The 72,089-nt window shown below is 46.9% G+C and overlaps 1 protein-coding gene across 2 annotated transcripts; it reads right to left on the reverse strand.

Annotated features, from left to right (window-relative positions):
* Window positions 1-23,944: 23,944 nt before the first annotated feature.
* LOC142796366 (uncharacterized) lies at window positions 23,945-34,798 on the reverse strand. Of its 2 annotated transcripts, none has more exons than XM_075886821.1 (4): window positions 34,496-34,798; window positions 29,476-29,530; window positions 27,236-27,324; window positions 23,945-24,083 (listed from the first exon to the last, which is right to left on the reverse strand). In XM_075886821.1, the coding sequence occupies exons 1-4, from the start codon at window positions 34,640-34,642 to the stop codon at window positions 23,952-23,954; spliced, it is 423 nt and encodes a 140-aa protein (XP_075742936.1). In that variant the 5' UTR covers window positions 34,643-34,798; the 3' UTR covers window positions 23,945-23,951. The 2 variants fall into 2 exon arrangements, with proteins under 2 accessions (XP_075742936.1, XP_075742937.1); XM_075886822.1 differs by having other exon boundaries at window positions 29,476-29,538; window positions 34,496-34,738.
* Between the last annotated feature and the right edge of the window lie 37,291 nt (window positions 34,799-72,089).

A 72,089-nucleotide genomic window follows, 5' to 3' on the forward strand; every position in this document is an offset into this window, starting at 1 on the left:
GTGTTCCTCGATATCGAAAAGGCGTATGATACAACATGGCGTTTCGGAATTCTAAGAGACCTGTCCCACCTTGGTGTGCACGGAAGAATGTTTCATATAATCGAAAGTTACCTGTCAAACCGGACATTCCGTGTCCGTCTAGGCAGTGTGCTCTCCCAAACATTTGTCCAGGAAACAGGCGGTGTGCTTAGTTGCACACTTTTTATCATCAAAATGAATTCCTTGCGCTTGTCCATCCCTCGCAATATGTTTTATTGCACATATGTCGACGACGTTCAGCTTGGCTTCAAGTCATGCAACTTAGCCATGTGTGAGCGGCAGGTTCAGATGGGTTTAAATAAGGTCTCCAAATGGGCAGACGAAAACGGATTTCGACTTAACCCACAAAAAAGTACGTGTGTCTTGTTCTCTCGAAAGAGAGGCATGCACTCGGAACCTGACATTCGGCTGAACGGGCAACGTCTGTCCGTCAAAGCCGAGCATAAATTTTTAGGCTTAATCTTGGACAACAAGTTGACCTTCGTACCGCATATCAAGTATTTAAAAACAAAATGTTTAAAAGCCATGAATGTTATAAAAGTGTTGTCACGTACTACGTGGGGTAGTGATAGGCAATGCCTCATGAACCTCTATAGAAGCCTTATTCGTACCCGCTTAGATTATGGGGCCGTTGTCTATCAGTCTGCCACTCAAAGTGCCTTGAAGATGCTTGACCCCGTGCACCATTTGGGCATCCGCCTTTCGACGGGTGCTTTTCGCACCAGCCCCGTAGAAAGCCTTTATGTTGAGTCGAATGAGTGGTCGCTTCATCTGCAGAGAACTTACATGTCCTTTGTTTATTTCCTTAAGGTGAAAGCAGATAAGAAGCACCCCTCATACTCCACTATTATTGATTTGTCGAGCTCCATTCTGTTTCAAAACAGGCCTTCGATGAGGCAGCCCTTCTCAGTTCGCCTGAAAAGGCTAGCTGAGGAAACTGGAGTCTCACTTGAACATAGTTTAATGGCTCCTGTAGCATATCTGTCACCGTGGCAATGGCAGACTATAGACTGTGATGTGTCCTTTCTTGAAGTTACAAAACATGCGCCTATTGCCCATATCCGAACATACTTCCTGGAACTTCAACACAAATACACACGTCCTGAGTTCTTTACAGATGCCTCCAAGTCTAACTCCTCTGTGTCCTACGCTGCTGTCGGCCCATCCTTTTCGGATGCTGGCCCTCTACATCCAGGCACAAGTATCTTCACAGCAGAAGCCTACGCGATACTTGTGGCGGCTAAACACATCAAGCAATTACAAATACAAAAAGCAGTAATTTATACAGACTCCCTCAGTGTAGTAACCGCTCTGCACACTCTTAAAAAACACAAAAACCCAGTCCTTGTCTCACTTCACTCCATTTTATGCACACTATACACACTCAAACAACATGTTGTAGTGTGCTGGGTGCCAGGGCACCGTGAGATTCAAGGCAACGTGAGGGCGGATCAGCTCGCTGCATCCGCCCACAAAAACACTGCATCTACACCCAGATCAATCCCGGCCCTCGATCTTAAGCCGTCTCTCAAACGAAACCTCAGAGTATACTGGCAGAGCAAGTGGGATACACACACACAAAACAAACTACACGTTATTAAGCCACACCTTGGTCATTGGCTGCCAGTATCGAAATCGCGTCATACAGAGGTAATACTAACGAGACTCAGGATAGGACACACATACACGACACACACACACCTTTTGTCCGGTGGCGATCCACCATTGTGTGACAGATGTGGTTAAGTATTGACTGTCCTTCACATTTTAATTGAGTGCAAACAATTGGACACTGTAAGAAAACAACACTTTCCATTACCCTACCGACAACATATACCTTTGCACCCTGCAATGTTCGTCGGTAGGGAACCACTTTTTAGTCATAAATCATTGTTAGCGTTTTTAAAAGAAATTCACAGCTTTCACATCATATACCCGGGCATCCCGTAGCATGACCTCTCCAGAGAGGTTTTTGCTGCGGTGGCTACACAAGAAAGCACATGCCTCACGGCCCTTGGACGCAAGGGTTAGAACGAGTGAGGCACTTGTGCTAATGCCATACATATCCACCATCGTCTTTTATTATCACCAACTTTTGTCATCTGTTCACACCACACACACCTTCCACGGCATGGTCATGATTTTATTATTTGTATGTTTTTACCCGCCTTACTGCGAGGAATTTTATGGCCCTTATACAGCCACTTATCACAATCATTGTCCATATTTTTAGTAAGATGAACTGGCGCTCTTTGGCCGTGAATCGGCCCTTGCGCCATAAAACATCAAACATCATCACTTTGAAAATCTTAATATACCTGTCTCCAATCTTCAACTAAGTTCCCACAAGGACACTGTGGCACCATGGGAAATGCGAGCTATCAATTGCGACTTGCCATTCCTAGAGGTAGGAAAGCATGGCCTCCCAATCGCAATCGATCAGCATTTCATGTACTTGCAGGCAAAATACAGGTGTGCTGAGTACTACACTGATTCCAAGTCCTCGGCCTTCGCATGTGCTGCATACGGCCCAGCGTACTCTGAATCTGCAATAATGAATGAACATACCAGCATATTTACTGCTGAGTGCTATGACATACTGCTAGCTGTAAGGCACATCTTAAAGAAGAAAGAACCAGCCTCCATCATATACACAGATTCCCCAGTTCAGTGACTGTGTTGTCTTCCGCAAAGACATATAAAAATCCAGTGACTAATACCCTTCTAAACTGCCTCATGTCAGTCTACAGATCCAACCTGAAAATCACGCTATGCTGGATTCCGGGACACTGCAACATAGCTGGCAATGAGGCAGCGGACCAACTTGCGAAGTCCGCTGCACTCCGCCCAACAGTAGACGTAGCCGTCATCCTATATGAGGACTTGAGGTCGCTAATCAGAAACCGAATGCGTAAGCAATGGCAAGATGAATGGAATGCAGCAATTGAAAACAAATTGCACACAGTAAAGCCAAGAATAGGTAGATATGCTCCTGAAAAACGTAACAGGCATCAAGAGGTTGCACTGTGTAGACTCAGGATTGGTCATACACATGCAACACACTCGCACCTTTTAAGCAACTCTCCTGCACCGTGTTGTGAAAAGTGTGGTGATGTGCTATCTGTCCTTCACGTTTTAATTATGTGCCCGTACCTTGAACCACAAAGACTGCATCACTTCCCAAAGCTCTACAAATGCCACATACCGCCTCACTTCTTATTCTTTCTTGGGGACGATCTCATGTTTCTCATAAAAGTAGTTTTAAAGTTCTTAGCTGATTTCGGATTCCTGTACTTAATTACATATTCTCACTAACCTCAGCCTTGTCTCAATCTTGAGAGAAACGCTGAGACTTTTTTACCAGATGTCATGCAGCACGCACTCCTTGTCCTGACAAGGACCACTGCCGCCACTGCGTGACTTTTTAAAACCCATAAGTTTAGACCATTTTAAACTGATCACACATAGTCATTACACTGAAGTTTAATCCCTATGCCCCACTCTTTTACTCTTGCCACACTGAGATTTTTTTCTATAATTGAACCAACGAAAAACCCTGTGTTTGGCGCTCTTTGGCCTGAGTTGCCCTTGCGCCACTAAAATCTACCATCATCATCATCATCTTTCAACAGGGTACCTCTGATGAACACTTTGCAGTAGCTCGCAGTGCGTGACTAAAAAAACATGACCACTTTTTCTGATCGTACTTCATTCTTCGGTGTCAACACGGACGTGCAGTACACAATGCTTTCGTGATCTGGAAAGATGTGCTTAGTCCAGTGCGGCGATGGTACCCCAAGACAGCTAAATAACGACATAGACTTGCGGTCTTCCTGCGGATTTTCTGAAGAAGAAACTTCTACATCGATGGCCAGCTGTTCGTCTTCTGGCCTCGATGTTGCAGCGTCTGGATCCGGAGTATTTACGGCGTTTGTTTGCAACACCGTCGAGTTGCCACTCGTGCACAGCCGGCGCTTCACTGGCGAAGCATGACTCTCAGACTTCCCTTTTCGAGGCGGCCTTTCTTTCACTGCTTTTTTGGTGAGATACGATGGCAAATTTGGCAAAATAGTGGAAACAGCGTCACTGCTCAACATAGGCCTCCCGCGTGGGATCCGCACTCCTTTACCGCCGATGGTGTGTACATAATCGCGAATTACGTACCGAGGCCCGAAGTGGAGTTCACAAACCGCACTTGTGTCTTCGAGTGGCTTGTCCGCACGGTGTAAATTTTTCTCCCACAGTCTTCTGAGTCTCTCATCCCTGGGGACGACGAACAGTGACGATTTTGGAGCCCCTTTCACGTGAACGTAGCCCGTCTGACATCCGGGCGCATAACAATGGTTCTGGCGACGTGGTGCCATTCCGCACTAAGTGTCGATGACCGCGAGGTGTTCACTACCAATCTACATTATTCACAACTATAAGAACTGAAAAATAGAATGTCTGCATTTCCGATGGAGGCGGAAATGTTGTAGGCCCGTGTACTCAGATTTGGGTGCACGTTAAAGAACCCCAGGTGGTCTAAATTTCCGGAGCCCTCCACTACAGCGTCTCTAATAATCATAGAGTGGTTTTGGGACGTTAAACCCCACATATCAATCAATCAATCAAATAGAACGTATTGACAAAGCACTGCTCGGCCGTAAACCTGCAGTGACGACAACACACAGCCAACACAGAAGCGGAGTGAAAAGGTGAAAACTGCCATGGATGGATGGATGGATGGATGTGGCTGTACCCTTTAGATCGGGCGGCGGCTAACTCCACCTATCCGTAATACTTAGTGAACTAACCATTACATTTATCTTTTTTTTCCTTTAAATAATGAAGTTGAGGATTCGTACTTCGCAGTGAAGGATTTAATTTTCACTCGTGCCTTGACTTTAGCCACCAATCAGATAACCTCCTTCTAGTTAAGTCTACCCGCTTAAAGTCTATTTTGCCCTCGCTGTCCCTAAATCCCAGTGCTTTGAAAAACTCTGCGCCATCATCCTGAACTATAGGGTGAAGCCCTTTACAGAACATTATCAAGTGTTCGGCAGTTTCTTCTTCCTCTCCACACGCACTGCATACTGTGTCTACCCCTTCGTATTTGGCCCGATATGTCTTGGTTCGCAGTACTCCCGTCCTGGCCTCAAACAGTAGAGAACTATTCAGGTAAAAATTGCGCTGAAATAGAAAGGACACCACAAAGAAGGAACACTTAAACAGATCGAGCGCAAGATCTGTTTAAATGAGAGACAGGCCAGCTTCCGTGCTCAGATTGAACGACTGAAGGCAGCCGCGTTCCCGCAGTCTGTGCTGGCGGCGGTGGCCGAAACCCTCCTGAAGAAGCTAAAAGGGCGATCACGGAAGCAGTGCCTGAAAGACGCGCCCAGGGGGCGTGAGAGGCCGTTAGTGGTACCCTATTTACACCGGGTGACGCACAACCTGAAGAAGGTTGCTAACCGGCACGGAGTTGACATGGTGTTTTCTGCACCTAAAAAGCTCTCGAGGTTGTGCGCGCGAATTTCGAGCGGCAATGAGCGCACTAGCCTGTGTAACAAGAAGCATGCCAACCCGGTGGTGCAATGCGATGTGGGAGTGGTATATGCGACTCCGTTTTCCTGCGGCAGATCTTACGTGGGCCAAACAGGCCGCTGCGTTAATGATCGCATACGTGAACACCAGCTGTCAATCAAAAATAGTGAAATGGGAAATTTGCCTGCTCACTGCGCAGCATGTGGATGTGAACCACTATTTCAGGAGACTAAGATACTGGGACATAGCAGAGATACGTGTGCTCGTGAGGTGTTGGAAGCTTTCTTCATCAACATGAAAGGTGATAGCTGTGTAAGTGAGGCCTCGGTATCGCTCTACGGTGCAGAAGTGTCCTTTTTGATTGATAAAGTGCGTTAAGTAGCACGTGTTGATCCTCGACGCGTCGGCGCAGCTATGTACGGGTTCCCTATTTATCGACGTTCTACAGTCAATAAAAAACAGTTGGTAGTTTGCGCTCGATCTGTTTAAGTGTTCCTTCTTTGTGGTGTCCTTTCTATTTCAGCGCAATTTTTACCTGAATAGAATGAACCAACTAGCCCCTCAAGACGTCCTGATCAGTAGAGAACTACCCCGAGTATTATCGTAGATCCTTTCCTTGGCAATTACCTGCTTAAAAGTTCGATAGATCTCTAGTGCGGACTTCTCAATCATTCCCATTCTCCACATGTAAGTCTTCGTTTCCTTCACTTTCTTCTTAACCGATAGTTCTTTTTGGTTTGGCCACCTGCTGTTTTCTAAGTATTTACCAGTCAACTTCCTGGTTCGCTTCCTCCATTTTGTATCGACATTCTTCATGTTCAAGTAGCTGAAAACCTTCCTAGCCCAACGCTCTTCCCCCAATTCTCTCAATCGCTTCTCAAATTTTATCTTGCTGCTAGCTTCCCTGCCCTCAAATGATGTCCATCCCATATCACCTTGTACTCCCTGATTTGGTGTGTTCCCGTGAGCTCCTAAAGCAAGCCTACCTATTCCACGTTGCTTAATTTCTAATCTTGCTTGAACTTCTGATCTCATGCACAAGACCGCATTGCCGAACGTCAGCCCAGGAACCATGACCCCTTTCCATATTCCTCTCACAACATCGTACCTATTCCACAGTGCCCTGTTTTTCATCACCGCTGCATTCTTGTTACCTTTAGTCGTCACGTATATTTCGTGTTCCCTTAGGTACTCGGTCCCATTGCTTATCCATACGCCCAGATATTTGTATTTATCTGTTATCTCTAGCGTGACCTCCTGTATTCTAAGCTCACTACCTTCATTATCATTAAAAATTATGACTGCTTATTTTTTCTTACTAAATCTAAAATCTAACCTATTTCCCTCATTACCGCAGATGTCCATAAATCTCTGCAAATCTTCCTTGTTGTTGGCCATTAGCACTATATCATCTGCGTACATTAATGCTGGTAGTGCCTGATCAATAAGTTTTCCTTGTTTGACTAAAGAGAGGTTGAAGCCCAGTCCACTTCCCTCTAATTTTGCCTCTAATCCTTGTAGGTACATCATGAATAATAAGGGTGACAGGGGGCACCCCTGCCTAAGCCCCCGTTTTACCTCTGCAGGCTTGGATACCTGTTTTTCCCACTTTATAACTACCTCGTTACCTTTATCGATACCCTTTAAAAGATTACTGACTACATGTTCCACCCCTAGTGTGTCCAGTATTCCCCACAATTCCTCTTGAACCACGCTATCGTACGCTCCCTTGATATCCAAAAATGCTAGCCACAGGGGCCTGTGTTCCTTTTCTGCTATTTCGATGCACTGCGTCAGTGAGAAGAGATTGTCTTCCAACCTCCTGTGTTTCCGAAACCCATCCTGCAGTTCCCCCAGCACCCCCTCATCCTCTATCCACGCCTGCAGTCTTTCCTTTATAATCTGCATCGCCAGCCTGTAGACCACTGATGTCACTGATGTCACTGATGTCACTGATGATCACAGCAATGGTAGCGCCGCCCGTGTGGCGGCGCTACCATTGCTGACGATGGTAGCGCCGCCACACGGGCACTCAAGAAAACGAAAACTCGTTGACATTTTTTGCGCCACGACAACGTTCCCTCTCCCCGTAGAGTGGGCTCACTACCCATTATTCTAGAACACTATAGTAGAGCTAGAGTGTACTAGAACTTTTGAGTGGCGCGACCGAAACGCTTTCCCCTTGCTTTCTCCATCCCCAACTTGTGGCGCAAGTAGCGGCGGCGCTGCCATCGCCCAATCTTACCACTTGGTTTACTCGGCTGGCTCGGCGGCATGGCCGGCATCTCGGTTTTAGTCGCGAAATGAAGAAGAAGTAGCGCCTAAACGATTGTTACGCGCCAGGTTGCACAACTGGATATCCGCGTGTGCAACAAAGTCGGAAGTTATCACTTTTTAAGGCCCCGAAAGACGAAGAACGACGACTTCTTTGGGAGCGGAACCTCCATCGACTTGACAAGCCGCTTGACGCCGATTGTGCTGTGTGCGAGTTACATTTCAAACCGCATTTATATGTGAGAGACTACGTACATGTTATCAATGGTGTTAAAGTCCGAATTCCTAGGGGAACGCCGACACTTCCCCTGATGCAGTCCCGACGATCTTGCCCAACCTGCCTGCATAGTTGACGCTCAAAACTCTGGCTCCACGGACCCAAACAAAGCGGCGTCATCAGTGTGTGCCGGCTGAGAATGACAACAGAAAACGGCGACGCATTAGCACTCCTGCACAGCTGCTTGTGGATACCAACGGTGCAACTTCTGGAGATGGCGACGAAGCTGACGAGGCAAGCTCAAGTCCCTCGTCTGACGCGGTTGTCACTCTCGGTGACCTTCGTGGTCTTGTCCTACCATCAAAGTCATGGGCGCTGCATGAGTTTCCTGGATTTGCTGGCGTGGACCCGAGCTAACGGGGGAGTTTTCTACTCCCTCCCACGCCTAGCCGTGCGTGGCTTTGCCGTGTCCGGGGAAAAGGGGATCCTGGGGGTTGAGCCGACGCTGGGTGATTGGACCTTTAAGGCCCCCCGGCAGAGGCAACACACCCCTTTGGCCCCGGCTTCACGTAGACGGCACCCCTGGGCTGACCCACCCAGGGGAAATCGGCAGTCGCCTTTTCCTATCTCTCTCTCCCTACATCTTCGCCTTTATCTCTCACTTTTTATCTGTCCTGTCTTCTCCTCTCTTCTGTTTACTTCCAACCTTCCTGGCGGCTAGGGTTAACCCTGTGCAAATAGCCTACCTTGGTCTAGGCGCATTGGGTTATAGTAGCGTTGTACGGCTGGCGTCTGCAGGTTTTAGCACCCGCAAACTTGTAGCGTCTCCTCGTTGGGCTCCGTGGTGGGTGGCCGCCAACGCATTTGAAGAAAATTAAACTGGCATGCATAGAGCATTTCCATTATTAAGTGATCGTACCGCCTTAAAGCGCGTACGCACCGAAGTCTCAGGATTTTTCAACCGATCAACTGAGAACTTCCCCCATTTTCATGTTATACATAGTGAGATAAGCAGCAAGCAAGCCAGAACTGTATCCCCCTTTGTAGTAGCCAGATGTCTCACAGAAACTCTAGGAGCCGGGTACAAAGTTACCAAAATGGCCAGCGGAGACCTCCTCCTTGAAGTTCGAGAAAAAGAACAGTTTGAAAAGCTACAGAATCTTTCAACTTTTGGTGACACTCCCATCACTGTAACGCCACACAGATCCATGAACACAACCCGTGGAGTAGTGTCTGATGCTGATTTGCTCGGCTTGACTGAAGACGAACTTCTGGAGGGGTGGAAGAGTCAGAATGTGACCAATGTACAAAGGATCACCATTAGAAGAGACAACAAGGTAACACTAACAAAACACCTAATACTCACGTTCGCTTCCAGTAATCTGCCAGAAAGTATTCAAACAGGGTACACTAAGACGTCGATCAGACCATACATACCTAACCCACGTCGTTGTTTCAAATGCCAGAAGTATGGCCACGGCGCACAAAGCTGTCGTGGTCACCAAACTTGTGCACAATGTGGAGTGTCAGGCCACAACTCTGACAATTGCGAAGAACCATCACACTGTGTGAACTGTGGCGGAAATCATGCCACATACTCACGGTCTTGCTCATTTTGAAAAAAAGAAAAAGAAATTATCACATTGAAAATTAAAGAAAATATCACATTCAAGGAAGCAAGACGAAGAGTGTCGCCATTTTATGGCGCTACATATGCTGATGCGGCGCGTCAGGGGGCAACGCCGCACCAGCCCTCGTCACTCCTTCGGCCAGCGCAGAGCGAGCCGACGGCTGTGGCACCTGCCCCCAAGGCGGCAGTAGTTCAGTCTACTCCGCCGCCTAGTGAATTCAGGCCGAAGACTCCAGGGTCCTCTGGTCTCAAGGCCTCCCCTCACCAGGCGAGGCCTAAAATCCGAACCACCAGCTCGCATGTGCGGGCAACCAGTGCCTCTGGGGAGGCAATGGATACAACGGTACCCTTGGTACCAAAAGAGCGGCGCTCCTCCTTGGAGCGCGTTAAGAAAAATAAGAAACCAAAAACGGGGCCGGACGACCGTCCTGCCACCTGAATTAACGAGCTCGCTCCAACACAGGATACTCTTTGTACACACAGCAGTATCTCTCTTGTTTAAATATGCAGACAGAAATATTACAGTGGAACATCCGAGGCCTTCTTCGAAACCTCGATGACTTACAAGAACTCCTCCATGAACACAATCCAAGAGTGATGTGTGTACAGGAGACACACTTAAAACGAACTAACACAAACTTTTTACGTAACTATATAATCTTCCGAAAGGATAGAGATGATGCCATGCTACCATCCGGTGGTGTAGCGGTTATAGTAAGTCAAGGTATAGCATGCACACAATTACCCCTTCAAACTTCCCTCGAGGCGGTGGCTGTCCGAGCAGTTATTCTAAACAAACTTGTCACTGTTTGCTCTTTGTACATACCTCCGCACCACCGTCTCGAAAAACTTCAATGCCAGTCTTTAATCGACGAACTACCTGAACCTTATCTGGTCCTTGGGGACCTGAACGCACATAATGGTCTGTGGGGTGACTCTCGCTGTGATGCCCGAGGTCGTCTCATTGAACAATTTCTCATTTCATCGGGTGCTTGTCTGTTGAATAGGAAAGAGGCAACATACTATAACCTTGCCAACAAAACTTACTCTTCCATAGACCTCAGTATCGCATCTCCTTCACTTGTACCATTACTTCAGTGGAAAGTCATAAATAATCCATACGGAAGTGACCATTTCCCTTTAGTTTTGAGTACACCAATAACAAATGAATGTCCTCCACATGTTCCCAAATGGCTGGTAAACAAAGCCAACTGGGAACGATTTCAAAAGCTTACTCACCTAAATCGGACTGACATATGCGGGTTAGGCATAGATGAAGCTGTGCAGTACTTCACGGCTTTTCTTACTGACGCAGCAACCAAGTGCATTCCACAAACATCTGGACTGCCCGGCAAACGACACGTTCCGTGGTGGAACACTGAGTGCCAGAATGCGCGAAAGGAACAGAACAGGGCATGGAGGTTGCTGCGGAACTCGCCGACAGCGGAAAACCTTGAGAGCTTTAGGAAAATAAAATCTCGAGGCAGGAGAACGCGTCGGCAGGCCAGAAAAGAAAGCTGGCACAAGTTTTTATCAGGGATAAATTCATATACACAAGAGGCTAAAGTCTGGAACATGGTTCGTAGGGTAGCAGGAAGACAAGTACACTCACTCCCACTCGTAAACACACAAGGTGATAGCCTGGAAGATCAAGCGAACTTCCTCGGTGCACACTACGAGCAGGTGTCTAGCTCGTCATACTACACTGAAGCTTTCCAAAGACACAAAGCAAAGATAGAAAAGCAGAAACTAGAATCCAAGTGCACAAATTACGAGGAATACAACCAACCTTTCAACTCAGCTGAGCTACAAACATCACTAAACTCTTGCAATAATTCCGCTCCAGGCTACGACCATGTCACATATGAAATGTTGAAAAACTTGCCGCTGGAAACGCGAAAACTTTACTCTCTCTATACAATGCTATCTGGCTTTCAGGTACCATCCCTGCTTCCTGGAAAGAGGCTATTGTTATCCCTATTTTGAAACAGGGCAAGGACCCTTCCTCAGTTTCAAGTTATAGGCCCTTGCACTAACCAGCTGCGTTTGTAAACTTTTTGAAAAAATGATAAACCGCCGACTTTTACATTTCCTTGAAACACACAATCTGCTCGACCAATTTCAGTGTGGGTTTCGGGAAGGTAGATCCACCACCGACCATCTGGTGCGTATCGAGGCACAGATCCGAGACGCTTTTGTCCACAAACAATACTTCCTCTCAGTGTTTCTCGATATCGAGAAGGCTTACGACACAACATGGCGTTTTGGGATATTAAGAGACTTGTCTCACCTGGGTGTGCGCGGTAGAATGCTTTCCATAATCGAGAGTTACTTGTCCAATCGGAAATTCCGCGTCCGTGTGGGCAGTACTCTCTCCCAAATATTTGTGCAAGAAACGGGAGTACCGCAAGGTGGTGTACTTAGTTGTACACTTTTTATTATAAAAATGAATTCCTTGCACCTGTCCATCCCCCGCAACATGTTCTATTCCACATATGTCGATGACGTCCAGCTTGGCTTTAAGTCATGCAACCTAGCAATGTGTGAGCGACAGGTTCAGTTAGGTTTAAACAAGGTCTCCAAATGGGCAGAGGAAAACGGATTCCGGCTGAACCCAGGAAAAAGCACGTGTGTCTTGTTCTCCCGAAAGAGAGGCATGCACTCAGAACCTGACATTGAATTGAACGGTCAACGTCTGTCTGTCAATGTGGAGCATAAATTCTTAGGATTAATCTTGGACAACAAGTTGACCTTCGTACCGCACATCAAGTATTTAAAAACAAAATGTTTAAAAGCCATGAATGTTTTAAAAGTGTTGTCACGTACTACGTGGGGTAGTGACAGGCAATGTCTCATGAATCTGTATCGAAGCCTCATACGCACCCGCTTAGATTATGGGGCCATTGTTTATCAGTCTGCAACACAAAGTGCTTTGAAGATGCTGGACCCCGTGCACCATTTGGGCATCCGCCTTTCTACGGGTGCTTTTCGCACCAGCCCCGTAGAAAGCCTTTATGTTGAGTCGAATGAGTGGTCGCTTCATCTGCAGAGAACTTACATGTCCTTTGTTTATTTCCTTAAGGTAAAAGCAGATAAGAAGCACCCCTCATACTCCACTATTATTGATTTGTCGAGCTCCATTTTGTTTCAAAACAGGCCTTCGATGAGGCAGCCCTTCTCAGTTCGCCTGAAAAGTCTAGCTGAGGAAACTGGAGTCTCACTTGAACATAGTTTAATGGCTCCTGTAGCATATCTGCCACCGTGGCAGTGGCAGACTATAGACTGTGATGTGTCCTTTCTTGAAGTTACAAAACATGCGCCTATTGCCCATATCCGAACATACTTCCTGGAACTTCAACACAAATACACACGTCCTGAGTTCTTTACAGATGCCTCCAAGTCTAACTCCTCTGTGTCCTACGCTGCTGTCGGCCCATCCTTTTCGGATGCTGGCCCTCTACATCCAGGCACAAGTATCTTCACAGCGGAAGCCTACGCGATACTTCTGGCGGCTAAACACATCAAGCAATTACAAATACAAAAAGCAGTAATTTATACAGACTCCCTCAGTGTAGTGACGGCTCTGCACACTCTTAAAAAACACAAAAACCCAGTCCTTGTCTCACTTTACTCCATTTTATGCACACTATACACACTCAAACAACATGTTGTAGTGTGCTGGGTGCCAGGGCACCGTGAGATTCAAGGCAACGTGAGGGCGGATCAGCTCGCTGCATCCGTCCACAAAAGCACTGCCCCTACACCCATATCAATCCCGGCCGTTGATCTTAAGCCGTCTCTCAAACGAAACCTCAGAGTATACTGGCAGAGCAAGTGGGATACACACACACAAAACAAACTACACGTTATTAATCCACACCTTGGTCATTGGCTGCCTGTATCGAAATCGCGTCATACACAGGTAATACTAACGAGACTCAGGATAGGACACACATACACGACACACACACACCTTTTGTCCGGTGGCGATCCACCATTGTGTAACAGATGTGGTGAAGTATTGACAGTCCTTCACATTTTAATTGAGTGCAAACAATTGGACACTGTAAGAAAAGAACACTTTCCATTACCCTACCGACAACATATACCTTTGCACCCTGCAATGTTCGTCGGTAGGGAACCGCTTTTTAGTCACAAATCATTGTTAGCGTTTTTTAAAGAAATTCATAGTTTTCACATCATATACCCGGGCATCCTGTAGCATGACCTCTCCAGAGAGGTTTTTGCTGCGGTGGCTACACAGGAAAGCACTTGCCTCACGGCCTTTGGACGCAAGGGTATGAACGAGTGAGGCACTTGTGCTAATGCCATACATATCCACCATCGTCTTATTATCACCAACTTTTGTCATCATTCACACCACACACATCTTTCACGGCATGGTCATCATTTTATTACTTGTATGTTCTTACCCGCCTTATCGCGAGGAATTTTATGGCCCTTATACAGCCGCTTATCACAATCATTGTCCATATTTTTAGTAAGATGAAGTGGCGCTCTTTGGCCATCAAATGGCCCTTGCGCCAAAAAACACCATATATCATCATCATGGATTTGCTGGCGTGTCGTACGTAGCGTGCTCACTGAATCCTAGCACTCGTGAACTTTGCATTCAACGAGCCGTATACTTCACCTGTGCAGACAATGGAATCGTGCAATGTGAAGCGTTCGTGCAAGAAAAACTAATCAGCAAGTCCAGTTTAGTAACTGTTCGAGAAGCCTCAGATGCTCTGCAGCTTGTTGCAAGCGTCCCACTCTGTTGTAGAGCAGCAGAAACTTCATTTTTGCCACCATCGGACCTTACCCACGGTCTACACGCGCAAATGAAGTCAAGATGAGAAATCTTCTACAGTGTCAAAAGCGCACAGAAGCACTTAAAATTGAGTAGGCTATAAATTGCTACAGTGGCGTAAAAAGGATGTCATTTTTCGTGCATATTTTCTTACACTCTTAATTTTTTGACGGTACGCCAAAAGAAAAACAATTTTTCATAGGAGAGGCTTGTAAGCGAGAGAACGTGCAAATAATGACGCGAAATCTCAAAATAAATCTTTGATCTTGAATTTTTTTGTATTAAACCTGTGATGGTAAATTTAGCAGCATTAGGTATCTCGGTGCATAATTCATCGATCTAAGCCAATTCATTCTTGTACTTCAGTGTCCCTTCAAACGATCTTTCGACCAGAACATCTTTTTTTTAATGCATTTTGGAAAGACAACCTTAACTCTGTCATTCTGTTTGCTTTGCTTTATGTTATCTGTTGTATCCCGGCTCTATATATTACGTTTTTTACAATTTACCTATTTGCAAATGTATTGTTTTACAAATATGTAAACCTTGCATTTTTATGTTATCAATTATGATTAACATTAGTTACGACTCTGCTTTGCAGTGTTGTTGCTTTTTTTAAGCTCTCAAAATCTTCCACTCCTATGTTTCACCTAAGACATTCTTTTGCAGTATTACGTATTTGCATTTCTGTGGGTCCTACAACAATGAATCTATTCCCATATTTTAAAACCAAAGGGATGTTTGGAAAAACTCTGCTGTTCTTCAAATATTATCAATAAAGCCTACTTTTTGTCGTGTGTGCACGCAGCCACAAGCAATGAGCATTTTATTTGAGTCCAGCTTTGGTGTTTTACGTGGAATCGACCAAGAGTTGTTCGTTTTGTGTGCACCGTATTCCTTTTTTTGGGGGGGGGGGCGGCGCTTCCGGTGGGTACCGGCCAGCTGGTTTCTCGTCTAAAATGTGTACACTTTAAAAATAAAAAAAAAAACGCGCTCGTTATATTGTACAATGTGCTATGCTGCTTCGGGCTGCAGTGCGGTCAGCAGCAACTTCAATAACAATAATGTCAAATAACCTTTATTTGCGCGGAAAAGCGGTGGTATGTGAATAAGAAAAAAAAAAGAGGGAGATCATCTTCACACTAGGCGCAACAGAGAGGTACCAACACGTACGCGGAACGCCTGCCAGCCATCCGCCCGGGAAGATTGGTCGACGCCAGCGCCACCGCATCATTCCACGCCGAAACGGCCGCTCTCAGGCAGCTGCTCGCGCCACTCAAAAGCTTCTAGTACACTCTAATAGAGCCTAGCCGCACTGTACAATTAAGGGATGTCGCCATGCTGGATTTATTGCGTGCGGATTGTCGTGGCTCGTCTCGATATGCTACGTTACCCTGCCTCCGCAGCCAGAATGCACAAACTAATTTTAGTAGAGGTCAGTGCGTGCAAACGATGGCGCAAAAATAGGTGACACAAAAAACCTGCCGTGTTCCACTTCGATTACGTAATTCTGGCTCTTGACGTCGTAAGGAAGCATAGCCTTCAATATTGGCTACCAAAATGCATCGCCTCCAAGAATCCTTACATAAAAAACAAAAGCAGAGTGAGCATGCAATTTAGGCACCTTCTATCGTCCTTCTATGGAAATTTCATTTCCCTGATTCTAGCGTTTCGCCCAAAGCGATCGGCTGTGCGAGTCATTAGTAGTGTGGGCAGGTCCCAAGACAGTTTTCCCTGACTTGTCTCGCTTGATTGATGAATTCCCTGACACTTCCCTGACTTTTCCCGGTGGCTAAAAATTCCCTGACATTTCCAGGTTTTCCCAGTTTTCCCGGTCGCCAGACACCCTGGGGTCTACGTTCAGTCAAACTCCCGAATGACGACTGATCAGGAACGAGGCGAGAAGTGCACAAAACCACAAGGCGCTAAAGACGTAACCCCGAGTTCGTACGAGTTCGCCTCCTTGGACATGTTGGCGATGTCGATGTCAATATGGCGTTGTAGGTGGCAGCCGCTGCTTTTAGCTGCTTTGATGCGAAAAGATAAAAAAAACGCAGCCTTGGAAACATGCGTTGTAAAACCGAAAACACAAAAAATACGTGACAGGGTAGCACATCTCGAAGGCCATGCTTTTCAGGCTTGCATGCCATTGTGCGCTAACACGAAGGAAGGGAATGCGAACCACATGCGAACATTGCACTTAGATCGCCGAGTCACTTCCCATTCTCATTTCAGTGCCCTCGTTAATTGGTGTTTTCGAAAACATTATATCCGCACGCTAAGACCTGTAGATCGCGCATTAAACGTACAGATGTAGCAAGTACCGCGCAACGAATCAGCTCAATGGAATAACACTCATTTTTTCCGCTGCCTGCCCAAGAAAAAAAGGTTCGGAACTTGTTAGAACACGTCCCAAAATTGATCAATATGTGCTAGAAAAAATTCACTTTTTGGGCTTCGGCGCGGCGCAGCGTTCGACATAGCGCATGTCCCGCGGTGCAGGCGTTCGATATACGCGTGCATCAGTCCCATACTTTTGCATGGGAAGCTCAAGAGAATTTCCAACTGTTCGATATAGCTAATGATTTGATATATTCGGGGTTGACTGTACACGCCATGGCGTCCTTACAACTTACGATGCATGCGCCTGCAGCGAACAAAGAGTTAAGCATGTTTTCTTAATACCCATCCAGTTCTGCTCTTCCTATGCGATAATGTGCATACCAAAAGTTGCGGGCTCTTTTACTTGGCATGCCACTAAACTGCCCATTCTTGTTTTTGGGTCTTTCACGACCCACTGCAGCCTTCCTGCTGCAGATCTGTGTTGTACCCTGTTTGGGTTTTTCATAGCCGAGCAGAGCAGTCAGTTTTGATTTGTGCCAGCACAGAATATGACATACGCACCTTTACCTAAACAATTACTACAGAAAACATGCTTTGCTTGTTCTGTCCTGAAAAAGCATGCCTACCTGCATGCTGCAAAGGCAACGCACATTCGAACACTAGATAACATACAATGCCGTATAGTGCGAAACATAAGTCGAGATTTTTTCCAAAAAGCGTCAATAAAAAGTCACCCTCGACCTATATATCGCCCTTGGCATAAACCAAGTGATCGTCTGGCAACAAGGAGTTTCACATGATTTTTGGGCATCGACATCGCCTTCCTGCGTGGCCGACACCATTTATCTTGTTCATTTAGTGTTCATAGCGAGTGTCTACAATACTCTGCAACTAGCCATGATTACGGGAACGCGGTGCCAGTTTACCGCCGCGTTTAAAAGAAAAGTTATTGAATTTGCGGAAGCGAATGGCAACATGGCGGCACAGCGGCAATTTGGAGTGTCCGAGAAAAGCGTCAGGTACTGGCGCAACCAAAAATTCAAACTGTCGGTGTGTAACGTGAGCAAGACCTCGTTTCGCGGTCACCGAGCTGTGCACCCGGAACTTGAAAACAAGGTGGCGGATTTCATCCGCGAGTACCGTGCCAGATCCCTGCCAGTGAATGCAGAGCTCATTCGAATAAAAAGCCGTCGAGCTCGCTCGTGGAGCCAGTCTGTCAAAGAAAGACTTCAAGGGATTTATTTATTGGGTCCGTCGCTTCATGCGACGCAAGGGATTTGCCCTTCGATGGCGCACGTCGATATGACAGAAGCTGCTGGAGATGTATGAGGACAAATTGATAGAGTTCCAACTCTACGTGAACAGCCTCCGGTGGCAGCATGGCTACATGCTAGGCCAGATTGGCAACGCCGACGAAACGCGGTGTGGTTCGACAGGCCGTCGTCCACGACTGTTTGTGAACGTGGGGCAAAAGAGGTGAAGCTTTTGTCGACCGGAAATGAGCATTCGCGCTTCACAGTTAAGAGTAAACCTCATAAGGGCGAAAATGCACGCGACAGCGACGAGAAATGCTATAAGCGACAAAACGGGGTGTTCGTGCGGCGTGTTCCGTGCTCGTTTTCGCGCGATCGCTCGGTTCTCTAGGTTTGGAAGCCATCGCTCATTACCCTGAAGTGCTGGGCTCAAGCAACCAATAGAAAAAAACCGGAAAAGGATATACATCAGTGAAGTACTGCCGGTTGTTTCCACGTGCTTTAAGTGTCTCCGTGGCGCAATTGGCTAGCGCGATCGGCTGTTAACCGAAAGGTAGGAGGTTCGAGCCCTCCCGGGAGTGGTGTTGCTTTTTTCCCTGCAGGGGCGCCTGCGCAAGTAGGCGTTTGGTGTGTAGCGACACCACGGACCCGAGCTAACGGGGGAGTTTCGGCTCCCTCCCACGCCTAGCCGCGCGTGGCTTTGCCATGTCCGGGGAAATGGGGATCCTGGGGGTTGAGCTGACGCTGGGTGATTGGACCTTTAAGGCCCCCCGGAAGAGGCAACACACTCCTTTGGCCCCGGGTTCACGTAGACGGCACCCCTGGGCTGACCCACCCAGGGGAAATCGGCAGTCGCCTTTTCCTATCTCTCTCTCCCTACATCTTCGTCTTTATCTCTTACTGTTTATCTCTCCTGTCTTCTACTCTCTTCCGATTACTTCCAAACTTCCTGGCGGCTAAGGTTAACCCTGTGCAAATAGCCTACCTTGGTCTAGGCGCATTGGGTTATAGTGGCGTTGTACGGCTGGCGTCTGCAGTTTTCAGCATCTGTAAACTTGTAGCCTCCCCTCGTTGGGCTCCGTGGTGGGTGGCCGCCAACGCTGCCGAACAAAAATAAGACCGGCATGCATGGAGCATTCCCTCAACTGTCTGATCGTACCGGCCTAAAGCGGGTACGCACCGACGACATAAACTTCTTCAACCAGCCAGTAGAAACTTTTCCCCACTTCCACGTCATTCACTGTGAAAAAACCGGAAAGCAAGCCAGGACCGTATCTCCTTTCGTAGTGGCCAGGTGTCTTAATGAAACTCTCGGGGCTGGATACAAAGTAACCAAAATCGCTAGTGGAGACCTTCTTCTCGAAATTCGGGACAAAGCACAATTTGTAAAGCTAGACAGCCTCTCAACGTTTGGTGACGTGCCGATCACCGTAACACCACACAGATCCATGAACATCACTCGCGGAGTAGTATCTGATGCAGACTTACTTGAACTCACCGAAACTGAACTTTTGGAAGGGTGGAAGAGCCAAAATGTCAATAATGTACAGAGAATTATCATCAGAAGAGATAATAAGGAAATACCAACGAAACACTTTATACTCAGGTTTGCATCCAGTAAACTACCAGATTCCATACAAACAGGGTACACAAAGACATCTGTCAGACCGTATATACCAAACCCTCGTCGTTGCTTCCAATGCCAGAGGTATGGCCATGGCTCTAAAACCTGTCGTGGTCGCCAGACTTGTGCACAATGTGGAGTCCTAGGCCACGTATCTGAGAACTGCAAACAACCGCCACACTGTGTAAACTGCGAAGGAAACCATGCCGCATATTCACGCTCCTGCACGTACTGGAAAAAAGAAAAAGAAATAATTGCATTGAAGGTGAAGGAGAACATTACGTTTAAGGAAGCACGGCGAAGAGTCGCTCCATTCTATGGACCTACATACGCTGATGCGGCGCGTCAGGGGGCACCGCCGCACCAGCCCTCGCCACACCTTCGGCCCGCGCATACCGAGCCGGCGGTTGTGGCACCTGCCCCCAAGGCGGCTGTAGCCCAGGCTACACCGCCTGCTCTCAAACAGAGGCCGGAGACTCCAGAGTCTTCGGGTTTCAAGGCCTCCCCTCACCAGGCGAGGCCTAAAATCCGAACTAACAGTCCGCACGTACGGGCATCCAGTGCCTCCGAGGAGACAATGGATACGTCGGCACCCTTGGTGCCGAAAGAGCGGCGTGGCTCCTTGGAGCGCGCCAAGAAAACAAAAAAGCAAATAACAGGGCCTGGTGATGGCCCTGTTAAGTGAACTCAAACTCCCCGTCTAAACAGCCACTCGCTTTTCGTACACACAGCACTATTTTACATTCACCATGAACACTCAAATTATACAATGGAACGACAGGGGCCTTCTCAGAAACCTTGACGACATCCAAGAACTCTTACACGAACACACACCAAAAGTGCTGTGTGTACAAGAAACACACCTTAATTCAAAACACACAAATTTTCTTCGCAAACACGTTATTTTTCGAAAGGACCGTGTTGATGCTATGACATCATACGGAGGTGTTGCCATCATAGTGAATCAAGGAATAGCATGCACACACTTACAACTCCAAACACCCCTTGAGGCAGTGGCTGTTCGAGCGGTTCTTTTTGATAAACTGATCACAATCTGCAGTATTTACATTCCTCCTAGCTATCAGCTACAAAAACGCAATTTACACTCTCTAATTGATGAACTTCCGGAGCCTTATGTTCTCCTAGGAGACTTTAATGCGCATAGCAGGCTATGGGGTGACTCTCGGTATGACGCGCGAGGTCGACTGATCGAACAGTTCCTTATCTCATCGAGCGCGTGTCTCCTAAATCGAAAAGAACCAACCTATTATAACCTTGCTAATAACACCTACTCCTCTATAGACCTCAGCATGGTATCCCCATCTCTTTTGCCTCTACTCCAGTGGAAAGTCGTCAGTAATCTGTACGGAAGTGACCACTTCCCCGTAGTTTTGAGCACAACGACAGTAACTGAGTGTCCACCACGTGTTCCCAAGTGGCTCATAAACAGAGCCGACTGGGAACAGTTTTATACTATCTCTTGTCTAGGTTGGAATGACATCTGTACTTTGAACATTGATGTTGCTGTGAACTACTTCACAGCGTTTTTGATTGATGCTGCAACAAAATGCATCCCACAAACAAATGGACACCCTGGAAAACGATGTGTGCCATGGTGGAACGATGAATGCCGAAACGCGCGCAAACAGCAAAACAGAGTTTGGAGGCTGCTTCGTAACTCACCGACAGCCGAAAATCTTGAAACCTTCAAGAAAATAAAGTCTCAAGGCAGGAGAACGCGTCGGCAGGCCAGAAGAGAAAGCTGGCAGAAGTTTTTATCAGGGGTTAATTCATACACACAGGAGGCTAAAGTATGGAACATGGTCAGTAGGATAGCAGGAAAACAAGTACACGCACTTCCACTCGTAAACACTCAGGGTGATACCTTGGAAGATCAGGCAAACTTCCTAGGTGCACACTTCGAACAGGTATCCAGCTCGTCCCACTATACTGACACTTTCCAAAAATACAGAACAAGAATAGAAAAGCAGAAACACAAATCCACTAGATACGAGGCATATAACCAAGCTTTCAGTCTAGCTGAGCTCCGAACATCTCTAAACTCCTGCAGTACTTCTGCCCCAGGCTCTGACCGTGTGATGTATGAAATGTTAAAAAACCTACCAAACGAAACCCGAAAAACCCTACTTTGTTTGTACAATGCTATTTGGTCTTCTGGCACTATTCCTACCACCTGGAAAGAGGCTATTGTTATTCCCATTTTGAAAGAGGGCAAGGACCCTTCTTTACTCTCGAGTTATAGGCCTATAGCACTTACAAGCTGCTTGTGCAAAGTCTTCGAAAAAAATGATAAACTGCTGACTTGTACATTTTCTTGAAACAAATAATTTGCTCGACCCATTTCAGTGCGGGTTTCGAGAAAGTAGATCCGCCACAGACCACCTTGTTCGTATCGAGGCACAGATAAGAGACGCCTTCGTCCATAACCAATATTTTCTCTCTGTGTTCCTCGATATCGAAAAGGCTTATGATACAACATGGCGTTTCGGAATTCTAAGAGACCTGTCACACCTTGGCGTGCGCGGAAGAATGTTTCATATAATCGAAAGTTACCTGTCAAACCGGACATTCCGTGTCTGTCTGGGCAGTGTGCTCTCTCAAACATTTATCCAGGAAACAGGCGTGCCACAAGGTGGTGTGCTTAGTTGCACACTTTTTATTATTAAAATGAATTCTTTGCACTTGTCCATTCCCCGCAATATGTTCTATTGTACATATGTCGACGACGCTCAGCTTGGCTTCAAGTCATGCAACTTGGCCATGTGTGAGCGGCAGGTTCAGCTGGGTTTAAATAAGGTCTCCAAATGGGCAGATGAAAACGGATTTCGACTTAACCCACAAAAAAGCACGTTTGTCTTGTTCTCTCGAAAGAGAGGCATGCACTCGGAACCTGCCCAGGCAGCACGCCACCGTTGGACCAATCTTGGACCAACATCGGCTAACATCGGCACCGACGTCGGAAGTGCAACTTCTTCCAATGTCGGGCCGACGTTCAAGCCAATGATGGGCCGACGTTTTGCCGATGTTTTAGCCAGTATGCAACCAACATTGGGCCGACGAAGGCCCATCGTATTGCCGACAAAGCTGCCAATGTTCAGCCAACATTGGGCCATATTTCAGCCAATCACATGCCATTTTTACGCCGATGTTTGCTGCACGACGAATATTGGCTACGGATGTACGACCAACATTGGACCAATCCAGGGCCACATTGCAGCCAATCAAATGTCGTTATTACACCGATGTTTCCTGCACGACGAATATTGGCTACTGATTGGCTTGCCATTATGTAACCATTATTAGTAGGAAATTTTTCTTACCGGAAGATTTAAACAATATGCCTCGATGACCCGCTCTTGTAGCTTTGCAGCCCTGTATACTTGGGGCAACAGAAAATTGAATGCTGAGAACTGAAAGCAGTTACTCGATCTATTTCATCTTTTATACCTCATTCCCTTTGCTAACACTAGAAGCATAGTTTATTTTTTTACCAATTTATCTTTTGCAATAGCGAGTGCTTTATTTGGTACTGGTATTTGGTACAGCAGATCGAAAAAAGTCGTTAGGAAGTAAATGTTGAAAGCGTATGTCCCCCACTTGCAATCCCCACATATGTTCCCCACATGGTAATCGAGAATATTCACAGTTTAGAGCATTTTTTTGTAACTAAAACATGGTGATGGTGCTTCCGAATCAGCATAAGCTAGCCGAACAGTGCACCACCGACAGTCTGCAGACTATTTATTCTTTGTTTTTTTTTATTTATTTGGTACAACAAAAAATGTATACATTGAAAAATATATATACACAACTAAAAAAGGCCCGCTCTACTGCAGGTCAGGTTGCGTTGGGGGCACAGTGACAGTGGTGCTGTCAAGGCCCTGGCTGCTGTGGCTGGGCAGGAAGCCAGCTGCCGCGAGCAGCCGATAATCTGCACTCTGAGAGTGGGGATCATCGGGCTGCTCCACAACAAATGCTTCTCTGAAGCGCCGCTTCCTGCCCCCACAGCGATCACCAGACCCTGGCAGCCCCCTCTTAATAAAGTTGAGGGCCTCCGCCTGGTCGCACCCTGCTTTTTGGCAGATGACATGTGCATACAAGAACAGAAATACCATAGTACACATGAAGCACTGCAGCACAGAGAATACACAAGGGTACACACACATAAAACAATGAACAAGTCTAACCTGTCACTAATCTACAGAGCCTCAGGTTCACAAAGGCCCTTTTTCTTTTCTGCCATGAAGGCTGTACAGCACTTGCACGTCATGTGCCAATACAGCCTTCATGGCATTCACACCAATTTCTCGGAGGCCACGTCCCCCAATCTGCAGGAGGTGCTTGCACTGTAAAAAAATGCAAGAAGCATAGATGGGGTGAACGCAACAGCACATCGAAATGTTTTCATGATAAAAATCTGCAAGAAGAGGACGCTGAAAACAACAACTTGAATTTTTGGGCATCACAACATTTCATTGTTTTTTTACGCTAACTTCAACTCACTTGACCTAAAATGGTTTCCACATCAGCCCTTTCACACTCAGTGTGAGAACCTTTCAGAGTCCTTCTCTGAATGCAGTTTCGCTGTTATGAAATCAAATACAACACTGTTATAACCCTTAATAAATATTGATTCTAGCTATGAAATAGTATAATTACTTTGTACAGTGCTCAAATTCCAATACACGTTTCTTCGAGGTTACAATGTCTTTGCCTGAATGTTGACCAGGAGTAGCTTCTACAGGTGAAAAACGATAAAATATGTGGAATTCAAAAAGTAGCTTGGACATGTTTTTAATCAATGCATTGTAAGCAGAGCACAACAAGATAAATGAACATGATCAAGGCGTACTAAGAGGCAACCTTAGAGCGACCAAATCTTGGTCATAGATGAAACTGATAGAATAAAGGTCGCACTAGATGGTCGCACCATTTGCTGTTTATATTTTTCTCTGATAGCCAACAAAGAGGCATGTCGCTATAGAAATCTCATCACAATAAACAAAGGTGCATTTTTCTTCACACTGCGAAATTGGGTGCATGTTAGATTTTTAAAAAAGTAAGAAATCGGCTAACACAAGGCAGGGTGAACTGTAGCTCAAAGTAGAGAGAGCCGCAGCGGACACGAAATAGGGTGCTAAATGAACAAAATTACTAAATGTCTGTTTTAAGCAGGCTATTGCTAGTCACTGCCCATCAAACACACGATGCCGCCTACATCGTCTGCTAGCTTAGGACAGTTCACTCGGACTTCACCGACTATAGTAAATACAGTCGAATTTCATTAATTCCAACACACTTAATTCGAACTGACGCTGTGGTCCTATCAAAGCTATACCGCGCTCCGAAAATGCTCTCAGCACCCCGCCCAATCCTGCGGTGGCACTTCAGACACCTCATCGCTGTGCTTGAAGAAGAAAATGAAGAAAAGGAAAGAAAAGACTGCGGTGGAATGTTTGCCAAATGCCAATCTGCGACATTCCTGTGCCCCGCTTCGGCTTTTTCCGTCCCTGCCACGTAGAGATCCTTCTCTTCTTAACACTGCGCATGAAGAGAAAGAGGGGAAAAAAAGCTGTCGCAGAGAGTTGGCTCTCTCATGCCGATCTGCAACGCGCCGGTGTCACGCTTCCCTGTTTTTCGTTCCTGCTATGCAGACTCTCTTCTCCTTTCAACACCGCGCATGAAGAGAGAAAAAAAAAGCTGCCGCGGAGTGTTTCTCTCTCGAATGCCGATCTGCTTTTCTCCAGGTGGAGACGCTCCTCCATTCTCATCATGTGCTGGCCACGCTCCGGCTGCAGCGCAGATGGTAACAGTGGAAACACAGTTGTCTTCGAAGAGTGTCAGCACTGGACATTGCCTCGCGCAACTTCTTTTGCCAGGAGAATACTGAAGCCGAAGTACAAATGCTTTGCAAACTGCACGCAAAACTTGTTGACTCGTTGCAAGGCCAACGTGTACAGACATGTATTGACTACTTTAATTAATGACGGATGTCCTGTAATTTGTGAATAAAACTTCTCCATGCACATGCATCACTGCATGGTGAGCCCTCCGCTCGTTTACCGTATTTACTCTATTCTACCGCGCCCTCGATTGTAACGCGCACCCGTTTTCCACAAAAAAAAAACAAGACATCGGTTGCAACGCGCACCCTTTTTTCTCGTTGGCCCGCTTGATCACACCACTCGCGAAAACGACTCTTTTTGAGAGCGTCTTCCGTTTAAATATGAAGTACGGGGGAAGCTTATGCCTATCTGACGTGCAACAGAGCATTGCTGTCACTCTAGTTTTACCGTGGCCCGATGTCAGTACACAAACTTGCTTCGCCCCCTTCTCCTAGACGGTTGTGGTGCCAGGCATGTCGAAGTAAAGAGGCTTGTGATCGGCATTCCCGATTTGCCCAAGCAGGTAGCCGTTGTTGTGCCGCAAGTTTAGGAGGAACCTCTGAAGACTCTGAAGCTTTTCTTCGTGCTCCTCCGGCAACTTCCAGCGTATGCCCGTTCGCCTTCGGAGGGAAAAGCCTTTTCTCTTCATAAACTTCGTTAGCCAGCACCTGCTCGCTTTAAAATGACTCTGCATTAGCCCTTTTTCTAAGGCTAACTGCATAGCCTGCACTTGGAGCAGTTCTGTCGTCACGGGCCGCTGTGCCGCTCACTGCTTAATCACATACTCGCCGAGCAGCTCTTCAATTTGTGGAAACCGACCCTGCTGTGGTCCACTGAAGCCTTTGCGTGAATCTTTGCTGTCGACAATATTCTGCTTTTGTTTCCGCCAGTCCCGCATGCACGTTTCGGGAACTCCGAATGACCGCGATGCGGCCCGATTTCTGTCCGTTCCGGCACACGCGACGACTTTTCTTTTAGAAGCAGCATTGTGGTGCACTGGTCGAGTTTTTGGAGTCGGCCCTACCATGCCGTCGATGCTAATGTACTACAAGATGACGAACTCCTCAGCACACGTATGAAGTGCCGCGCATGGGAAACACATAGGCAGAAATGACCGACGCGCCATGCCGACGCACGTAGGGGGCGGCCATATTGTAAGTGACGATGGCAATAGAATGACCATATTCATTTTTTTTTCGTACTCGATTCTAACGCACATGCGATTTATGAACTCTCTTAACCGGAAAAAAAGGTGCGTGTTAGATTCAAGTAATTACGGTAACTTTCATTATTTTGAACTTCTTTTAATTTGAACAAATTTTCTGGCCTCTTTGAGTACGAATTATTCATATTCGACTGTAGTACAGTGGCTCATGAGATAACCTGACTAGTTTGTTTCCCCAAACACAGTATCTTAAAGCAGTACTAAATTTCTGCATGTTACATAGGCATATTAAAAATCAAGAAATATACACCAAAGCCGCAGCCACAGCTTTACTCTGCACAGCTGCCTCTGCTGCTTCCACTTCTCCAATTGTACCAGCAGGCAGCCGGGGAAGGTCAGAGGGGCGCTGTGCTGGCTGGGCGTGCTGAGGCACGGACAAGAGCCGTACCTTGTGCTTCAGCTGTTGCACCTCCTGCAGAACCTGTCTTTGTTGCTGCCGGATGCCAAGTTGGATCCACAGGATCCGTAGCAATAGAGCTGAAACATACAAGAGTACATACCATATTTACTCGCACAATTTGCATCCTCACATAATTTGCTCACCAGTATAATTAGCCAGCCTGCTTTACTACAAGAAACTTTTTGCTCGCATACTTTGCCCTCCCCAACCAGCCCGAGCCACCTTGCCAGCACACACACAGACACATTTGACTTCATGATGCTCTGGTAAGGCACATCTCTTGTCGAGCAGGCGAGTGCAGTCTTACACAAAATGGGCTGAGTGCAAGGTCCCTTCTTCCATGAACTTTTATGCTTTCCCTAGAATATCGAACTTGAAAACTGAAACCTGTTTATGTGTAGTCCGAAATGCCTAAAGGTTTGCCTCCTATCTTCCCACCTCTTCCACGGCAAGAATGTATTCCCGAGACTCAGCACAGATGTTGAACGCGTGCAAGGACCTGTCACATCAACTAGATGAGGCAGGTTTTCGCACTCATTTTTTTTTTCGGTTTCGCCATCTGGCCATTGCGTTTTTACCGTTCCTTGTGATAGGCTACAATAATTATATATGAGGCAGATTTCTGTTATAAAGCTTACCGAAGAAAACTGAAACCGTGCTACCGCTAAGCACATCAGCGTGGAGTTCTTCGACATGCAATATTCAGAATGGGAGCCAGCAGAAGAGTGCGTTGAATAAGACTTAGCATAGAAGCTTGGGTGTGTTGTTTAGATATCGGAGGGAACACAACGCAATAGAAGACTGGGACAAGGAATGGACACACACACACATGAAGGGCGACACACACAGCACTGTGTTGGCATCGCGCTTCCTTGTTTGCATCTTACTTTACGTTGGGTTCCCGACAATTATTGGAGAGTACTTATGTTCTCTGGTATAACCCTGTCGTGGGAACTGGTTTTTGTGAGCACTGTTCGGAAGAACTTCAAGAAAATGGGGGCATTTGAACAGGCTTAGCAAACAAATGACAATCCGCTTTGAGACAGCTGTGACAGCGCCTGCAACATATATTCCCAGTTGAGCTTTTAGGCCAGCGATTTCTACTAGCTTCGCACATGACCGGATTGACAAAAAAAGTACACATAATACGCGAGTATATACCGCATTTGACTCTGTAGCTTTGATGAACCAGGCAGATACACAAATTTATCCAAAACTCCATTGATTCTGTTGCAAAATTATTCAACAAACAAATTGCGATGTTATCCATGTTACTATACGATTGTGGCACTTTACCATTGCAGCTTTCCAGGAGGCACACATAGTGCCGCGTTAGTTCACCACTCGCAGTTAATTGTATGCAGTAGGTTGCTCACAGCAACTGACTGCATGCAATGGTGAACATCTTGCATGCTTGCACCGCTGTTTCAGCATGCTGGCTGCTTCCCATACGGCTATCAATTGATGTTCACAAAATTGGGAAGATGAAGAAAGACTACACAGTGCCCTCTGGCCACCCTATACTCCAAACCTCCAGCCAACAAACAAACAAAAGAAACAGAAGTATGCAAATGAATATTATTCCTAATGCAGCTGGAATGGAGTGTAGTTTTCACCAATTCTGTGTGTTAAGTCAATATGGAGTGAGTTAACTCCATAAAGTAGCTTTTCTCATAACAGTGTTCACTCTATTGTAACACAAGGAGTGACTTCATAGCATCTAGAAGGAAAAACAGAATCTTCAGTATTTGATAGAAATGTGAGGCTCTACCTTAAAACAACAATAATCTGGAAAAAGAACTCATTACATTCGAAAAAAAAAAGGTAGCACAGTTGATCCCCTTTACAAGAGACACTGATGTAACAGACAAACGGGGATAAGAGGCACCAGTGTGCAGGCTGACATTTGGCCCATCATGCATCAGGCACTCCGTAGATGCACCTGTGCAGCCGGGAGCCCTGCAGTCAAGCATGCTGAGCAAGACTGTTGACCACTGTACAATGACACATTGCCACAAAATTTCAAAACTTCATTTCACAGACTTCTGCAAAAGCTTCTTACACTCTTGCATAATTTTTGCACAAGCTTCTCTCATTCTTGCGTGATTTTCGTCAGAACATATAAGTGTTGGAAATTGTGTGTCCCCAAAAACTTGCACAATACAAATAGCATACATTAAAGTCTATCACTTAATACGTGCATAGTGTAACAATGAAAGGAAACTCACGCATGGTTTGCTCCGAGCCTTCCCCGTGCGGTGCCTCCTTGAGCCTTGGAGAGCACTGTACAGCTAGAGCAAAGTAGCATCAATCCAGTGTTAATGGCAGGTTAACAAGACAACAAAACTAACCCCCATATTCATAAACGCTCCCCGACTCGACTTTCACCCTTCACTTGACAGAGTTGAGCACTGTGCCGCTGCTCGTTTGAAAGCGACGCTGCGCTACTCGAGAATCACAGCAGATTATTGCTGACATGCAGCAATTTTCTCTGCTTAGAGACGGCGCTCCCATCAGCCATCTCAAGTGAAGGTGAAGCGTTGAGTGGAGGGACGTTCTAGAATACGGGGGTAAGATTGTTTGCAAGAACACTACAATAGACACACTTAATTTTTACACTTCATCTATATTCTACAGCTACACACATTCTGCATCCTTATAATGCAACATATACATACAGGTTTATAAAGTAAACACTGCAGGCTGCTCAAATAACACCTACACAAAAAAATTACCCAAAAGTGGCCATGCGCAAAGTACTTTTATTTGAAACTCACAAAACTTTTGCGGTGATGGAGAATAAATAAGACAGGTTACGCTTGGAGGCACATGAGACCTTCGCAGCTTTCATAAAGTACAAAAAACAATATGGTATGTGTGTGTGTATGTACGCATGAAGCTTCAGCCTTTACATACGGTTTCTTGAAAGAATCAACTATGAATTTTATGGCACCTATGTCCTTCAGCGCAATTGAAAGCCTGCTGATCAGTGTGTGCAATTGTGGAATAGTTACATGGAAAAGGGCGTGAAACACCTAAAATGAAATTTTTCTAGATAGGAAATATGCAGCTGTGTATACACAACACATGCTGCAAACAGTGGGAGGTGACCACAAGAGTGATTTGAGTGTAAGCGGCAGTATTCTGCATTCATGCACCACGCCATTTTCAACTGTTGCCCAAAAGCAGCACCACTTCAGCGTGCTACTTTTTTTTTACATCATAAACAGCACGGAATACAGCGAGGATGAAAACAACATATGCAATTAAATTTTGAGCACTATTTATGGTGCGCATGATTGATTGATTGATATGTGGGGTTTAACGTCCCAAAACCACTATATGATTATGATAGACGCCGTAGTGGAGGGCTCCGGAAATTTAGACCACCTGGGGTTCTTTAACGTGCACCTAAATCTGAGCACACGGGCCTACGACATTCCCGCCTCCATCGGAAATGCAGCCGGGATTCGAACTCGCGCCCTGCGGGTCAGCAGCCGAGTACCTTAGCCACTAGACTACCGCGGCGGAGATGGTGCGCATGAAAAAAAAAAGGCCTTTGTACAACGACGAATTCATAATTTGCCTTCACGGAACTTCTGTTAGGCTGCACCACATACAGATTTTTTGTGGCTTTCAAAAGAGATTTGAAAAAAAAAATAATAACCGTGTTTACTCTCGTCATGAGCACACTCACTAAGTCACCCTCATTTCAGTCGCCAAAATTTTGAATTTTTTTTTCTTCCACATATTAAACACACACCTTACGTTCATCCGCTGAAGTCCCACGGGCTCCCCCCCCCCCCCCCCCTTGCCGCCTTCGCTTGCTGCCACGTGCCATTTCATTTTTGTTTCTATTTGTTCACGGAACGTCCCCTGTCTTTTTTAATGATCTCTTGTAACATATGTGGCATTATCTTGTTCCCGAGGTGCCACAGGTGCTTTGCTATGTAGATGCACCATTAAACTAGTATTTTTGATCAACTGTGCATTTTTGATGTTTACCTTGCAAGTACGTAAAACTGGCATGCTTCTTGATCTACGATACACATGTGGCTTGTCTCACTTTGAAGGAAAAGTTAGCATACAATGGTGTAAATGCTTAGAATTTGAAATATTGAGGCAGCAGCACACCGGAGATGATCATATGGTAAAGAAACAAGTGCTGCCTTATTACTGGCAAGTTTTCACTTATATGTACAAATAAAATTTGCGAGCTAAAAAAAGTACAAAAGCACAGCGAGGCTATGATGTGGTTCAACCTGTGGATTCGCTTCATTTATCACCCCATATGATGAAGCTTCCTTTGGTAAAACTGCTCAGATAAGAAAAAAAGTTCGCTGTCCAATACAGCAACTATACAAAGTGTGCACGTGCATCTCGCAGCACCTTTTCGTCACTTCCGAAATGCGCCACCAACATGCCCTGGCACCAACCGAATCTATCGCCTACAACTGCCATGTTGTCTCCTCGTGCTTGCACCCGTTTAGTTTTGCCTCACGATGCAAGTTTGAGAAATTATGAGCTGCTAGTGAGGCAAGTTGATTTAGTAGTCCACGCAGAGGGAGCAGAGCTTAGGGTGTTTCTTCGCTGAAAGTTATAACCTGAAATTGAGAACGCACATTCCGATTTTCCTAAAAGTACTAGCGTATTTGGCTGGTGCAGATTAACAAAAGCTACTTGAAGAAACTTTGCAATATTTGCATCTTCAGGTGCAACTTCATTACGGGTAAGTGTCATAGCCAAGTATTTACCTGCAAACAGATATAGCTTACCAAGATACTGTACATACAAACTTGTCCGCAGTTAAAATCATGATGGCGAGGAAGGCGGTTAAAATCATGATGGCGATCGCGGAGATTTGGTATTGCATTGAAACAAACTATAAAGAATGGGAAACAATATTAGTTCACTTTGAAGTATAGCCGATCGGTTCAAGTTGGGCGTCAGGATTTTTTTTAATTAGTCAATTAATTCTATACACGGTCTCTATCATGTTCAGTGACTCCACTGTACATTAGCGTACAACAAAAGCAAAATACAAAGTGAAAAGTGTGTTAAAGCATACGCGAAAAATAAAGCGATGTCTGGCATTACCGCTGCACACACCACGCAAAGTCGCTATCTGCCTTGTATAATATTTTCCTCGACTATTTCCACAAATTGCAATCAAAGAGGCTCAAGCTCAACATCAGCACTGTTTAAAACACTTGGGGGGGGGGGGGCATTGCTACTTTGGTGGCGTAGGCCGTGACAATATATTCATAATATTATATCTCTTGTAAACTTGCCTAGCTCTGCACGACTAGTTTTCGATGGGAGCAGCTGCGCTTCGCACATCCACTCTTAAAATTGCGGCTCGAGAGATTTTGAGCTTTCACTTGTTTTTGGGCCAGGCAATTTGTAGTGAAAGCAAGATAATAGGCCCTCATAGGTTGTGGCGGGCAGCCGGTGTACGCCGTGGCTGGTATATGTGTCGCACATCTTGATTATCTGGTCTTTTATCGAGTGAACGAGCGAGGCCTTCCTAATCCAATGAGCTCGTTAAAGTAAGACAACAAAAAACCACAATGCTTCCACATCGTTCACAGCAACAGATGACGAGCCCCCAACAAACCGCACTGCAGCACGTGAACTGCCGTAGGTACCCAGGGAGTTACCCGGGCATGGCGGGAGAGGGCGACAACGGCAGAAGTGACATCACAAGAACACTATGTATAAAGGGGACATTGAAAGACTTTTTTCCCATTTATAAACTTCGTGCACTGTTCTGTCATTATTTATAGCTCAGAATAGTTGTATTTTGAAAAGGGCACTAATTCATAAGCCCAATGGTTCAGGGATGGGTGCATTTAGGGGGCCCATTCTACGTTTTACTTATGCCCTTCAAGAACTTTCTTACAGGGCCAAAGTCCTGTTTCAGAAAGAACACGCCAGTGCGTGGCCAGCAGTCCGTCAAGCATTAGTGCTGGTGAGATTTGGAAATGCAGCGCATGAGCATCCTCATCTGCTACTTCTCTGCTCATGCTCTCGGGGCTTACTTGCGAGGCACGGTCCTTCGCACTTTTCATTTTCACACTGTAAATCAACTGATACCAACTCTGCCTTCCATTATTTAATAAACCAATATTTCATGGTCATGAGGACGAGCTTAAAATGTTTGCTACATCAGACCTGAACAGCATTTTGAGTCATCGAAACTTGCTAGTTGCAGCGAGCATTATGCGAAAAATATGATGTGCTTTACGGTGACAACTTGCAAAACACTGCAGCAACGATTAAAATCATGCATTTTTTGTGCTCACAGGAAATCCCTGAAGCAGGAGGCACTGTGCTAGATAAATTGCGCAGCTCAAATACGGATGCGCTTTCCAATGCTGTCATGCGTACAGGCGGAGAAATGGCAGACAAAACTGGGCGCACCACGATTCTATGCGCATGCGTCCCATTCACAAGCCTCGCTGCCAGTTAGCACCACATGGCTCACTGTCCATGAGCTCGCTTGTTTCCTGTAACAGTGGACCATACGGTACACCTATTTAAAAAGGAGGATAGAATGTATATAATGCAGCATCTGATGAAGCCATGACGATGTGTTGCTGATGAAATCTGGAACTCTAGTTAGTACCCTTATTGTTAACCAGCCGACCGACCAGCAAAAAGATTTGCGACTGAAATGATGGCATCTACACCTGCCCTTAAAGGGACACTGAACAAAGTTTTGCCGCCGAGATTTTCAGCCAAAGCAAAAGATTGGGCCATGAAATTCATAGACAATAATAATTTCAAGCAGAAACTACGAAAAAATACTGAATTTAATGAGCCTTTTACAAAATGCCGCGTCTAGCTCTTAGACACGGCGTTTTCTAAAAGGTCGCGACATTTATTTTTCAAGTTTTTTTTTGTTATTCAAGACAAATCTACGGTGCATTGTTCACAGAAAACAAAATTGCCTCGGTAAGATTTCTTTGCGAGCAGCTTACTAATTTTAAGGCAGGCGCGTTGATTCGTGAACTGAAGGATGCGAGTGATCGATCTTGCCTGCTAGTGGCTAGGCGACAAAGGCTTTACCTCATGTCCTGGTGTAGCTAAGTCACGCAAATAGAGCAGAAAATGTGCATTATCATTTATTTCACCTAAATATCACACGTATGTGACTTATTGCCGGTGACAGGTGATCAGGATGAAGTCGACAAGTTGCAAATCTGAACAAGAATTCACTCGAATGAAAAACCAACCTATACTCACGTGCACGGTGAAGTCGAACACGTCGTCCGTCAATGTTGTCGTTGATGCCCGAAGGAAAAGAGAAGAGGACAAGCGACGGGGTCGTCTCTTTCTATGAAGTCGGCGGAACTGCCAGAACGGCCAACACAAAAGGCATCGGGTTGACATTCCTCCATCTGGGCATCAGTCGCTCCACCCGGGCATGCAGCTGCTACTGGTTCTACTACAATCCTCTTCCCCGTGCCTCTTCCCGACATTGCAGTGTTGCTGCCATACTCGCGAACCTTTTTAAATTAAAGCACGCAATCATGTATTATCGTGCGCCATACTAAACTTAAAAACAGTGCGCCGGTACATGAGATCACGAAGCGCGGTCCACGCCATCACAAGAACAATTAGAGAAATGAAACAAAGAAAACAAAAATGTATAAAATATTTTGTCTCAATACGATCCGCAATTCAGTTTCCTGCAGCGGCTTTTGGCTCTGTATGAACGGCCAAGCCAGCGCCAAGCCAAGCTTGCGTCCCTGATCAGCTGTTTGTTTCCATCGAGAATTCAACAGTGAACTGGCAATTTGTTTAGATGATATTGCTAAAGGGCTTGAAATTGAATATTTCTCTACGTACTACTGCTGTACTTTTCCTCTCTGTTTCCTGATCACAGTGATGAGATTGAGGAGGTTACAATTTAGAAAACAGCAAGTGCAGCTCAAGCATTGCTAGTATCGCTGTTTCGGTAATAAAATGTTACAAAGATTTTGCCCCGCGACCTGCTTGCCGTGTTCGAGCACCCAGTAGAAATTTACGGTGCCGCGTTTGAAAGAGTTGAAGAAAATTGCAATATTACGAAAGAAAGGCTCTGAAGCAACATCGCATTTTATCAGGCCTACACCTCCCACACCTAGACGATTTTATCTTGCAAAGCTGTGTATAATATTTAAAACACATTCTTTAGCCCACGATGAATTGTTCTCTCGTGTGGCTTCTCCATTTGGTACTGTAATGTTAACTTACAAAGGCAACTTTCCATATTTAGTCTCTTTAGATGTTGCAAAAGCTTGACACGTGGTGTGTATGCCATACTGGTAATTCTCCTCGTAACCTGGGTCCGCCTCTTTAAACAGCGTCGCATTTTATTGTTCGCAATTGTGTTTGTTTCATACTGTAAGCGAGCTGTGTGATTTCATCAATATTCACGAGTGTTCCCTGACTATACAAACACGTGCGTCTTATTTGGTGCGGTGCACGTTTGTATGTAGCAAAAAATGTCATTTCGTCAGCGTGTGTCTGCATACACTTGCATGCCCTGCAGTACGTGTACACAATTAATGCAGTAAGGACTGCAATGCATAGCCTTGCATGGGACATATATTCCATGCACCCTCAGAGAAATGTTGTTTGTTATGAGCCTACTGTTTATCATTACATTTTTTTTTCGTTAAAGTTTCATCTCCATATAAAGCAGCTGTATACAGGCACGAGCTTCAGCAGCTTCCTCGTTGTTCCATTTTAAATAAAAACACCAAGCCTACCCGAATCAATGATCTGTTTGCTATCATTACTGTTATGTGTTCTACGATGTACACAAGGACAGTAGTATACAAAAAATAGGGAGGGAATTGAATGCCCTGCCTGCATGGCTGCGCCGTTTCACAAGATCAGGCGCTGCACTGTGAAGCTTCCTACCGGCCTGCAGAAATTCAAGGGAGCGTACAATAGCGTGGTTCAAGAGGACTTGTGGGGATACTAGACACACTGGGTGTAAAAGATGGAGTCACTAATCGTTCAAAGGAAATCTGTAAAACTAACAAGGTAGTTAAAAAGTGGGAAAAACAGGTATCCAAGCCCACAGTGGTGAAACGTAGACTTAGGCAGGCGTGCCCACTGTCACCCTTCTTATTCATGATGTACCTAAGAGGATTAGAGGCCAAATTAGAGGCAAGGGGACTTGGCTTCAACCTCTCTTTAGTCAAACAAGGAAAACTCATTGATCAGGCACTACCAGCATTAATCTACGCAGATGATATAGTGCTAATGGCCGACAACAAGGAAGATTTGCAGAGGTTGATGGACATCTGCGGTAATGAGGGAGATAGGTTAGATTTTAGATTCAATTAGAAAAAATCAGTAGTCATGATTTTTAATGATAACAAAGGTAGTGAGCTTAGAATACAGGAAGTCACGCTAGAGATAACAGATAAATACAAATAACTGGGCGTATGGATAAGCAATGGGACTGAGTACCTGAGGGAACACGAAATATGCGTGACGACTAAAGATAACAGGAATGCAGCAGTGATGAAAAATAGGGCACTGTGGAATTACAATAGATATAATGTTGTGAGAGGAATATGGAAAGGGGTCATGGTTCCTGGGCTGACGTTCGGCAACGCGGTCTTGTGCATGAGGTCAGAAGTTCAAGCAAGATTAGAAATTAGGCAACGTGAAATATGTAGGCTTGCTTTAGGAGCTCACGGGAATACACCAAACCAGGGAGTACAAGGTGATATGGGATGGACATCATTTGATGGCAGGGAAGCTAGCAGCAAGATAAAATTTGAGAAGCGATTGAGAGAAATGGGGGAGGAGCGTTGGGCTAGGAAGGTATTCAGATACTTGTACATGAAGAATGTCAATACAAAATGGAGGAAGCGAACCAGGAAATTGACTGGTAAATACTTAGAAAACAGCAGGTGGCCAAACCAGAAAGAACTATCGGTTAAAAAGGAACTGCAGGAAACGGAGACTGACATGTGGAGAATCGGCATGATTAAGAAGTCCGCACTAGAGATCTATCGAACTTTTAAGCAGGAAATTGCCAAAGAAAGAATCTATGATAATACTCAGGGTAGTTCTCTACTGTTTGAGGCCAGGACGGGAGTATTGCGAACCAAGACATATCGGGCCAAATATGAAGAGGTAGACACAATATGCAGAGCGTGCGAAGAGAAAGAAAAAACTGCCGAACACTTGACGATGCTCTGTAAAGGGCTTCACCTTATAGTTCAAGATGATGGCGCAGAGTTTTTCAAAGCACTGGTGTTTAGGGACAGGGAGGGCAAAATAGACTTTAAGCGGGTAGACTTAACTAGAAGGAGGTTATCTGATTGGTGGCTAAAGTCAAGGCACGATTGAAAATTAAACCCTTCACTTCAAAGTACCCGTCCAACTTTACTATCTAAAGGGGAAAAAAATCTAGTGGTTAGTTCACTAAGCATTACGGCTAGGTGACGTTAGCCGCCGCCCGATCTAAAGGGTGCGGCCACATCCATCCATCTATCCAGCCAAGAATATGCTCTCTGGCTTGTTGCTCCAGGCCTAGTCAGGTAGATTTTCTGGCCTCACCGTTGAATTGTTTGCTCGGGTTGCGGCTTGCAAACATTGCGGTTTTGGGCTTCGTATCATCTTGTTCCGTCATCATGTCCTCCAAGTGGAGGACATGTCGCAGTGTGAGGAGGCAGTACGACAAGGCGCTGGAGCTATCAGTCTTACCAGGCAGGCGGTTGAGAGCGCACCGAGGCAGCTGACGCACACCAGCACTATCCGCTTCCTGTATAATACAGGCTAGGGAATTATAGAAACACAGAGCAGAAATCAACTCTTGTGCCTCTCTCATGCACTCACAAGGCGGAACCTGCTTCGAACACTGAGGACCGAGCTAAGCAACACCATGCGTGACGATAAATCCTGGTCTCCTATTGCAATAATGATTAAGGCACGCATGCAACTTAAACCATTGTCACGCAAGATGAATTCACAACACCATCGAAGTGAACCCAAGGCACGTGCTGATTATTATGTACGGTACTAGCGCTAAATTTATGCAGACGTTTAGTTGGCGCTGCTGTAGGCCTAGTTGAAGGAATGGCCACAGCTACTGCTGTGATGGAGAACGGGCTCATTAACATCTTCATGTAGATTAAAACGGCTTACCCTGAAATGGCTGGGAGTGTCACGCTATTCCTAGCAGTGGCACATGCAGTTGCATATTTAACGATTACAGAAATGGCGTACCGATTTCCAAAGCACCTATCAATACTTCCGTCAAGGCGTAGCACCAAACACTTTATCGCACATTTCGGGAAACATTCCTTTTTCTCCCAATCTGGTGGCTAGGCATGACTACGCCCAAGCATAAGCATGTTATTATGTATGTTGGAGGTATTTTCATCTGATCCCTGAAAAATTATTTCCCTAAACCCATGGAAAAAAAAGAAAATGGAATTCGCACCTGTCATCGCATTGCACCCCATCACAGGAATGGGATCAGATTGGCCTGGCGCTCAATACTCCCTTACGCTTAATCAGAGCTCGGTCTGGCACCAGCTCCAGACAAAACCATTTATAATCTCCTGTCTGGCACATCTGTTTTACTCTGCTCTCTCTCAACCAGAGTGCACCATGTACCTGTGGTTCACCCCTGGTGGATCTTTTTCACTGTTTGTGAATTGCACACAAAGCCCTTACTGGTAGATCCTATTCCCAATTCTTCACTATTCTCACGGGAGGCCACTCTTTGGGCAGCTTACATCACGACATGTGCGTGTCATGATGTCAGTGCCGTCTTTTTCAGAGTCGGCGCCGTCTTTTCTTTCTCTTTTGCTCCTTCCCTGTCCTGTGTTTCTGGTGTTGCGCTGAAAACAAGTGAAGATGTTAAAGAACACCAGATGTTCAAAATTTGCTTCTCATTAATATATCGTGGTTTTGGGAATTAAAACCCCAGATATATTGAAAGAAGATGCATGAAAAGGGAAGGATGATATTGGAAACTGGCAAAAAAGGGATGACAGACTTCTTAAGCTATGCTGCCATTGAGATTTTCAGCTGTTCACGCAATTCTCACACGTGGCTTTGATGCAGCTATGCACATATCACACAAGCATGCTCACTGTACAGTTAGTATAACTGCAACCTTCATGTACCCAGCCTTCATGTACCCTCTATGACATTTCAGAACATCTGAGTCAGTGTTAGCATCAAGTTATGTTCTTCATGCTGGGGAACCAGTGTGATGAGTTACCATTTCTACAGAATGAAGCCCTGTCTACCTGGAACAAGCTGCAAGATATATAACTAAACGGCCCTTTTCAGGACCAGTCAATCTCTGTCCGGCTTGGATGCACCAACTGATTCCCTTTATCATCAACCCTCAATAAAACTAGCAAATGTTTGTACATGTGCAAGCAGTGTCATTCAATATCTTAGGAAATGCTTGTGAAGCAATTTCAAGGAGAATCGTTTTTCTGATCTCATAGTGAGGCATTAGGAACACCTTAGTCACACCAAATGCCATTATTCAATGAGAGGAACAAGAGAAATATTTCACTGGGAACTATGAAGTAAACAAAAAAACAAATGTTTTCAGATACTGCGAGATCATTTCATAAAAAAGCTCAGAAGTTGCTATGTGTGGCCACATTTAATCTGTGCAAGCATCGTGTGGTTACAAAATTCTGTACCAAACATAGGTTCAGCTTTCTGGAATAGACAGCACTGCACAAGCTAGCTCAGTGCATGCACTTCTGTACCCTGCCAGAGAATATTTTTGCCACCAGTATGTTGTAACGTGAAGTGAAATGGTGATTGCATACTAGGGCGCGTCCTGCAGGACCCCAATAAAGTTGTTTCACTTGATCGGTTTGTGCTGTAAGCAGAACATTTCCAAGAAAAATCGTATAGTTTGGAGGAGGACTTAAGCAAGGAAAGGTGTAGATAAAACACTGGATTCACTGGCATTATCCTCACCAAGTATAACATTGTTTTCCTGGTGAAGCTTTGTGTCTGAACAGCGAGCAGGATAAGGAACAGCGACCAAAATAAAAACAGAATGACCAAAGATCTTTGCATGCTATACCGTACGTACATAAGGTGTTTCACAATATAAAGAAAATAGCGAGCCGATATGATTTTATCTTGTTATTTGCCATCCCTTGCAAGTTTTCAAAAGTGTGTGTACTAAAAAGCAACAGGAATAGCCATTATTTCACCATTCGTCACGAGAATAGGTATACTGAATGCCAATATAATGTTGTGTATGAGATACTATTGACACGTGGAAACGTAAACATAAGACAAACTGGGCAATGCCGCAATGTTTGAGCAAGACAGCATGCTTAAAATGTTAAGAATGGCTATGGTAGTCGCATGGCCATACACTGTAAAGATTGTAAGTGCAGTTCTATGTTTCATAAAACACTGTTTTTGAAAAAAGCAAGAACGAGAAATAAAAGAGAGACTGTGAAAGAATTTGCTTGTCAGGAAGGCCATGAATCAGTGCATCAGTATACCTTCACTCATTCATTCGGAGAGAGAGTATTCTTTTCTCAGTTAAGATTATATTATCATGGTCTCACATGTGTCGTTGTGCATGAGCACTGTTCTTGTACTCTGTAAAAAAGTGGGCGTAGTACCTTCAATAAAATTTAGTTGGCAGTCAACGCTCTTTCCTGTCCTTTTTGTCTCTTCCTGAACTTCTCTCACTGTTACTAGAACACAACCACGATGAACTAACTTGCCCAGATTAAGCTATTGTTGACGAAAAGTCAGAGCATGAAAATACTTCAGGGGCTCAGAACCTTCTCACTACCCGTCTAGTTACGGCCCTGGTCTATGTGTTCCGAGAGTGAAGCACTAGTGGAGCTATCTAACTACCTAACGGTGAGGAGGGTTTGTGTATACTCGAGCTTGTTTCATGACATGGTGAGAGGTGGCAGGCTGTTGAAATAATATGCTGTGTGGGAGGTCAAGATTTTGATTGAGAACGCTGAGTATGAGCCAGTGACATTAGGCGTTCAAGACTTTTTGCGATATTCACTCTAGCATAGGACCTTGGTTGGTGGTTGACGTGTGCATTTGATCACATTGTAGTCTTCCATCATAATTTTTTTGCCACTTGGCGTCGACGCTCTTGAGTTGTACCAAAGTAATTAGGAATCCAGGTACAAGTATCTTCTGTCAGTGTTTCAATGAAGAGCTGAATATGAGTAATAGCTTCCATCGATACTTCTGGCATTGGTGTATGCACATTTCTTTTGAAGTTCTCTTGTAAAAAAGCACCAAAGGTATGTTTTTGTGACTTTTTAGTGCTGGCCAGAACTGCTGGTGTGTCCGAACGGCTCTTCGATTGGTTGTGGTGTTGTCTTGTTCAGGGCCACAGAGCTTTCAGTCTTTTTTTATATTTGCCTTCACAGGAATGCTCTTTGCATGCTTCTTCAGTACTTTGTATTATTCCTAAAGCATTGACTTCCAGATTTTGATTGTGGTGCTTTAATCTAGTGTTCAACTTCACGCTAGCTTCATTTGCACGCAAAGCAAGAACTCAGGAGTATGGTAACTTTTGCTATGGGTTTTCCCTTCTTCAGTCTACTGTATTTTTGCCTGTGTTGTCTAAGCGCTGACAGCCTCGTGCGACAGCTTTTTTTTTGTGCACTTATTGTGTGCCAATGACTTATTTGCCTCCTCAGCTAAAGACTTTTTGTATTATAAGAGAAAGCTCTGTCTGTATTGCTTTTGTCATTTGCTGATGGTGTATCTTCAGTATCTTTTCTCAGTGTACACTATACTTGAATGGAAGAGCAGCATGACTACCTTCAGCTGTTAGCAGGCTTTTAGCTGCTGTAATACTGATTGATGCTCCTTTCTCGGGCGTTCTATTTTGGATGGTTGGCATGTCATTTCTTCTTTTAAACTTTAAAACTGCAGGTGCACCTTTTTCTGGTTACACCTGGTATATTTTTCCAGTGGTTATATATATATATATATATATATATATATATATATATATATATATATATATATATATATATATATATATATATATATATATATATATATATATATATATATATATATATATATATATATATATATATTGTGGTAAAGCCTTTGAACAGTGGGTCATCCTCTTCAGCGCCTTCTAGTGGGGCGCCCTTCTTCTTAAGAAGAAGAGCAGCTCGTGCAGAGAGTCGATCCCCGCATTGACTGTCGCTGTCGTGAATCATCGCTGAGTGTCCGTCAATAAACCGCTTAACAATTTGGTGGAGAGTGCTGAGAGTGCTGTGCCCTTCAAACACCTTCGGTCAGCATTCGATGCCCTTGGAGCTTCGATCCCGTACCGTGCCTCCAACCATGTACCAAGACGCCGCCCAGCAAACCCTTCCTCCTACGTCGCCGCCATGTCCCGGTGTCTCCCGCATCCGCGACCCTCCTGTCTTCACCGGCGAGGATGACACCGACGTCGAGGACTGGCTTGCCATGTACGAACGTGTGAGCGTCCCCAATCATTGGGATGAGGCAGCTAAACTAGGTAACCTGTTCTTCTACCTTGCGGGTGTGGCCGGAATGTGGTACAATAACCACGCATCTGATTTCCCAACTTGGTCCGCTTTTAAAACCGCTGTCGTCGACGTGTTCGGCCGCCCTGCTGTTCGTAAGCTGCAAGCTGAACAGCGTTTACGTGAACGAGCCCAGCAGACCGGTGAGTCCTTCACAAGTTATATCGAGGACATCCTTGACTTGTGCAAGAAAGTCGACCCGAACATGTCAGAGGCTGACAAAATCACGCATGTTCTAAAAGGCATCGCCGACGATGCCTTCACCATGCTCCTGGCAAAGAACCCCCGCACTGTGGCAGAAGTCATCATGATATGCCAAAGTTACGACGAGCTGCGGCGGCAGCGCTTGATGACCCGTCGTCCGCCACCACGTGATGCTGATCTCTCGGCCTTGTCAGCAGTTCCAGACCACGCAACCTTGCTCGCCGAAATCAAGTCGTTCGTGCGTGAGGAAGTTGCCCGCCAGGTCTCTCTACTGGCTTTTGCTTCCCCACAACAAGCTCAACAGCCATCAAGTACACTTCTACCTCCGCTCCGCCAAGCCATTCAGCAGGAAATCACCGAGGTCGTCCCTGAATACCACCAGCCACCTCCTGCATCTGTGCCACTCAGCTACGCCCAAGTTGTTGCCAGGCCGCCCCCACCGATTTCTGTCACTGTTCCGCTAAATTACACCGAAACCGTCGCGAGGCCCCAGGCCTTTGGAGAACCTGTCTCGCCTACATACGCCGGCGTCACCCACGTGCCCCGAGTGCCGCCTACCATGCACTCATATCAGCAGTCGGCTCGCCAATCGCGTTCTGCGACATGGATGCGACCAGCAAACCAATGGCGCACTGCTGATAATCGCCCCATCTGTTTTGCTTGCGGTTGCGTCGGTCATGTGGCACGATATTGCAATCGTGTGCAGCAACCGCAGGTCGCCTTCAACTTTCCCAGCCAGTCAAGACGCTCTTATGACCAACCGCCGCCTATGTCACCGTCGTCCCGCCCCGTTCCGTCTACCCGCCGTTCACCATCTCCACGACGTCGCTCACTGTCACCGATGCGGCCACGTCCACTCGAGGGCGACCAGGAAAACTAGTCGTCGCAGTCCACGAGGCAAGGGCTGCGACGCTGTCGAACTGCGGAAGCCCTCAGGAAAGCCCGTCGAACGTGATAGACGTGCTTGTGGATGGCGTTCGTGCATCTGCCCTTGTAGATACTGGAGCCGCCGTATCCGTGATGGACGAAAAACTTTGCCGATTACTGCGCGAAGTGACCACGCCGCTTTGCGGGCTCTCCCTCCGTACAGCCAGCGCCCAAAGAATTCACCCTACAGCGATGTGCACAGCCCGCCTTATGATTCAGGACGTGATGTATGCGGTCGAATTCATCATAATTTCTTCATGCTCTCACGACGTCATCCTAGGATGGGATTTTCTCTCCCGCCACGACGCCGTCATTCATTGCGCACCAGCAGAAATAGAACTCGCGCCATTCTCTTCTTTGACGCCGGCCGACAGTCCATCCGCTGCAAGCAAGTTACTCGTCAGAGACGACACTCAAGTGCCTGCAAACTCGTCCGTTGTGGTGTCGCTCTACTGCGCAAGCCTTTCTGACACCGCTGCACTCCTCTCGCCATCTCATCGTGTTTTCATAAGAAAAAGCTTGCTGGTTCCTTTCGCGACCGTCCAACTCACTCACGGCAGCACCACTATTTTTGTTGTGAACCCATCTCCGTACAGCGTTACGTTGGTGCGAGGAGAATGTCTCGGCAGCGTGGAACCCATCGAAGACGCGCAAGTTATGGATCAACCCGATGACATGCACTACCCAAGTTCCTGTACGCTTGGTGCTGTTTCGACATCTGCTTCATCATCCGATGATATATTCGGTCCCTGCATACCCGACGACCTTACGAAGGGCCAGCGTTCCCAGCTTTTGGGCCTGTTGGAAGAATTCCGCTCTTCTTTCGATGTCGCTCAACCTTCTCTCGGCCGCACATCCACCGTTACGCATCGCATCGACACAGGCGCACAGCCACCGCTGCGGCAACGTCCATATCGCGTATCTCCCACAGAACGCCGTGTAATCAACGAGCAAGTCGACGACATGCTTCGCCGCGATGTTATTCGCCCCTCTAGCAGCCCCTGGGCATCTCCTGTCGTTCTCGTCACGAAGAAGGACGGTTCTGTGCGGTTCTGTGTGGACTACCGACGCCTCAACAAGATCACTCGTAAGGACGTGTATCCACTACCGCGGGTAGATGACGCGATCGACAGCCTGCAAGGAGCAGAATTCTTTTCATCCCTCGATTTGCGCTCAGGGTACTGGCAAGTACCTATGGCTGAGGACGCTCGACCAAAGACCGCTTTTGTCACCCCCGACGGCTTGTACGAGTTTAACGTTATGCCGTTTGGGCTGTGCAATGCGCCCGCCACCTTTGAGCGCATGATGGATACAGTTCTGCGTGACCTGAAATGGCACACGTGCCTGTGCTACCTCGATGACGTCGTCGTTTTCGCTCCTGACTTCTCGACGCACCTTCAACGCCTTCGGCATGTTTTAACGCGTCTGAGAAACGCCAGTCTGCAACTGAACCTAAAGAAGTGCCAATTTGCAGCTCGGCAGCTGACAATACGCGGCTACGTCGTGTCCAAGGACGGAATTCTCCCTGATCCAACCAAATTTCGGGCCGTGACCGAGTTCCCCAAGCCGACATCCGTGAAGGAACTGCGCAGTTTCGTAGGACTGTGTTCCTACTTTCGGCGCTTCATTCGAAACTTCGCGACTATGATATCGCCGCTGACGAAGCTTCTCGGAAGTAACGGGCCTCTCCATTCGTGGTCATCACAGTGCGACGACGCTTTCAGAACACTTCGTCGTTTGTTGACGTCGCCTCCCATACTCCGCCACTACGACCCTACGGCCCCTACAGAGGTACACACGGATGCCAGTGGTGTCGGCCTCGGCGCTGTCCTTGCGCAGCGCAAACCAGGGTTCCCGGAATATGTCGTGGCGTACGCGAGCCGTACGCTTACTAAAGCCGAGACTAATTACACAGTCACCGAGAAAGAATGTTTGGCAATCGTCTGGGCCCTTGCAAAGTTCCGACCATATTTGTATGGTCGCCCATTTGATGTCGTCACCGACCACCACGCACTATGTTGGTTGTCGTCATTGAAAGATCCCTCAGGCCGTCTCGCCCGGTGGGCACTTCGCCTGCAAGACTATGACATCCGCGTGCTGTACCGCAATGGAAGGCAACATGCTGACGCCGACGCCCTGTCGCGCTCTCCCTTGCCTGACGACAATGCCAACAACTCAGTGTCTCACCTTGCCATTTCTTCGATTAGCATTCATGCTATTGCTACTGAACAGCGCAAGGATCAATGGATTGCCTCACTGATAGACTTGCTGACTGATCCATCCACTCCATCCACTCGCGCGTTGCGTCGTCAAGCCCACCATTTCGCCGTTCGCGACGACCTCCTCCATCGACGCAATTACAATGGTGACGGCCGCCAGTGGCTACTAGTCATACCTCGCAGTCTGCGCTCTGACATATGCGAATTATTTCATTCTGATCCGCCGTGTGCGCACTCCGGGGTATCGAAGACTTACCACCGCATTCGCCAACGGTACTTTTGGCGCGGCATGTACCGCTACGTGCAGAAATTCGTTCGCTCCTGCATAGAATGTCAGCGCCGCAAAACTTCAACGCACCTGTCGCCGGTAGGTCTGCAACCTCTACCTTGCCCTGCCAGGCCGTTTGGGCGCGTTGGCATCGATTTGTATGGGCCACTTCCACTAACGTCGGCTGGTAACCGCTGGGCCATTGTTGCTGTGGACCACCTCACGCGATACGCCGAAACGGCCGCTCTTCCCGCGGCTACAGCGAGCGATGTGGCTTCCTTTCTGCTCCAACGATTCATCCTGCGACACGGCCCACCCCAGGAACTGCTCAGTGACCGAGGCCGTGTCTTCCTGTCTGAAGTCGTTCAAGCCATTCTCAAAGAGTGCAACGTTGTTCACCGCAAAACTGCTGCTTACCACCCGCAGACGAATGGCCTCACAGAACGCTTCAACCGTACGCTGGGCGACATGCTCTCCAAATACGTCACCGCCGATCACACAAATTGGGATTCCATTCTACCCTTCGTCACCTACGCATATAATACCGCCCCTCAGAGCACTACTGGCTTTTCACCTTTCTTTTTATTATATGGAAGGCACCCGTCACACACCATCGACACGATACTTCCGTACAGGCCAGATCCGTCTGAGTGGGCACCTATTTCTGCTACAGCCAAGCTTGCTGAAGAATGTCGAGAGCTTGCAAAGACCTTTACTGCGCATGATCAAGAGCGGCAAAAAAGCATTCGCGCTGACGCCAGTACTACTGCACCCACATTCCTCCCTGGAGCGCTCGTCTGGCTCTCGATCCCTACTACTGCAACTGGCCTATCTTCAAAACTATTGCCTAAATACGAAGGCCCCTACCGTGTCGTCAAATGCACTTCCCCAGTCAACTACTTGATTGAACCCATCGAACAATCTTCGGACATGCGTCGTCGAGGACGCGACATTGTTAACGTGGAGCGCCTCAAGGCCTACCATGACCCGCTCATTGTAACCAGCTGTTAGGTCGCCAGGCGGCTCCCTTTTCGTACCCGGGGTAGTTGTGGTAAAGCCTTTGAACAGTGGGTCATCCTCTTCAGCGCCTTCTAGTGGGTCGCCCTTTTTCTGAAGAAGAAGAGCAGCTCGTGCAGAGAGTCGATCACCGCATTGACTGTCGCTGTCGTGAATCATCGCTGAGTGTCCGTCAATAAACCGCTTAACAATATATATATATATATATATATATATATATATATATATATATATATATATATATATATATATATATATATATATATATATATATATATATATATATATATATATATCACACACTTCGGGTGAGGCCCCGCCGATCCAACATCGACGTGCGGCAGACTCACAGTGCTTCCACTTTACGCTTCGGCCTACGACGCCTGAAAGCCCTCGAAGTGGCACATTTCGAATTTATTTGCGGGTTGGTCGACCCGTGCGGGGTTGCACGTGTGATGATGTGTGGGCCTGACCGACGCACTCATAGAGCAGACACGGAGTTTGATTACACATAAACAAGCATTTAATTAAAACAGGGGCAAAGGCAGGAGATTACAAAAATAACAAAGGAGGAAAACTGATACGCGCGATAGAAACAACAGCGATATAATAAAATGTGCTAAAAACACTACAAAAGATACAGGCTAAAGACAAATATGCGGAACAATAATAAAATAACAACAAGATGGAAATCGTAAAAGGGTTACAAGGAAATAATTACAGAATGATCATTGGTCGCGCCTTTGAATTTCTATCGTGCGACGCAGCGCACACAACTACACAGATTAAAAAAAAAAGGCTGGTAAAGAATTTAACAGTTTAAAAAAGTCACAATAAAAAGTTCCATACGGACCAGGCCAGCTCTTGGTGCACGTAGGGGAGTTGACGGGTGCCGCTGAAGGTCTCGCCGGCTTGATAGACGACGAGGGTGCCCGGAATTGCAGCAGTCTCAATACGTTGCACGGGTCACTCCATGCTCGCCGCCTACGCGAGACTCGCGACACCGACGACCGCACTTGTTGCTGGCTGTACGTCAACTGCCTTTTCCGATGCAGTCGAAACATTTTCAGAGGTGTACACGTGCTCCCGTCCCATCTGGGGGTAATTGCTTGTTTCAACCGCTGGTGACCCTTTCGGTACAGGTGCAGGGTAGACGAGCCGGCGCCACGCTGGGTAGTTAGTCGCCGGATGTCGTCCCCCAACACAAAAGCGCCCTTCCCTGGAAGATGGGGCCCGCGGATAATCCGAAAATTGGAGTCGTTTGTGACATAGCCCCCTTCTTAAGAATATTACTCCGTAATATTCAAGAAAATCACAAACGCACAATGTTCGCGAGCTTTAGTGTTCCGGTCGTCCACCAATGCGTTTTCTTTTTCGCGCACCATTTCACTGATGTGGACGACATCGCAGAGAACATCTGATACACTACACTTTCATGGTCATCATACGATGAATGTCATAACCCGCGCACCACGACACGAACATACACATGAAACACGAAAAGAAAGTCTCAAAAATACTGCACGATTCAAGGAAAAGGCACGTAGGCATTCTTTCATGCCACATATTCAAAAATACACGCTGTAAGTGGTATACAAAAGTCGCTTATTGACACGCAGCTTTCGAAAAAGATGAATGAGTAATAAATCGGCATGATCATTTGTGCACAGTTCTTGGACATGCTCCACACTAAAGCGCTTCCTTTCAAAATAATAATAGAAAGAAAAGTCTTGAATAACATAGCGTCATGTTTATCACGCATGCGTACCGTGAGACACTTCGATTGTATGACCAACCGGTCTCTTAAAATGAAGAAGCCCAACTAATAAAATAACAATATCCCTAAATTAAGGCTTCCCTAACAGAACGGGTAATAGATTGAAACAACAGAACATCGTCTACAAACCCACAGTCGACAAAAGCAAACCAAAAGATTATTTAAGCTATTAGTCCTCCCATTCATGGAATGCTCCTAAATCTAAAAACATAAATGAACATTGTTTCAAACAACAAGTCATTTGCCTTTAAGGTTACCTTTGAGTTCCTATGTACGTAACCTTTATCCGTGCTCGGGGTGGTCGCACTCTTGGGGGAGCCGTTCGAAACAACCCGGGCAGACAAAAGAGCGTATGGCCGCTACACGGACGCCTGTTTCCCGTTAGTCTGCACCCCGGAGGCATGCCTTCATCGACGCTTCGTTCTACGAAAACGGGTCTCCGAGCCACGTCGTGTCGCATGGCCGAAAGGCACTGGTTCACCATGCACCCCGCGCTTCGAGCAGGACAATGGAGCGAAGGGGGTCGGCTCTTCCGAGCTCCACGAACAAATGCCTGCCTCACCCCTCTATCTGTCGGGCGGTTTGAAGCATAGGGGCCCACTCGACTGGCGAATGCCACAAAACGCGAACGAAGCTTTCGTAGCGTTGATTGCCGTTTGGCAATTCGCGATTTTCCCGGTTGCTTTGCAGCCTTCGTTTTCCTTCTGTTTGTGCGGCGTCTTTTTCTTTTTGCACGTTGCCCAGTGCTCACTTTTGAGAAGTCCGCTTGCAACATTAGCAGAGCAGAACTTGTCTCGCTTGTCTATTCGGCTATAATGCCTCTACAGTCGGGATTTTTCGTTAACTTGTGGACACCCTGACTTGCGGGAAGCTTGACTGACGGCTGAGCAATGCAAGCGTCTTCCTCGGGGCTGCGCCGCTCGCACCTGGAAGAACTACTTGCCCCAACATTGCCCAGCTCGCAGTGTGCGTCAACACCCGACTGTGCCCCGCTCTCTGTACAGGGGTCCTCACCTACCGGGCCGGAGGTACTGCGAACTTCACATTTAGCTGCTATGGCGACGCACAAACAGGGTGGCTGTGCCAAGTTCATTACAGATGGCATTTCTGTATTAACAAGACTCTCCAGGCACAGCGCCTCGTCGCCATCACTGCGGCCTTCAGTGGCCTTTGTGGCCACAATGGGACTTTCAGCAGCTAACTCCTTAGATTCACTCGTGAACCCGATGTTCGCCTCATCAGTACTGCTATTTTGGCCGGCTCTCAGCGGTTTGGCACCTACGGGCTCTTTGCCCTTTTCGTGCCTTGCATCCCAGGTCTCAAACATGCGCCGTCTACTTTCCATTTTCTGGCGCAGTAGCTGAACATGACCCTGGTATGACTGCTTGTTCAGACCACGATCGATCGCGCTACTGGTTGTTCTAGCCGCTACGCTGAGACCTGACTGCATCGCACACAGTCCCAGGCGCTCTTTCTCCTTCTGAATTCGGAGCCGGGATTTTTCCCTTTCTTGCTCCATCTCGAATTCCGCGAGTTGTCTGAAATATGCGCGTTCCGCATCACGCTCCTCTTTACGCTTAGTGCGCTCTCTTTCCACGAAATCGTACAATTCTCTGCCCTCAAAGCCAAAACCCCTGCCCTGTTCAATCAGCTTATCAAACTCCGTGCCGTTCATTGTTAAAACAGTTGTCCACCAACAAAACAATAAAAGGACGTCTACATATCACGCTCAGAGCTACGTCAGTCTCTCAGACACCACCACGTGGTCGGCCAGTCCTGTCGCGCGGACGCCAGATAATGTCACAAACTTCGAGTGAGGCCCCGCCGATCCAACATCGACGTGCGGCAGACTCGCAGGCTTCCACTTTACGCTTCGGCCTGCGACGCCTGAAAGGCCTCGAAGTGGCACATTTCGAATTTATTTGCGGGTTGGTCGACCCGTGCGGGGTCGCACGTGTGGTGATGTGTGGGCCTGACCGACGCACTCATAGAGCAGACACGGAGTTTGATTACACATAAACAAGCATTTAATTAAAACAGGGGCAAAGGCAGGAGATTACAAAAATAACAAAGGAGGAAAACTGATACGCGCGATAGAAACAACAGCGATATAACAAAATGTGCTAAAAACACTACAAAAGATACAGGCTAAAGACAAATATGCGGAACATTAATAAAATAACAACAAGATGGAAATCGTAAAAGGGTTACAAGGAAATAATTACAGAATGATCATTGGTCGCGCCTTTGAATTTCTATCGTGCGACGCAGCGCACACAACTACACAGATTAAAAAAAAAGGCTGGTAAAGAATTTAACAGTTTAAAAAAGTCACAATAAAAAGTACCATACGGACCAGGCCAGCTCTTGGTGCACGTAGGGGAGTTGACGGGTGCCGCTGAAGGTCTCGCCGGCTTGGTAGACGACGAGGGTGCCCGGAATTGCAGCAGTCTCAATACGTTGCACGGGTCACTCCATGCTCGCCGCCTACGCGAGACTCGCGACACCGACGACCGCACTTGTTGCTGGCTGTACGTCAACTGCCTTTTCCGATGCAGTCGAAACATTTTCAGAGGCGTACACGTGCTCCCGTCCCATCTGGGGGTAATTTTGCTTGTTTCAACCGCTGGTGACCCTTTCGGTACAGGTGCAGGGTAGACGAGCCGGCGCCACGCTGGGTAGTTAGTCGCCGGATGTCGTCCCCCAACACAAAAGCGCCCTTCCTTGGAAGATGGGGCCCGCGGATAATCCGAAAATTGGAATCGTTTGTGACCATATATATATATATAAATATATATATATATATATATATATATATATATATATATATATATATATATATATATATATATATATATATATATATATATAATATATATTGCTAACTTGAGAAACAAGGCCTCTTTACGTTAGGTGCACATCAGGTGGGAAGAGTACTTCTATTACTTGCCAAGATTGTGGCACCTTATGGTGGGAATCATAATGCACTGTTGATGTGTCAAATTCACATAGCATAATTCCAAGGCACTCGATCAATATCCAAGGAAGAAAATTATGTTCTTTTGCGTGAGTTTCAGCAACTCATAGTAATTTGTATGTAAATGAATACTTCATCATTCTTGGCTGTCATGTTTTATGGAAGCACATGTGCTTCGTTAATAACAAAAAAACACGCACGCTCACGCCACTGCAGTGGCGTGAGCGTGCGTGTTTTTTTTTTGTTATTAACGATTTGCCCTATGCATTCACGTTTCTTCTTTTTTTGTGTGTCGTACTTCTCGTATCGCGCAGCCTACCGTTTTGGGCACACGTAAAAAAAGTACATAAAAAAGATGCGTTCCACGCCGAAATTCGCGTTCGCAACGAGCTGGGCACCGACAGGGTGCCCTACGACGCCCACACACTCCGCAACACCTTACCAACCGTTCGCTGCGATATTGTTGGGAATTCGTGTGGTCGTTGCATGAATATAGCGCGTGCGTGCGTGCGCACGCGCGTCTGTGTGTTAGATCACGGCAACTGCATATGTTGTATGATTCAGTCACCATAACGCAACTGACGACCCCCGCTCTTCCCACACGTCAAGCAGCAGCAAGTGCCGTTAACACGTACTGTGCTGTGAACGCAAAACAGAGTCGAATAGGTCGCGTAGATAGCTAGCCCGACACATGATACGATAAGATTTGCGTCAGATATTCGACGTCTACATGCACGCGTAAGACAGCGGTATCCGCAGCAGCTTCGTCATACGTACGAATAGCACCGCATCGGACGTCACGTCTGACATAGAAACTTGATCGGTAATTTTTTCTCACTTAAAAAGTCTACCTTGCACAACTTCAACCAACGATTATGCATTTCAACGAGCTGTGCATGGTTTAATGATTGATTGATTGATATGTGGGGTTTAACGTCCCAAAACCACCATATGATTATGAGAGACGCCGTAGTGGAGGGCTCCGGAAATTTCGACCACCTGGGGTTCTTTAACGTGCACCCAAATCTGGGCACACGGGCCTACAACATTTCCGCCTCCATCGGAAATGCAGCCGCCGCAGCCGGGATTCGAACCCGCGACCTGCGGGTCAGCAGCCGAGTACCTTAGCCACTAGACCGCCGCGGCGGGGCATGGTTTAATGACGAAAAGATAGTTCGAATATTGTGCCCGGCACATATATTACTCTCTCCCTAACTTGAAAAATCGGCGCGTGAATTGGGGCCAGAACAGCGTCAAAAAGCAGCACACGCAGAAATTGGCTCATATTCTAATATTATGACATCGTGATGTTGACTTTTCAGCTGACGCCGGCAATAACGTTCAAACGGCGGGCCAATAATGCCGGTCTTATTGGATGGCTCCGCCCATATTGGCTGCTACTTGTACAACCTGGCCCGATGTGTCCGTTCTAATAGGCCGGCACAGCCTATATGGGCGGAAAGTTCTGAAAGCTGGCCCAATATAACCAATCTAATAGACTGGCACAGCCATCATTGGCGGAATGTTGTTAATGCTGGTCCAACATAGCCGTTCTATTCGGCTGGCAGAACCAATATTGGGGGTACGTTGTCAACGCTGGTCCAACGTCGCCGTTCTATTTGGCTGGCATAGCCAATCTTGGCGGTACGTTGTGAAAACTGGGCCGTTCATGGGCCAGGCAATGCCGATCTATCCCCAATATTGGGCCAACCTTCTGTGCTGCCTGGGTGACATTCGACTGAACGGGCAACGTCTGTCCGTCAAAGCCGAGCATAAATTCTTAGGCTTAATCGTGGACAACAAGTTGACCTTCGTACCCCACATAAAGTATTTAAAAACAAAATGTTTAAAAGCCATGAATGTTATAAAAGTGTTGTCACGTACTACATGGGGTAGTGACAGGAAATGCCTCATGAACCTGTATAGAAGCCTAATTCGCACCCGCTTAGATTATGGGGCCATTGTTTATCAGTCTGCGACTCAAAGTGCTTTGAAGATGCTGGATCGCGTGCACCATTCGGGCATCCGCCTTTCTACGGGTGCTTTTCGCATCAGCCCCGTAGAAAGCCTTTACGTTGAGTCAGATGAGTGGTCGCTTCATCTGCAAAGAACCTACATGTCCTTTGTATATTTCCTTAAGGTGAAGGCAGACAAGAGGCACCCCTCATACTCTACTATTAATGACTTGTCGAGCTCCATTCTTTTCCAAAACAGGCCTTCAATGAGGCAGCCCTTCTCAGTTCGCCTGAAGGGTCTAGCTGAGGACACTGGAGTGTCACTCGAACACAGTTTAATGGCTTCTGTAGCATACTGTTATGCCAGCGAGTCCTCGTCAAACGACCGTGCCTCTGAAAAAGGCAATCTGGGTCAAGGCCAGCCCGCAGTCTGCCTGGCGCGATCACCTCGACGGCGTGAACACGCGCGGCGCTCCTCTGGCCCACGTGCAGTGAGTCAGTTGCGCACGTGACAGCGAGCCGGCGTCCTCGTGTCAGGTGGTCTGACGCATGGCGCGGCGGCCCCATTGGCGGAATCTGCCCGGACGACCAGCGGCGCTTCTGATTGGACATTTTGGTTGGACCCGGTGTAAATAAAAGAAGCCCTGCGGCGCGTCGCGATCGGCGGTCCTATGTGAGAGGCGTCCCCGTGCCGGAGTGCCGACATGTGTGGGAGTCAGCGGTCTTAGGCGAAAGACTGACCTATGTGTTAGAGAGAAGAGCTCGGCTCTTCGAGTCTCTGTCGGCCCCAGTGCCGAAATTGTAACGCCTCTGTAAATATGCTGTACATAAACCTTGTTTAACTCACCGTCGTCTCGTCCGCTCGTCTTATCAGCTCTGCGCAGAAGCAGTCGCGAGCTGATAAACATACGCTACCAAACGGCTGGTGACCTTCCCGGCGGAGTTGAAAGCAGTGGCGCCTCCGGGGCCGTGTTGGCGTCGCCGTCTTTCGCAACAGTGGTGGCTTCGGAGGGATCGGCCCGTCGTTCGCAACAGTGGAGGTCAGCGGCGGTATTTCGGAGGTGGCTTCTCAACAGTGGTGGCAGCGGTGGGATAGGCCCGTCTACTCAACAGTGGTGGCAGCGGTGGGATCGGCCGGCGTCAGCGACATCGATGCGGTGAGTGCCTGATGTTTTCCCCTCAGTTCACCAGACTACTCTAGCTCAGGTTGTAGTAGTTTAGAGAAAGGGCTGTGTGAAGCATTGAAGTGAGCTTTGATCGTTTCAAGCCAAGTTGAAGTGCTTTGAAACCAAAGTTAATGCGGAGGTGGTAAACACGGGAGGGTGAAAAATTGCTTGCGCGTCTTGCTAGTAGGCTTATAGTGGGTACGGCAAGTAGATTCTTAACAGGGGCAAACAGCAAGAGGCTAGTGTGAACGATGGAGAACCTTAAAGTGAAGGAACTCATCGAAATTTGTGAGGAACTCGGCATTACTTTGGGCCGTGCGAAACGAAAGCAAGCGATCCTTGATATCATGAAGGATGAGGGAGTGTCGGCTGAGGAAGTCGATGAGGCCTGGGTGGATATTAAAGCACGCCGTGAGGAGGCTGAAAGGCGAGAAGTAGAAGCTCGCGAACGTGAGGAGGCTGAAAGGCGAGAAGCTCGTGAAGAAGCTGAAAGGCGCGAAGCTCGCGAAGAAGCTGAAAGGCGCGAAGCTCGCGAAGAAGCTGAAAGGCGCGAAGCTCGCGAACGTGAAGAAGCTGAAAGGCGCGAAGCTCGCGAACGTGAAGAGGCTGAAAGGCGCGAACGACGCGAGGAGGCCGAGAGACAGGAGCGTCTCGAGTTGAAACGACTAGAATTGGCAATCCTACAGTGTTCGCAGGCGCCTAGCGTAGCTTCTCCGACGATTCAGGTCAGCGGTATTAGAATTCGGGATCAACTGCCACCGTTCGTAGTAGGCGAGGACATGGCGAAGTATCTCGTCAAGTTTGAACACGTCTGTGAGCGAAATGCTTTGGAGCAGTCTCTTTGGGCGCGGAACCTGCTAGCTCTTCTTCCCGGCGAAGTGTCCGACGCGATAACTTGCTTGTCGAGGGAAGCGTTTGAGAGCTATGACGAGGTTAAGGAAGTGCTCTTGAGACGTTATAAGTTGTCACCCGAGGCTTTCAGGCAAAGGTTCCGGTATGCTGAAAAGGGGAATGAGTCACACGTTGACTTCGCGTTTCGTCTTAAAGCCGATTTAATTGAATGGCTCAAGGGCGAAGGTGTTTATGATGATCGCGATAAAGTGGTGGAATGCGTTGCATTGGAGCAATTCTACCGCTGCATCGAGGATGATGTCAAACTTTGGCTGCAGGACAGACTTGGGGAAGTACGGTTAAACAAGGCAGCAGAGTTAGCTGAGGAGTATTATACTCGCCGAAAGTTGCATAGCAGGGCAGCGCGCGTTGAAAAGGATGAAAAGAAAGAGGGCTTTTCAAGGAAACCTGATCAACGGAAACCCGTTGCGGCGCACCGTAATTTCAAAAAGGACCCGTCTCTTACGAAGGACAGTGTAGGGGAAGGGCAAACAGAAGCGGAGAAATCGAGTGAGGTTTCTACCACACAGGCATTAGAACCGGAAAACAAACGGAAGCCGCTAATCTGCTACAACTGTAAAAAGGAAGGGCACATCGCGAGAAACTGTCAGGAAAAGTTTGCCTTCGCAACGATCCGAGAATCAGAAAAAAACATGCGGTTGTTGGAGCCGTATCTCCAAGAAATTAGGGTCAATGAGAAAACGTGCCGAGCACTTAGAGACTCATCGGCAACCATGGACGTTGTCCATCCTTCATTGGTGTCTCCGGATGACTTCACAGGAGAATGCGCGTGGATCAAGCAAGTCGCCGAGGAGCAGAGTGTTCGCTTACCAATCGCCACCGTTGTCATTGAAGGCCCGTTCGGTAAGCTTTGCACCGAAGCGGCTGTGTCTGCCGCGCTGAATGGTCGTTTTTCTTATCTTTTCTCCAACAACTCGGAGCAGCTTCTCAAAGAGCAGGGCAAATCGTTCTTCCCCAACTTAGCGTGCATGGCTCCCACGCGATCGCAAGCGCGAAAGCTTTCGCGGAAGCTTGACTTGGTTCCATGCGGTGAACTCTCAAGTGACCTTGTCGGCGGGTCGACGGAACCCCAGAAAGGAAATTTTCCGCATGAGTCATGTGAGCAGTCACGCGAGCGGCCCGTCGCGGGAGCGGCCGGCGCGGTATGCGCTGGGGGAGACGACGTGGCGCCATTGAGTCAGAGCGAGAGGGTTGCAACGCTCTCGCCTGTAGCGGAAAGTTGGAGCGAGCTGCCGAGAGTTGATCGAGAGACGCTCATTCGAGGGCAGAGTGAGGATCTCTCGATTGAAGCTCTAGTGGAAAGCCAAATTGAAGCGCTCGTGGAAAGCCAGAAAAACGCGGCAAAAGTGCTGTCGAAGGAGCACTACGAGAAATCGGGGAAGAAGCGCGCTTTTGAAGTTGATAATCAGGTAATGCGGCTGCAGCCACCCAAAAGGAACAAGCTCGAGGTTGATTGGGAAGGGCCCGCCAAAGTATTATCGAAGCCTTGCGATACAACTTATGAGGTGCAAGTAGGAAGGCGGCAGAACAAAATTTACAACTTGATGAAACCCAATGTTCAACATCAAGCGGTCGTAAATCTGTTGATGAATGCTTCAGAGGAAGAGGAAGCAGAAATTTTTAGTTCTAGTGAGGTAATCGAAAGGAGATCGAAAGTAATCTGGGAGCAGATAAACCTAGAGCCTAGCTTAAGTGAAGGAGGACCTGAGAAAGAGGACCTGAGAAAGATTGGTTCCGAGTTTGAAGACGTGTTTTCGGACCGCCCCGGAAACATGAGTGTGATCGAACACGATATCGAGCTAAGCGGTGAGGAGTCAATCAGTAGCAAGCCGTATCGTTGTTCCCCTGTGCAACGTCGCAAGTGTGAGCCGCTCTTGGTGCCGCATAGGTATCGTCGCCTAAAAGTGGCCGGTTACTGAGGTGGAGCATGTTGCTCCACAGCGCAACTTTGACGTTCGCTAAAGAGAAAAAAAAAGAAAGGTAAACGTTAATGCAGGTGCATTGAGCAGTGCGTTTAGTTAGTACCTTCTCAACCTTTCGGTTTCTGGCTGGCGATTCGGGGCAAAATTTTGACCTCATCACGACCTGGGCTGAGCGCTCTCGTTCAGAGTGATCTCAAGGGGCCAACTTTGTGGTATTCTAATTCGTTACGTTGTTGTACGTGGAAGAAAAAAATTGAGTTGTCATTTTAAAGGTCTTTTGTCCCACATGTGCCTCTTGATGTAGAGGGAACAAAATTCCGATAGACACGTAGATAGGTATATGTTGTACTATACTTTGTCTGGTGTTCTGTCGGGTGACCGAAGGCACTTGCGTGTGTCGTGTGTTGTCTGTTGTCGATCCGTTCTTGGCAAGTTGCAGAACCATCGACAAGTGCTGAAACCGAAGATGGTCAGAAGAGACGAGTGAAGCTGGTCAACAAGTTGTGGCGACGAGCAAGTGGAGCTGGGATCCGTCGTCAAAATGGGATGTGTTCCCGGAACAGTCTGGAGCTGTAGTCTCCCCATGGCCCTGGAGGCGAACCTGGAGGGACCTGGCGAACGAGCGCACCTGACATCCGAGCCCCGTGGAAGCAGCTCGTCTTTCCGGTGCATTGTCTGGCGGCGGGGGTGCTGTTATGCCAGCGAGTCCTCGTCAAACGACCGTGCCTCTGAAAAAGGCAATCTGGGTCAAGGCCAGCCCGCAGTCTGCCTGGCGCGATCACCTCGACGGCGTGAACACGCGCGGCGCTCCTCTGGCCCACGTGCAGTGAGTCAGTTGCGCACGTGACAGCGAGCCGGCGTCCTCGTGTCAGGTGGTCTGACGCATGGCGCGGCGGCCCCATTGGCGGAATCTGCCCGGACGACCAGCGGCGCTTCTGATTGGACATTTTGGTTGGACCCGGTGTAAATAAAAGAAGCCCTGCGGCGCGTCCCGATCGGCGGTCCTATGTGAGAGGCGTCCCCGTGCCGGAGTGCCGACATGTGTGTGAGTCAGCGGTCTTAGGCGAAAGACTGACCTATGTGTTAGAGAGAAGAGCTCGGCTCTTCGAGTCTCTGTCGGCCCCAGTGCCGAAATTGTAACGCCTCTGTAAATATGCTGTACATAAACCTTGTTTAACTCACCGTCGTCTCGTCCGCTCGTCTTATCAGCTCTGCGCAGAAGCAGTCGCGAGCTGATAAACATACGCTACCAAACGGCTGGTGACCTTCCCGGCGGAGTTGAAAGCAGTGGCGCCTCCGGGGCCGTGTTGGCGTCGCCGTCTTTCGCAACAGTGGTGGCTTCGGCGGGATCGGCCCGTCGTTCGCAACAGTGGAGGTCAGCGGCGGGATTTCGGAGGTGGCTTCTCAACAGTACCCGCCACCGTGGCAGTGGCAGACTATAGACTGCGATGTGTCTTTTCTGGAGGTTACAAAACATGCGCCCATTGCCCATATCCGTACATATTTCCTGGAACTTCAACACAAATACACACGTCCTGAGTTTTTTACAGATGCCTCTAAGTCTAACTCCTGTGTGTCCTACGCTGCTGTTGGCCCTTCCTTTTCGGATGCTGGCCCTCTACATCCAGGCACAAGTATCTTCACAGCGGAAGCTCACGCGATACTCGTGGCAGCTAAACACATAAAACAATCACAAATACAAAAAGCAGTAATTTATACAGACTCCCTCAGTGTGGTCACGGCTCTGCAAAGTCTTAAAAAACAAATAAAAACCCTGTCCTCATTTCACTTTACTCCATTTTATGCACACTCTACACACTCAACCGACATGTTGTTGTGTGCTGGGTGCCAGGGCACCGTGAGATTCAAGGCAACGTGAGGGCGGATCAGCTCGCTGCATCCGTCCATGAGAGCACTGCCATTACATCCATATCAATCCCGGCCCTTGATCTTAAGCCGTCTCTCAAACTAAACCTCAGGGACTACTGGCAGAGCAAGTGGGATACACACACACAAAACAAACTACACGTTATCAAGCCACAGCTTGGCCATTGGCCACCAGTATCAAAATCACGTCTAACAGAGGTAACACTAACAAGACTCAGGATAGGGCACACATACACGACACACACACATCTTTTATCCGGTGGTGATCCACCATTGTGTGATAAATGTGGGGAGGCTTTAACAGTTCTTCACGTTTTAATCGAATGTAAACAGTTAGACACTCTAAGAAGACAACACTTCCCATTACCCTACCGACAACATATACCTTTACACCCTGCAATGTTTGTCGGTAGGGAACCACTTTTCACCCATAAATCATTGTTAGCTTTTTTAAGAGATGTTAATTTTTACTATGTATTATACCCAGGCATTGCGTAGCGTGACCTCTCAAGAGAGGTCGCTGCTGCTGTGATTACATTTAAAAGCACTTGCCTGGCAGCCCTTGGACACAAGGGCACTGATGAGGCAAGTGTGCTAGTGCCAAATATTTTTACATGTTTTTATTATCAAAACCTTTGTCACCCTTTTTAATATGCATATCACGCCACTCTCATGTCTTTAATACTTATGTTTTTACCCACATTATCGCGAGGAATTTTAAGGCCCCTATACAGCCACGCAACATATCATTGTCCACATCTCTATACTCATTGAAATGGCGCTCTTTGGCCATCAATTGGCCCTTGCGCCATAAAACACCACACATCATCATCAAGTGCTGTGTGTACAGGAAACACACCTAAAATCCTCCAATACAAATTTTTTACGTGCTTATGTCATATACGGAAAGGACCGAGATGATGGTGTTGCGTCATCCGGTGGTGTAGCCATTATTATTAACCAATGAGTAGCGTGCACACATTTACCACTCCAGACATCCCTTGAGGCGGTGGCTGTTCGAGCGGTACTTTTAAACAAACTCGTCACCATCTGCTCTTTGTATGTAACTCCCCACCACCGTCTTGAAAGACGTGAATTTCAGTCTTTAATAGACGAACTGCCTGAACCCTATTTGCTTCTTGGGGACCTAAATGCACATAGTGGACTGTAAGGCGATTCTCGCTGTGATGCACGAGGTCGTCTCATTGAACAATTTCTCTTCTCTTACGGTGCCTGTTTGTTGAATAGGAAAGAGCCAACCTACTATAACGTTGCCAACAAAACTTACTCGTCTATAGACCTCAGCATCGTATAACCTTCACTTCTACCCCTACTGAAATGGAAAATCATAAATAATCCATATGGAATGACCATTTTCCTGTAGTGTTGACTTCACAAACAACATATGAATGTCCTCTACATGTTCCCAAATGGCTGATAAACAAAGCAGACTGGGAACAGTTCCACAACACTACACGTTTGAGTTGGACAGACATATGCAGGTTAAACATAGATGAAGCTGTGCAGTACTTCACAGCTTTTCTAACTGACGCAGCAGCCAGGTGCATACCGCAAACATCTGGAATGCCCGGCAAACAACACGTCCCATGGTGGAACACAGAGTGTCGTAACGCGCGAAAGGAACAGAACAGGGCATGGAGATTGCTTCGTAACTCACCAACAGCCGAAACTCTTGAGACCTTCAAGAAAATAAAGTCTCAAGGAAGGAGAACGCGTCGGCAGGCCAGAAGAGAAAGTTGGCACAAGTTTTTATCAGAGATAAATTCATATACACAAGAGGCCAAAGTCTGGAACATGGTTGGAAGGGTAGCAGGAAGAAAAGTACACTCACTCCCACTCGTAAACACTCAAGGTGATACCTTAGAAGATCAGGCAAACTTCCTCGGTGCACACTTTGAATAGGTATCCAGCTCGTCCCACTATACTGACACTTTCCAAAAATGCAGAACAAGAATAGAAAAACAGAAACTCGAACACAAATCCACTAGATACGAGGCATATAACCAAGCTTTCCGTCTAGCGGAGCTCCGAACATCTCTAAACTCCTGCAGTACTTCTGCCCCAGGTTCTGACCGTGTGGTGTATGAAATGTTAAAAAACCTACCAGCCAAAACACAAAAAACCTTACTTTGTTTGTACAATGCCATCTGGTTTTCTGGCACTATCCTTACCTCCTGGAAAGAGGCTATTATTATTCCCATTTTGAAAGAGGGCAAGGACCCTTCTTTAGCTTCAAGTTATAGGCCTATTGCACTTACAAGTTGCTTGTGCAAAGTATTCGAAAAAATGATAAACTGCCGACTTGTACATATTCTCGAAACAAACAATTTGCTCGACCCATTTCAGTGCTGGTTTCGAGAAAGTAGATCCACCACAGACCACCTTGTTCGTATCGAGGCACAGATCAGAGACGCCTTCGTTCATAAACAATATTTTCTCTCTGTGTTCCTCGATATCGAAAAGGCGTATGATACAACATGGCGTTTCGGAATTCTAAGAGACCTGTCCCACCTTGGTGTGCGCGGAAGAATGTTTCATATAATCGAAAGTTACCTGTCAAACCGGACATTCCGTGTCCGTCAGGGCAGTGTGCTCTCCCAAACATTTGTCTAGGAAACAGGCGTGCCACAAGGTGGTGTGCTTAGTTGCACACTTTTTCTCATCAAAATGAATTTCTTGCACTTGTCCATCCCCCGCAATATGTTCTATTGTACATATGTCGACGACGTCCAGCTTGGCTTCAAGTCATGCAACTTGGCCATGTGTGAGCGGCAGGTTCAGCTGGGTTTAAATAAGGTCTCTAAATGGGCAGATGAAAACGGATTTCGACTTAACCCACAAAAAAGCACGTGTGTCTTGTTCTCTCGAAAGAGAGGCATGCACTCGGAACCTGATATTCGACTGAACGGGCAACGTCTGTCCGTCAAAGCCGAGCATAAATTCTTAGGCTTAATCTTGGACAACAAGTTGACCTTCGTACCGCACATCAAATATTTAAAAACACAATGTTTAAAAGCCATGAATGTTATAAAAGTGTTGTCACGTACTACGTGGGGTAGTGATAGGCAATGCCTCATGAACCTCTATAGAAGCCTCATTCGCACCCGCTTAGATTATGGGGCCGTTGTCTATCAGTCTGCTACTCAAAGTGTCTTGAAGATGCTGGACCCCGTGCACCATTTGGGCATCCGCCTTTCTACGGGTGCTTTTTGCACCAGCCCCGTAGAAAGCCTTTGTGTTGAGTCAAATGAGTGGTCACTTCATCTGCAGAGAACTTACATGTCCTTTGTTTATTTCCTTAAGGTGAAAGCAGACAAGAAGCACTCCTCATTCTCTACAATTAATGATTTGTCGAGCTCAACTCTGTTTTAAAACAGGCCTTCGATGAGGCAGCCCTTCTCAGTTCGCCTGAACTGTCTAGCTGAAGAAACTGAAGTGTCACTTGAACACAGTTTAATGGCTCCTGTAGCATACCCGCCGCCGTGGCAGTGGCAGACTATAGACGGCGATGTGTCTTTCCTAGAAGTTACAAAACATGCACCTATTGCCCATATCCGAACATACTTTCTGGAACTTCAACACAAATGCACACGTCCTGAGTTCTTCACAGATGCCTCCAAGACTAACTCCTCTGTGTCCTACGCTGCTGTCGGCCCATCCTTTTCGGATGCTGGCCCTCTACATCCACGCACAAGTATCCTCACAGCGGAAGCTTACGCGATACTTGTGGCAGGTAAACACATCAAGCAATTACAAATACAAAAAGCAGTAATTTATACAGACTTTCTCAATGTGGTAACGGCTCTGCACAGTCTTAAAGAACAAAAAAACCAGTCCTTGTCTCACTTTACTCCATTTTGTGCACACTCTACACACTCAAACAACATGTTGTAGTGTGCTGGGTGCCAGGGCACCGTGAGATCCAAGGCAACTTGAGGGCGGATCAGCTCGGAGCATCCGTCCATGAGAGCACCGCCATTACATCCATATCAATCCCGGCCCTTGATCTTAAGCCGTCTCTCAAACGAAACCTCAGGGACTACTGGCAGAGCAAGTGGGATACACACACACAAAACAAACTACACGTTATCAAGCCACACCTTGGCTATTGGCCACCGGTATCAAAATCACGTCCAACAGAGGTAACACTAACAAGACTCAGGATAGGACACAATTACACGACACACACACATCTTTTGTCCGGTTTTGATCCACCATTGTGTGATAAATGTGGTGAGGCATTAACAGTTCTTCACGTTTTAATTCAATGTAAACAACTGGACACTATAAGAAAACAACACTTTCCATTACCCTACCGACAACATATGCCTTTACACCCTGCAATGTTCGTCGGTAGGGAACCGCTTTTTAGTTCTAAATCGTTGCTAGCGTTTTTAAAAGAAATTCATAGTTTTCATATCATATACCCGGGCATTCCGTAGCACGACCTCTCCTGAGAGGTTTTCGCTGCGGTGGCTATACAAGAAAGCACTTGCCTCACGGCCTTTGGACGCAAGGGTATGAACGAGTGAGGCACTTGTGCTAATGCCATACATATCCACCATCGTCTTTTATTATCACCAACTTTGTTCATCTATTCGCACCACACACACCTTTTACGGCATGGCCATGATTTTATTACTTGTATGTTTTTACCCGCCTTACCGCGAGGAATTTTATGGCCCTTATACAGCCGCTAATCACAATCATTGTCCACATCTCTTGTCTCATGAACTGGCGCTCTTTGGCCATCAAATGGCCCTTGCGCCAAAAACCACCACATATCATCATCTCTTTCGTTTACTTCCAAACTTCGTGGCGCCTGCCCCCAAGGAGGCAGTAGTTGAGTCTACTCCGCCTACTATCGAAAAGAGATTAGGGACTCCAGGGTCCTCGGGTCTCAGGGCCTCTTCTTGCCAGGCGAGGCTCAAGCTTCGAAAAACCAGCTCACATGAGCGGGCATCCAGTGCCTCCGAGGAGGCAATGGATACGGCGGCACCCCTGGTGCCAAAAGAGCGGTGCGGTTCTCTGGAGCGCGCCAAGAAAACTAAAAAGCTCATAAGAGGGCCTGATAATAGCCCTGCTACTTGAGCTCGACCTTTCAGCTTAAACAAGTCACTACCTTAACGTACACACAGCACTACTTTACTTCCAATATGGAAACACAAATTATACATTGGAACGTCAGAGGCCTGCTTAAAAACCTCGACGACGTCCAAGAGCTTTTATACAAACACTCACCTCAAGTGCTGTGTGTACAGGAAACACATCTGAAATCCTCCAAAACAAATTTTTTACGTGCTTACGTCATATATCGAAAGGACCGAGTTGATGCTGTGGCGTCATCCGGTGGCGTAGCCATTATTATTAACCAACGAGTAGCGTGTACACATTTACCACTCCAGACATCCCTTGAGGCGGTGGCTGTTCGAGCGGTACTTTTAAACAAACTCGTCACCATCGGCTCTTTGTATGTACCTTCCCACCACCGTCTTGAAAGACGTGAATTTCAGTCTTTAATAGATGAACTGCCCGAACCATATTTGCTTCTTGGGGACCTAAATGCACATAGGGGACTGTGGGGCGATTCTCGCTCTGATGCACGAGGTCGTCTCATTGAACAATTTCTCTTCTCTTCCGGTGCCTGTTTGTTGAATAGGAAAGAGCCAACATACTATAACGTTGCCAACAAAACTTACTCGTCTATCGACCTCAGCATCGTATCACCTTCACTCCTACCCCTACTCAAATGGAAAACCATAAATAATCTATATGGTAGTGACCATTTTCCTGTAGTGCTGAGTTCAGAAACAACATATGAAGGTCCTCTACACGTTCCCAAATGGCTGATAAACAAAGCAGACTGGGAACAGTTCCATAAGACTACACGTTTGAGTTCGACAGACATATGTAGGTTAAACATAGATGAAGCTGTGCAGTATTTCACAGCTTTTCTAACTGACGCAGCAGCCAGGTGCATACCGCAAACATCTGGAATGCCCGGGAAATGACACGTGCCATGGTGGAACACGGAGTGTCGTAATGCGTGAAAGGAAAAGAACAGGGCATGGAGATTGCTGCGGAACTCGCCAACAACGGAAAACCTTGAGAGCTTTAAGAAAATAAAATCTCGAGGCAGGACAACGCGTCGGCAGGTCAGAAGAGAAAGTTGGCACAAGTTTTTATCAGGAAGAAATTCGTATACACAAGAGGCCAAAGTCTGGAACATGGTTCGCAGGGTAGCAGGAAAAAAAGTACACTCAATCCCACTCGTAAACACCCAGGGTGATACCTCGGAAGATCAGGCGAACTTCCTCGGTGCACAATTTTAACGGGTATCCAGCTCGTCCCACTATACTGACACTTTTCAAAAATACAGAACAAAAATAGAAAAGCAGAAACTCGAACACAAATCCATCAGATACGAGGCATATAACCAATCTTTCAGTCTAGCGGAGCTCCGAACATCTCTAAACTCCTGCAGTACTTCTGCCCCAGGTTCTGACCGTGTGATGTATGAAATGTTAAAAAACCTACCAAAGAAACCTGAAAAACGTTACTTTGTTTGTACAATGCTATTTGGTCTTCTGGCACTATTCCTACCTCCTGGAAAGAGGCTATTGTTATTCCCATTTTGAAAGAGGGCAAGGACCCTTCTTTACCCTCGAGTTATAGGCCTAAAGCACTTACAAGCAGCTTGTGCAAAGTCTTCGAAAAAATGATAAACTGCCGACTTGTACATTTTCTTGAAACAAATAATTTGCTCGACCCATTTCAGTGCGGGTTTCGAAAAAGTAGATCCACCACAGACCACCTTGTTCGTATCGAGGCACACATCAGAGACGCCTTCGTCCATAAACAATATTTTCTCTCTGTGTTTCTCGATATCGAAAAGGCTTATGATACAACATGGCGTTTCGGAATTCTAAGAGACCTGTCCCACCTTGGTGTGCGCGGAAGAATGTTTCATATAATCGAAAGTTACCTGTCAAACCGGACATTCCGTGTCCGTCTGTGCAGTGTGCTCTCCCAAACATTTACCCAGTAAACAGGTGTGCCACAAGGTGGTGTGCTTAGTTGCACACTTTTTAATATTAAAATGAATACTTTGCACTTGTCCATTCCCCACAATATGTTCTATTGTACATATGTCGACGACGTTCAGCTTGGCTTCAAGTCATGCAACTTGGCCCTGTGTGAACGGCAGGTACAGCTGGGTTTAAATAAGGCCTCCAAATGGGCAGATGAAAAGGGATTTCGACTTAACCCACAAAAAACACGTGTGTCTTGTTCTCTCGAAAGAGAGGCATGCACACGGAACCTGACATTCGACTGAACGGGCAACGTCTGTCCGTCAAAGCCGAGCATAAATTCTTAGGCTTAATCTTGGACAACAAGTTGACCTTCGTACCCCACATAAAGTATTTAAAAACAAAATGTTTAAAAGCCTTGAATGTTATAAAAGTGTTGTCACGTACTACGTGGGGTAGTGACAGGAAATGCCTCATGAACCTGTATAGAAGCCTTATTCGCGCCCGCTTAGATTATGAAGCCATTGTTTATTAGTCTGCGACTGAAAGTGCTTTGAAGATGTTGGATACCGTGCACCATTCGGGCATCCGCCTTTCTACGGGTGCTTTTTGCACCAGCCCCGTAGAAAGCCTTTACGTTGAGTCAAATGAGTGGTCGCTTCATTTGCAAAGAACCTACATGTCCTTTGTATATTTCCTTAAGGTGAAAGCGGACAAGAGGCACCCCTCAGACTCTACTATTAATGACTTGTCGAGCTTCATTCTTTTTCAAAACAGGCCTTCAATGAGGCAGCCCTTCTCAGTTCGCCGGAAGGGTCTAGCTGAGGACACTGGAGTGTGACTCGAACACAGTTTTGATGGCTCCTGTAGCATACCCGCCACCGTGGCAGTGGCAGACTATAGATTGTGATGTGTCTTTCCTAGAAGTTACTAAACATCCGCCTATTGCCCATATTCGAACATACTCCTTGGAACTTCAACACAAATACACACGTCCTGAGTTTTTTACAGATGCCTCTAAGTCTAACTCCTCTGTGTCCTACGCTGCTGTTGGCCCTTCCTTTTCGGATGCTGGCCCTCTACATCCAGGCACAAGTATCTTCCCAGAGGAAGCTTACGCGATACTTGTGGCAGCTAAACACATCAAACAATCACAAATACAAAAAGCAGTAACTTATACAGACTCCCTCAGTGTGGTAACGGCTCTGCACAGTCTTAAAAAACAAAAAACCCTGTCCTCGTTTGACTTTACTCCACTTTATGCACACTCTACACACTCAACCAACATGTTGTAGTGTGCTGGGTGCCAGGGCACCGTGAGATTCAAGGCAACGTGAGGGCGGATCAGCTCGCTGCATCCGTCCACAAAAGCACTGCCCCTACACCCATATCAATCCCAGCTCTTGATCTTAAGCCGTCTCTCAAACGAAGCCTCAGGGTATACTGGCAGAGCAAGTGGGATACACACACACAAAACAAACTACACGTTATTAAGCCACTCCTTGGTCATTGGCTGCCCGTATCGAAATCGCGTCATACAGAGGTAATACTAACGAGACTCAGGATAGGGCACACATACACGACACACACACACCTTTGTCCGGTGGCGATCCACCATTGTGTGACAGATGTGGTGAAGCATTGACAGTCCTTCGCATTTTAATTGAGTGCAAACAATTGGACACTGTAGAAAAACAACACTTTCCATTACCCTACCGACAACATATACCTTTACACCCTGCAATCTTCGTCGGCAGGGAACCGCTTTTTAGCCACAAATCATTGTTAGCGTTTTTTAATGAAATTCATAGTTTTCATATCTTATACCCGGGCATCCCGTAGCATGACCTCTCCAGAGAGGTTTTTGCTGCGGTGGTTACACAAGAAAGCACTTGCCTCACGGCCCTTGGACGCAAGGGTATGAACGAGTGAGGCACTTGTGCTAATGCCATACATATCCACCATCGTCTTTTATTATCACCAACTTTTGTCATCTATTCACACCACACACACCTTTCACGGCATGGTCATCATTTTATTACTTGTATGTTCTTACCCGCCTTATCGCGAGGAATTTTATGGCCCTTATACAGCCGCTTGTCACAATCATTGTTCATATATTTAGTAAGATGAAATGGCGCTCTTTGGCCAACAAATGGCCCTTGCGCCAAAAAACACCATATATCATCATCATCATCACAATCTGCACTATCTACATTCCTCCTAGCTATAAGCTGCAAAAACGCGATTTACACTCTCTAATTGATGAACTTCCGGAGCTTTATGTTCTCCTAGGAGACGTTAATGCGCATAGCAGGCTATGGGGTGACTCTCGGTATGACGCGCGAGGTCGACTGATTGAACAGTTTCTTATTTCGTCGAGCGCGTGTCTTCTAAATCGAAAAGAACCAACCTATTATAACCTCGCTAATAACACCTACTCCTCCATAGACCTGAGCAAAGTATCTCCATCTCTTGTGCCTCTACGCCAGTGGAAAGTCGTCAGTAATCTGTACGGAAGTAACCACTTCCCCGTAGTTTTGAGCACAACGACAGTAACTGAGTGTCCACCACGTGTTCCCATGTGGCTCATAAACAGTGCCGACTGGGAACAGTTTTATACTATCGCTTGTCTAGGTTGGAATGACATCTGTACATTGAACATTGATGTTGCTGTGAACCACTTCACAGCGTTTTTGATTGATGCTGCAACAAAATGCATCCCACAAACAAATGGACACCCTGGAAAACGATGTGTGCCATGGTGGAACTCTGAATGCCGAAACGCGCGCAAACAGCAAAACAGAGCTTGGAGGCTGCTTCGGAACTCACCGACAGCCGAAAATCTTGAAACCTTCAAGAAAATAAAGTCTCAAGGCAGGAAAACGCGTCGGCAGGCCAGAAGAGAAAGCTGGCAGAAGTTTTTATCAGGGGTTAATTCATACACACAGGAGGCTAAAGTCTTGAACATGGTCGGTAGGATAACAGGAAAACAAGTACACACACTTCCACTCGTAAACACTCAGGGTGATACCTTGGAAGATCAGGTGAACTTCCTCGGTGCACACTTTTAACGGGCATCCAGCTCGTCCCACTATACTGACAGTTTCCAAAAATACAGAACGAGAATAGAAAAGCAGAAACTGGAACACAAATCCACTAGATACGAGGCATATAACCAAGCTTTCAGTCTAGCTGAGCTCCGAACATCTCTAAACTCCTGCAGTACTTCTGCCCCAGGTTCTGACCGTGTGATGTATGAAATGTTAAAAAACCTACCAAACGGAACCCGAAAAACCTTACTTTGTTTGTACAATGCTATTTGGATCTCTCTCTCCCTACATCTTCGTCTTTTGTTCTCACTTTACATCTTTCCTGTCTTCTCCTCACTTCATTTTACTTCCAATTTTTCCTGGCGGGAAGGGTTAACCTAGTGTAAATATCCAACCTTGGGTAGATATATTAGGTTATAGCGGCCATGTACAGCTGGCGCCTGCGCCTCCTTCGCGTCTCGCAGCGTCCCCTTGTTGGGCTCGGTGGTGGGTGGCTGGCATGGCCGCCGAATAAGCTATCAACTTTATGGGAACCCCTAGCCCTCTTACAACTAATCGCCCCTCTAAGAGGTGGCGCACCGATGCAATTTTTGAGTTTGTTTCAAACATAAAAGACAGCTTCCCCAAATACCACATAATTCACTGTGAAAGTACAGAAAAGAAAGCTAGAACTATTTCACCTTTCCTTGTGTCCAAATGTCTCATAGAAACGCTGGGCGCTGGCTACAAGGCCACAAAGACTGCCAGTGGTGACCTGTTACTTGAAATAAAAGACAACGCACAGTACCAGAGACTACATAAACTCACAGCATTTGGGGATCAACCTATCACAATCACACCGCATCGAACCTTGAACACAGTGAAGGGTGTTGTATCGGATGGAGACCTGATGGACCTCTCTGATGATGAACTTCTAACAGGCTGGAAAGAGGAAAACGTCATTCAGGTGCAGCGTATCAAAATAAGAAGAGAAAATAAGGAAATCCCAACGAAGCACACCATACTAACTTTCGCATCTAGCACCCTCCCAACTGAAATAGCAACAGGATATCTTAAACTGCCAGTTAGACCATACATACCCAACTCGAGGCGCTGCTTTAAGTGTCAGAGGTTCGGGCACGGCTCCCAGAGCTGCCGAGGACAGATTACCTGCGCGAAATGCGGCACCAAAGGTCATACCGCTGACGATGACTGTCAGCTGCAAGTGCACTGCGCAAACTGTGAGGGTGACCATCCTGCAAATTCCAGGTCATGCGTGGCCTGGAAAATGGAAAAAGAAATTATTAGTACAAAGTTTAAATTGAACATAAGCTTCCGTGAAGCGCGGCAGCGTGTTTCCCCGCATTTTGCTGGGAACACATCGTATGCCGAAGTGGTGCGAGGGGGGTCAGCACCACTTCGGTTTTCGGCAATGCCTTGGACACGCCCAGCGTGCCGAGGCAAACGCCACAAGCCCCCATGGGGGGAGCAGCCTCGGCTGCCCCACCCTCCTTGAATACAGCCCCACCGAAGGCTCCTGTGAACCTTGGCAGCAGCCAGGGCACCACACAAACTAAAGAGGTCCCCTCGACCTCCAGCCCGGTGGGGTTTAAGGCTCCGTCTGTCACGACGAAGCCTACAACAAAAACTTTATCTGTCGCCTCTCCTGAGGCGATGAACACATCAACTGCACCGGCGCAGACTGCGCCAAAGGAGCGGCGGGGTTCCCTCGACCGCTCTAAAAAAGACAAAACGGTAATTACAGGGCTTTCTAAAGGCTCTGTAAGATAAGTCACTTCTCTCTTTAGACACCAGCCACACTCATTTCGTACACACAGCACTTCTTTACTCCCATAATGGAGACACAAATTATACAATGGAACTTCACAGGACTACTTCGAAACCTCGACGATGTCCAAGAACTTCTACACAAACATTCTCCAAAAGTGCTGTGTGTACAGGAAACA

Source organism: Rhipicephalus microplus, chromosome 2 (assembly GCF_043290135.1).
Source record: "Rhipicephalus microplus isolate Deutch F79 chromosome 2, USDA_Rmic, whole genome shotgun sequence".
In the NCBI taxonomy this organism is placed as follows: domain Eukaryota; kingdom Metazoa; phylum Arthropoda; class Arachnida; order Ixodida; family Ixodidae; genus Rhipicephalus; species Rhipicephalus microplus.

What these genes read in the sequence shown, in the direction of transcription:
- LOC142796366 (XM_075886821.1), bottom strand. Translation starts at nt 34,642, where the DNA reads ATGTCAACCCGATGCCTTTTGTGTTGGCCGTTCTGGCAGTTCCGCCGA. An exon ending in TGTTCGACTTCACCGTGCAC is followed by an intron (nt 29,531 to 34,495) that starts GTGAGTATAGGT and finishes CTAGCTGTACAG; the next exon opens with TGCTCTCCAAGGCTCAAGGA. An exon ending in AGGCTCGGAGCAAACCATGC is followed by an intron (nt 27,325 to 29,475) that starts GTGAGTTTCCTT and finishes TGTATGTTTCAG; the next exon opens with CTCTATTGCTACGGATCCTG.